The sequence below is a fragment of the Beta vulgaris genome, chromosome 9 (genome assembly GCF_026745355.1).
Source record: "Beta vulgaris subsp. vulgaris cultivar EL10 chromosome 9, EL10.2, whole genome shotgun sequence".
Taxonomy (NCBI): Eukaryota; Viridiplantae; Streptophyta; class Magnoliopsida; order Caryophyllales; family Amaranthaceae; genus Beta; species Beta vulgaris.
The window spans coordinates 23,760,558-23,824,097 of NC_079210.1; the positions used below are offsets into that span (position 1 = coordinate 23,760,558).

General features: G+C 37.7%; 1 protein-coding gene across 1 annotated transcript; it reads left to right on the forward strand.

Annotated features, from left to right (window-relative positions):
* Positions 1-41,011: 41,011 nt before the first annotated feature.
* Positions 41,012-47,742, forward strand: LOC104902803 (RNA polymerase II degradation factor 1). The gene is given in 4 exon segments (XM_010690706.4): positions 41,012-41,262; positions 41,265-41,356; positions 43,714-44,004; positions 46,212-47,742. Coding segments are annotated over 4 exon segments (1,623 nt in total). The 5' UTR covers positions 41,012-41,207; the 3' UTR covers positions 47,397-47,742.
* The last annotated feature ends 15,798 nt before the right edge of the window (positions 47,743-63,540 follow it).

The window sequence follows — 63,540 nt, forward strand, 5'->3', positions numbered from 1 at the left end:
AATCAATTGGATTAAGAAGTTTCGTTGAGTTAAGCATCTTTAGTGAAGGTATACACTTAGTTTGGTTTTAACCTAGAGAATACCTGTAGTTAGGTAATTGTTTCTCTCTAGTGTAAAGCATGTTTAGGAAATGAATTTACTTATGATGTCTATATTATTATTCTTATATTGAGTATGTAACATGGATATAGCATGTTAAGGTTCATTAGAGATGTTTGATTTGACTAAACAACACTTATACACTAAGTCATTACGATTATGCTTATAAATGGAATGTGTTTAGTACATGGACTTGTGTAGTAATGGATAATAGGTACTCTCTCGATAAAATGTATGTCTAAGTGTTATTTAAGTCTCTAAGATATAATTGTTTAAGTTTGATTAAAGTTATTACGTTAAAGACTAGCTTCAAGCATGAAAACCCTAATTTTTTTTCAACTATCAAAGTAAGGGTAATTGAAAAGAGTTGATAAGAGTTATGAGTATTAAGGATGAGTTGATAAGAATTCTGAGTATTGAGGATTGAAGTATGAATCGTTAAATATCTTAGACTAGAAATATGAAAGTGAGGCGTAAACATGCACCCGAGTTAGGGCGGGTAGAGTCCCTAACTGTTGCCTTCCAAAATGGGCGAATTCCTGGCATCATAGGACATCTCCGGTTTAAGTCTTGCAAGCAGAACAATAAAAGGTGCGGTGACGACCCTCAATAATTTGGAGACAGCTGGTACTGCGTGATACCCCTCTCCATTCGTGTTCATGCCAAACGATTTGATTTCATGAAACTATAGTAACCGAGTTGAATGTGACTATTTGATATTATAACTATGTGTTCGTTTTCAAAATACACCTAAACTTGTATTTTGTATCATACAGTGTGTACTCAGCTTTGCTAATTGTTTTGTCATTTCTGTGGTCTGTCACTTGGTGGGTGGCGGAGTCTGATTTTGATGCAAGTTGGTATGAGGACATATGATAAAGGTGTTTACTTTTGTAATAGAATTTTCATAATGTAAATTAAGTAATGACTTTTATTTTACATATATTTACATAGTTAAGCAAGTGATAGACTACAAAACTTTAGTCAGGTTTTGGTGTATGTGATCTAGGAGCTGCTATAAGAACAACTTTGTATGTATTACGTAACGTATTGAAGTTTTTTTGAGGTATTTCGATATTCTCTTTCTTATAAATTTAAATGTCATGGTAATAGTCCATATGTTATTTTGATTATGCTTCCGTTGTGATTAAGCTATGTTAATTAGGATTCGCAGGGGTTTGGGCTGTTACATAGTGACAGTGAGCCGTCAAACTGGCGCGTCACCAGCTCACCTACATACAACACGTGGTTCTCATCCCCATAAAAGATAATCCTCTCAAGGGTCAGAGCGTGATTTCTCTGAGCCTACTTAAACATATCTGGGTATGATACCCAAACATATAAAGAATCCTACATAACAGAAAAAAAGTAAACGTTTGAGACATCTACTAGAGAATTAGGGTGGTTCATTATGATTACTTTATTGTCCCTAGCTTGCGGGGGGTTGCTGCAGGGGTAGGAGGGGATTGGAGTGATGCGGGGGTGGGGGAGGGGGTGGGGGGTACCATATCGCTCTGTACGGTACCATATCGCTCCCCTCTGCATGTAATGCTCCCAGTAAAGGCCGGCAGGGAAAGAGCAATCCATAACCCTTTCCGAGGCCAAGCCGGAAAAGTACTCAAAGAACCAGATCTGTAGCAACAATACCACATCAGGTCCAATCACGATAACAAAGTGAAAGGTAGACAATTTGGACGATCATACCTCGAGAAGTCCCCACGAACCGTAAACGGAGACCGATGCATCATCACTCAATTGTCTGCAGGTAGTGCGCATGTAGGACAAAAGAATGCAATAGCCCAACTCGTCCCAGTCATAAGAATGCACCAGCGACAAATCCACCAGGGGCCTCACGAATCGCGTCGAGACTCGCGATCCCTTTTGAGTGTGCAACAAGCCGCATATAGCTATCCACAATAGAATGCGCACCTTATGCTCATCAAATATCCCTCGTATAGCAAGCCTCTTAACCATAACCTTGCGGAAAGAATAGGACGAACTCTCAGGAAGAATATCAGCAACCAGGCCAATTAGCTCTCTCACATGCAAGCTGTTGAGCGGCAACGACTCACCTATAATGTCACTCGGGCGCTGGTAAAAGACATGCCAGAGATTAATGAGAAGTCGAGGGGGTAATAGTCAACTCCCCCTGGCGCATGTGAAATGAGTTGGTGGTATCCTATCACTACTCCAACAAAGTACGAACCACAATCAGGGAGGAATGAACATCTCCCAGGCTTTCGTAGACATAAATGAAGCGAAATATCTAGCTCTGCTCAAACAAGACGACTCAATCCCAGACCTTTCGTATGAAGTCAAATGTGCCAAAATGAAGGATCCTACCCTCGTCCTGCAAATACAATTACAATAAACAAAGGTGCCTAACCATTAATCTAAAAGGAAGTCGACACAAGACAGATACTCACAACATCCATAAGTGGTTGGTGGCAAATGTGATGTTCCGGAACAAAGTGCAACTGATCGGGATTCCATCCCACGGCCTTCCATGCCCTCCAGGGATGAGTAGCAACCCTACCACAATTCTCCCTAGCGAAATCCTCTGACGACATGCTAACCATATTGAAAATAGCAAATAATACTAAAATCAAAGAGTCACTAACTCTAATTATTAAGTTTACTAGATTTTATGAATCAGTTAGTTTGAAAACAGCTTCTTAAGCGTGCGACGCACATACACTGACGCAAATTTGCATTTATTTACTAGTGATCATCCATCTCTTTGGAATGTGTTTTTAGATTCACATCATGGAGTAATAATTTGCAACCACTTTGGCAAGCTCATTCACATTTATGCCTACAATCTAGGACCTTTATTGGTCTACAATACAGAAGCGACAACCCTTCGTTGTGGCATCCTCCTCTCCCTTAAGTTAGTTACCGAAGTCATCCTCATTGAAGGTGATAATCTCCTTATCCTCAACACAATCAACAATATCTGGTCCCCTCAATGTCAAACTGCTCACGTCATTCAAGACATCCTTCTCCTCGCAAATTTTAAGACTCAACACATCTTCGGGAAGCAAACAAAACAACTGATTGGATAGCTAATATTGGTCATTTAGTTTCCTCATCTTTTGATATTCATCCTTATAACAATTCATCTCTCAATCTATTCTTGTAACTGCTGCATTAGGAGTAGGGTCGTCTTTAACATTTAGAAACCCTAACTAGTCTTAATAACTGGGCCCCTAATATAAAAAATGCAATTTTCATAACAAAAAAGTATGTATTAAAAATTATCAAATTACGATTATATTCTAACAAATTGGATCCCTGAAAATTTAAAATGTTTTATTTAAGTGGTATATAATATTCAACACAACTTGAAGCTATTATTAACCTTTGACTTAAAAAGAATTATTCTTCTAATGCATTTTGAAGCAAATTCATCATCTAAATCTTCATATTGTATGGTTCCCAAAAGATTATTCTCAATTGCTATCAAAGCTAATCCATTAATTCTTTCTTGTACCATTACCACAAGTAAGACTTCAACAACTTCAATTTGAAAATAAAATCTTTATGCAGAAGCAACTGTCATAGGAATAGTCAATAAAATTCTATATGCAACATTTATATAAGGAAAACAATCTATGCCTTTTGAAAAATTTAATATATTAATAGTTCCCAATTTTTTTTTTTTGGGTAACATTATTCTTCTTAGTAAACCTAACTCCACATATGATATTCTCACATTTATATCAGATTGATCATTATGTTTCAATGCCTCTTCAAAATGACTACAACAAGACTTCAAAGTGGCATCATCCAATTATTGTAACTTGTGTGAATTAAACAAGAATCCACGAATACTTTCATAATCTTGATATTGCTCAAATCTCTTCTCAAGGGAAAAAATGGCTGGATCACAAAGGTAAAGAAAGTAAGTAATTAACTCTAAAAGACTCCTTCTTGGATAACTCAACTGATGAGGCATTTTAATTCTCATCAAAATGTCTTTTTCTTCTAATTATACGTCTTTGAGAAAATATTGGCTCAATGTTCATTTCAATAGAAATTTCCGTAACATTATCGAATGCATTATAAAAACTAGTTTCTTTATATCCTTCAAAAAATGATATTAACCACTTTATTTTTTTCCATAGCAACATCAATAAGCATAACCACTTTATTTTTTTTTCCATAGCAACATCAATAAGCATATCTTTGGATTCTAAGAGCTTAGCATGCTAACCAAATCAATTGCAGATAATATCTCATACCAAATAACTATTGCCATTAAGAACTCAAAATCACCAAACTAATTTGTCGCTATGATTTAGCTTTTACTTTTTATGTTAGAATCAAGATTATTTTCAGATACTTCAAGTAAAGCTTCTCTAAATCTAGCATTTGAAATCTATAGCTTTAACACTAGCTACACGACTCTCCCAGCGAATTTGCATTTAGCTTTATTTTGGAGTCAATCCTTTTACATTATCTTTCAAAAGTTACGATCTTTTAGTAGAATTTGCAAAACATTATTGATATGTCAAATAACTCCAAAAAATCTTTAGCTCTACCGCGTGAGTTAGTCATATCACACAATGCCAAATTAAGACTATATATGATGACCAGGAGTAAAAAGGCCCTAAGATTTATGTTTAAAAATTTCTTTCGAACGCCTTGATATTTTCCTTTTATATTTGACCCATTATCATATCCTTGTCCTCATGCATCAAATATGTTAAGATCAAGATATTTTAGTCCACTTTGTAAAATATTAAATAGTCTTTGGCCAATTGTATCATTCACGTTTCAAAACTCTAAAAAAGATTCCTCAATTCTAGCAGAATTTGAAGAAACATCAACATATCTTATCTTATTATCAAAGACACTTTCTCTTGGGGGCTAATATCAGGTGTACAATCAAGTATCACCAACAAATATTTTCCTTGTTTGAATTTTTTAACGGTTTTCATTTTAATTACAATCAAGCAAAAGTATTAACTCGTTTTGGATGTTATGGCCAAGACCATGAAAGTGAACATCATTATTTGTTACATGTCTTACGTGTTCTTAAACAACAAGGTCAAACTCTAACATTTCAATTAAGCTCAAAAAGTTACTATTGCTATGTTAGAATTTCTCTTTACAACTTTGAAAGGCCAAACTATATGTTTTTCAAGAAATTTTACTATTGAAATGATGCTTTTCAGAACATTCTTCCAGTGCTCTTTCTCTTTTTCAATTAGTTTTTGAGTTGTTTTATCTATTGTTTCGTTCTTTTTTAACCTCAAACACACCTTATACCAAATAGTCATATTATTAACATGTTCCATGCCTGTCTTTTGCTCTATAAATCTTTCACCAATATGTTCCCAATCACTAAAACCCTCATTCGTCAATTGGCCTCTACTAATCCCTTTTTTTAAAAACCTTAGAAGACAAACAAAATATTTATCAAGCTCCTTTGAATAGACAGGCCAATCTCTATCGCACTTCTCTCCATTAGATAAAACTCCACTGAATAAATTAGCAGTAAAATCGTCTAGAAAATTTGTCTTTAGGACCCTTCACAATAGAAATATCTCTTTTGGGACCTTTTATTACTAATACATCGATCACTTCAAGGGAATCCCAATTTTTTTGGATCGAATATATCAAACAAAGGTTCAAATGTGTTTTCTTGCTCTTAATTATCATTACTATTATCCTCCAAATCATGATCATCATGGTCAGTGCCAGAAACCATATTTTAATTATTCAAATTATCATTATCGTTTTCATTTTCAATGGGCACATCACCTCTATTTTAATTTTGAAATTAACATTATGATTCTCCATATCAACATTCTCGTCAGTAACCTCATTTTCAAGAAATTCATTATTTACATTCTCAACATTTTGATTACCAACATGGATATGAGGCTCTTTTGTAATAAATTTATCAAAAGCTTCTCTTTGGGATTAAGTTAGCTCCCCATGCCTTTTTTTTCCTTACATTTCTCATATCTAGATTCATACTTTCTAGTTTTGAGAGGCATAGGGAAAAAACTAAGGTGTAAATCACAAATCGACAACTTAAGACATAAGTGAAAGTGAAAAAAAAAAGAGTGAAATAACCTGGCAATTAAGCATACGCCAATTTGTGATAAATTTTCCCCAATTAGTCAATTACTAATTTCAACCTCAAACTTAAAGAAAAAGTTCTCATTAATTTAATAAACTCAATTGCTGGACATTATACATAATATCTTTAAGCCTTAAAATACTATATTACATCATTGATAAATTGTTAGTGAGCGAGTTACCTATCATCTTCTTATAGTGACGCAATTAGGTTAACGACTAGGCAGAAATTTCAATCTAAAAATTTAAATAATAAAATGATTAATTTAGTAAACACTATTAAATAACTAGTAGACAACTAGACATGATCGATAATGTATTACGGTACTAGTGAAAATATTTAGAACTTACCATTCATCAGCTTTCTTCGACCTTAGCCACTCAAATTGTCGATTCCCGTGATTCCCTGAGTGAATGAGTGAGAACGAAAAAATAAAGACGCAAGGTCGAGATTGACAATGAAGGAACAAAAGCAAAATTCCCTAAGCTCCCCAAATTCTCTGTTGTTTTATCTTCCCTTGCTCATAACCTTCTACTATCTTCTGGTTTCTTCTTCCCCAAAACCCTAAAACACAATATACAACATAATTTCGTTTGTCTCATAATTAGTTGATAATTGATAAAAAAAAATACAGATCGGGTAGAAATATGTAGAGTGTAAAAATAGCTAACCGTTAATTAAAAATCTAATGGAGAAATCAAAATTAAATTTTCCATAGTATTCATATGTGTTAATAGGGAATGAATGAGAGAATTTTGGGAAGTTGTTAAGAGAAATTGAGAAATTAAGAATATCAAAGATTTTCAAAAGATAATTTTTTGGAAAATTGTGTGTGAGTTGTTGTTGCGAGTAATATGGACCGAGAAATTAGGGGAAGTTAGAGAATTGATGATAAAATGCTCAATTGGCGTTGTATGTTTCACTTTGAGAAAAGAGTGCGTATTTTATTATTTTTTTATACAAGGTCGGACTTCAATATTTGGGCCCTTAAAATTTCGAAGCCCTGTGTTGATGGTCTGTTTGCAAAGGCCATGAGATAGCCCTAATTAGGATCTCCCTTCGTGTAAGAGGTCTTCTAATATTTTTCTCCCTACCTTGAAAAAAAATCTAGGGTTTTTCTATATTGTACCCCTATAGTTTTTGGTTTTCTACATTGTACCCCAATTTTTTTAACTTTCTACACTGGGCCCCTTAACTTTTAAGTGTTACACAAATTATCCTTATTAACATGTCATTAATGACGGACGTTAGGTGGGCATTAAATTTTACAACTACCTTCTTCCCTTTTTATTTTACCTTTATTTTTTTTTCCTTCCTACTTTCCCTCCCATTCATCTGATCATTTTACTTCCTTCCCCCTCCCAGTTATTCTCTACTTTGAAAGTGAAATTGAAGAACCCTAATTCGATTTCTGGGGATTTCTGGTGCAAACAATGATTCAAGGCGAAGTTTACTAACCTTGTTCTTCAGCTTTTGGAATTTCGACTTCAAGAAAATCGAAAGTTGTCAAAAATCGAAGCTTTATCAGGTACATTTCCAATCCATTTTCTAAGTTCAGTTTTATGGGAAACTAAAAGGTTGTTGTTTTTGTATGGTAATTTGTTTGTGTGTGAAATGTGTGGAAAATTTTCTTGCTTTAATTTTTAGGGTTTATATAGTTGTTTCATTGTTGGATTTTAATGGCATATGTATTTTTATGATTTGCAGAATGCCTGAAAAAATTATTATGTTGCATTATATGGGTAATTATGTTGAACTAGAAATAGATGATGTTGATAAGTGTTTGATGATAAATAAATAGTTAATGACATGTGTGATGAGTTCAATAAGCATGGGTTTGAACTTCCAAAGTATCATATACTCCAGTATTATGATGATATAGACACCCATCGGTTAGTGGATGATGGTACTATAATGAAGATGTTTGGGGTGCTAAATAGGAAGGAAATTGATATTTGGATTGGTTCTTCAGAGGAAGCCTATTCTATATGGACTTTAGCAAAGAGGGTTAGATGCGAAAGTGGTGTTGAGATCACCAAAATTGGACCACCCTTAAGGGCCAAAAAAGCAATTCAATCTCCAAGGCCCAAGCTTCCAATTAGAAGAAGTCATAGGAATCCAATTGTTATCAACCCAAGTGAATTCCATGACAGTTTTTTTGAAACTCAAATTGACTCACCTACTCCTGTTGAACAACATCCCATGAATGATCCTTTCCTTATATTTACATTTGAAGAACAGTAGCCCATTAACCAACTAATAGAAGCTGCAAACCTACCCCCTTAAAACCCAACCCCTGCAAACCGAAACACAACCCCTTCAAACCCAACCACTGCAAACCAAACACAGGCCCTTAAAACCCAACCCCTGCAAACCGAAACACAACCCTTGCAAACCCAGCCAATTCAAACCCAAGCACAACAAACACAATCCCTTTCAACCCAGCCAATTCAAAGCCAAGCACAACCCCTTCAAAGACTACCCATCTTAACACTTTGAAACCATACCCTCATGGTAGAAAAGTACCTAAAACCACTGGAAAACTTAAAGGCACCTGGCCTATGAAAGAGAAACCACGCGCCCACCACCTCAGTTAACTTAACTGTTGGTAGATTAACTAAGATAAGAACGCCAGCTAATGTCCAGGTGGATTTGGGGAACACTGATAATGTTATTAAAATTGAAAGTGATAGTGAGGGTGAGTATGAGCATCCACAGGTAGACAGTCAGGAGAGTGACTCAAAGGTAGAAGAGGGAGATATGGAGGAGGATGTAAATAAAAGGAGTGATTTGCTGCACATGAATTTTGTTGATGGTTCATGAGATTCACTTGGATCAAATGAGGTCAATGATGACGAGGGTTGGTATTTGGGTAGGCTTTTTAAAAATGGGTAAGTATATGATGATATCGAGTTTGGTGACATTAGGTTAAAAGCATGGATGTTTTTTGTTGATAAAGAACATTTCAAAGATGCACTTAGGGATTACTGTGTCCAAGAAGGATTTGATGTGATTGTAAATAAAGTAGATAACAGTAGATATAATGTTGAATGTGCTGATGGAAGATGTGCATGGAGAATTCATGCATTAAGCTTGTTGATGGCCACACTTGGGCAATTAAAAGCATTACCAAGCAGCACAAGTGCGATCTAATCTAGTGAACAACCCAATGGAAATCGTAAATGGGTTACGAGGAAATTGGTTGAGGACCTTAGAGCCAATTCTGATATGAAGGATAAGTCAATCAACCAACTCCTTTAGGACAAGTATGGCTTAACTAGGAAAACCTCCACAATATACAAAATGAAGGACATCACTATATTCATGATACAAGGGGGCCATGATGAATCATACATCAACCTGGTTTTGTTGGGCGTAATATAATGTTGGGTTAGTTTTCTTTTTGGATTGAACATGCCTTGTTGGCAGAAATTACAATATTAGATGATTTTGGGTGTATACACATTTTGAACATTATTGTTAAATGAAATTACCTTTTCATTAGATATGCAATTGCAATCATAGTATAAACTAATGATCCAAAACAAGACTAAACATGCAATTACTACTAATTTAACCACAAAATATCCCTTGCCTCCCTTTCCGAAACAAAAAAAAATCAGTAAAGATCTCTCTCTCACATCTTAAAGACAACCAGCAAAAGGACATACATGACTAACCCAATTTTAACATAATTGTTGGTCCTAGTATTTTGCATCTTGGCAGCATTATGGGTCACATTTAGATAAACGAGGTAAGGGGCTTTGCTTATCAAAGAAGTGAATGAGTCAAGAAGTAGATAACTACCCACGATACGGCAGTTGAGAAGAAAAAGGAAACAATTGCATATTCACTTACGTGGCCCGCTCAAGGAGGAATAGGGCAACAACTATTTAGATTTTTCCTTATTGTATATATATCTCATGTAATTTAGGTCATCGCTCTCATTAGCTCACATCGACTCAACACTCTAATATTCCTCTCATTATCCAGCCTTCCATTGTTGCTCTTTGCTGTGAAGAGGAGAAAAGAGTGCCATTGTAATCCTTCATTTGTATTGACGGCATCAGCCTTATAGTGGATTGGTGATCAAGAGTATCACCCGCGGTTTTTCCCATCATTTGGGTTTTCCACGTCAACAATTCGTTTGTTCTTTCTTGTTTTGCTTTTATCATTTACATTCGTTACTTGATTTAATAACTTGATTGAGTAATAGATCTTGTTGTTAGTTCCTGTAAGTGCAAGAGATACTCAAGAGGGGGGTGAATTGAGTGTGTGTCCGAATGTTGTAACTTTTCGATTATAGTAAGAACAGTAAAAGAACAGTTCTCTAGCAGCGGAAATAAAAGCAATGAATAAACAAGACAAGGATTTAACGAGGTTCGACTTCTAATAAGTCTACGTCCTCCACTCACTCACTCTTTTATTAATCAACTCAGAATAACAAAAGAATTACACTCAATCACTTATGCACCAATGCACAAAATGATTCCCCAACTTCCACCTATGGAAGTTTGACTCAACCACCAACTATGATGGTCCAAATGAAGTTGATCCCTGATCAACTTCCCCAGCAAACTGAACTCACAGAATGCTCAAATTCAACAAGTTTTCTCTCAAGAATAAAACAGCCTAACACGCTTAGAATGAGAGTAGTTTAAGCTCTATGTGGTATTAGGGTTTGTGCTAGGTTTGAGAGCTTGAGAGAGAGAATGCTTTTGCTTAGAGTATATGAAAATATGCGTGCAAAAGCCCCCACGTTTGTGTGCTAGCAGAACTCTTTAAATAAGCCTTTGGTAAGTAAATATTACATGATATTATGAGAGTATATTTTCCTCGGAAATATGGAAATTATTCCAAGGAAAATATACTCACTGATTTTATTTGATATCAAATAAAATCAGTATAATATCATATAACATACTTACCATACTTAAGAAATCTTTCTCACACAACAAACCATGCATCCGTGTATTTTGAAAATCAATTTTACGCGGAAAGAAAACTTTCCTAAAATACGAATGCATGAAATAAACCCTAGAGGACTGGTTCAGATCTGTTCCCAGACTGTTCTAATCAACCAAGTTTACTTTTAGTTGTGTATGACAAGTAACCGAGATTTCTTGTCATCCACAATTAACTCATCTCTCTAGTTTCAAACCTTTATAGTGCATTAAAACCTTTATACCACTTACATTGCATCTAAGACCTAAATGCTACAACTTGATCTTGGTCTTCATGCAATTCTTCAAGACTTGGCTTCACTAGCTTCGTCTTTCTATCCATTGAACTTGTACTTTGGCACCTACACATGCAAACAAAAACATGCATGCAATATAATAGTTCAATGTGGTTTGTCATCACTCAAAACTCAAAACAGGGAACACAACAAATTCCCCCTTTTTGATGATGACAAACCCTGAAGTTCCCCCTGCAAATAATATCATTAGTTTTGAGATCTTTTTCAAACAAAATGAATTCTTAAGATAAGAACTCGAGGCACTGGTGTCGTACTGTTCCTGCAGACTAAGCATCATTTACAAGTACACCAGTTCACAACTAACTGACATCGGTTTAAGAAAGAGTTTTTAAGTACCATAGGCAAATACTAGTTAGACTCAGAGCTCTTAGACTTAAACATGCATTCGCAAGAAGAACATCAGTAGTTGTTCAGACTTATTTCTAAGCCATTAGGGTGAAAAGAAGTAAAGTGCTTTGAATACACTCACTTCCAGACCACTTCTGGTCTGTCACCTCTAACAAGGCACTCAGTCCAGAGTCATTTTCAGTCCCATCATCTTCTTCCTCCTCAAGGTTCTCTAAAGCATCTTCTTCATGTTCTGCCTCCTCCTCTTCTTCTTGCTCTTCCTCCTCCTCTTCTTCATCATCTTCATCACCAGCAGCATGAGATGACTCATCCTTTTCCTCAGAATCCTCTCTACCCTGAATACCAGCCTTGTCAAGGCGAACCTCAACTCTCTTGTAGGATTCATGAAGAGCAGTGCAAAGCTGAGTAACATTATTCAGCATATTCTGCATCATCTGATTCTGGTCACTCAACTGCTTCACCAAGGCATAAGTAGCCTGAACTGCTTCCGTACTGGTCCCTGCACCAATAGTATCACCCTTTGCTGCACTTTTCATTTTCAGAACACCACCTGCATATGACATGCCCTTCTGACCTATAATCTGATTCGTAAGGTGAGACATGGTGCCATAGTCTCCCACCATTCGAATTTTCCAATGAGTGAACACTAAGGTCAGCCATCCTCCATAGGGCAGTGCATGCAGCAGATCATGTGACCCAAAATCATAGCAGGGAGATTGACTGGAATATGTTCCATGAGACAGTAAATAAGAACACTATCCATCAACCGAACACTCATGCGCCCTTGTGCTTTGGGAAACACAATCTTTGAGGCTATGGTATGAAAGATCCTCATGATTGGCTCCCTCAGATGGCTAATGGTGTACCCCTGCTTAGGGTCAGGAGGACCAGTGAACAACCTGGTCTGGATCTGTTCTGCTGTGAGGCCTTTAACTGTGGGCCAGTTCTCCCTTGAGTACTCATCCAGTCCCTTGTGTGGACTTTAAGAATTTCAGCCAGACTCTTCTCAGATAAATTAATGGGAGTGCCCTTAACAAAAGCAAAGTAGGACCCATCGTCCTTAGTATGCAGGTGTTCATAAAATTCCTCAACCAAAGGCATAAACACATCAAATTCTTTGGCAAACAAGACAGACCATTTCTGAAAATCTAGGGCTTCCTTAACCTCATGCAAGAATTGCTGATTAACCCAACTCTTTGCAACAGAAAAACCAACCAGAATAGACCTATCCCTCAAATCATACAAAGGCTCGAGAGTGATAAACTTACTTTTCTTGGATTTAGAACCCTCTGCAGCAACAATAGCAGGCAGCTTCCTCTTTTTGTCAGCTGGGAACTGGTTTGGTTCTGGTTCCTGCTCAATCCCCTTGCCTTTGGAAGTTTCAGCACCCTTCCTAGCAACCATCTTTACCCTTGTGCCCTTGCTAGCAACAGCCTTAACACTCTTCTTAGTAACTCCCCCTCAACATCAGCACCTTCCTTCTTCTTTAATTTCTCCACTGGATTAGCCACTTCCTTTGTTTTCTTAGTTTCAATTTCGGGAGATTCTTCAACTTCCTTTTCTACCAACCTAGTACTCCTCCTTTTTGACATGATGAGACTGAATTCACTCTATTTTGAGCACTTAAGAACAAGAAAAGAAAGCTTGAACAATTTGTGTTTCAAGAATTCGAGAAAGAAAGAAGTAGAAAAGGAATTAGGGTTAGATCGAGAGAATATAAGCAAAGAAAGAAAAAGAATATCAGGAAAATATGTGATCAAAGAGAATAAGAAAGAATAAGGAAAGTATGATCACATGCAAGAATATATATAAGATGGCAAGAAAATAACCAACCGGATATATCCGTTCTTCGCAAACTACAGTTGCCTTAATTACAACCGTCACTTCATTTATTTTCCTTATTTGAAATTTGAAAAATATTCAGAGAATAACCGCCTCAAGAATCTGGTTCCCAAGTGGTCTGCAACTGGTCTGTGCCAACTTACCTTTTTAAGACTTATGCTAAAGTACCCAAGTAATAAGATGATCAGTTCAGCATCGCATAAGAACTTTGTAAGCCCTAAACAGCAAAAGAAAAGTGTACAAAAGAAAAAAGAGATATATACACAAATTGACATCATTTGACTAGCCAAAGGGACAAGTCAAGACCTAAGAGCTCATTGTCTAATTTTAATCATACCCAACAAGGTACGAAGTTTGATGAACACTTCTCTGCTCAAAGGTTTTGTAAATATGTCAGCTAGTTGATCTTCTGACCTGCAAAACTCCAACTCAACATTACCTTTTTCAACATTGTCCCTTAGAAAATGATGCCTAATCTCAATATGCTTGGTTTTAGAATGTTGGACAGGATTTTTCGAAATATAGATTGCACTTGTGTTATCACATAATCCTTTAGTTGTGACTTTATCCACAAGAGTTGAGCACAGCACAAAGCAACAGCAATGTACTCAGACTCAGCTGTGGATAATGCTACAGAATTTTGTTTCTAGATCCCCATGAAATGAGACAAGAACCAAAGAAGTGGGCCATTCCAGAGTACTTTCCTGCCACAATAAAACCAGCAAAGTCAGCATCTGTGATCCAATGAGGCTCATGCTGCTGCCCTTTGGATTCCACAAACACAAATCATCAGTACCACTGAGATATCTAAGAATCCTTTTAACAGCCTTTAGGTGAGATTCTTTAGGGTTGCTTTGAATCTCGCACACAACCCTACTGAAAACACTATATCTGGCCTACTGGCTGTTAAGTAAAGCAATGAGCCAATCATACCTCTGTATAGCGTGCCCTCAACATCCTTTCCCTTCTCATCAAGGCTCAATTTTGTAGAAGTTGGAATAGGTGTTTCATAGGACTTGCTATTGTTAGTCTTGGACGAACACTTAAGCAACTACAAGAGGGGGGGTGACTTGTAGTTGGAGAGATTTTCAAACTTTTTGCGGAAATAAAAGAATGAATAAGTAAGGGAACTAATTGCACGAATAAAGAAAGAACTAGGAACACGGGATTTTTACAAGGAAAACTTCCTAGGCTAAATAGGAAGAAAAACCTTGACCACTAGGGATTTTGACTCAATTCTCTTTAATCACTTTTAGGCCAAAAGACTCTCTTTTGTACAACCTAAACTTGGACCAACTCTGTTCCTCTAGGAACTTGTTCCCAGTCAGCCTATTCCCCCTGAACAGTTGACTTCTCCCTTGACTTCAATCGAAGTCTTTTCTCTTTCTCTCTTCTCTTTCTCTTTCTCTTTCAAGAATGATTACAGATATTGATTCTCTCAACCCAATCTATAATACATCAATGTCTAAGAAGAAGAAAAACCGAGCAAACTTTCACTAAAAATATACATAAAAATTCTGAAAGTTATATTAAGAGATCGTTACAAACATCTATTTGTAGAGACCTATTTACTCGAATTCTTCTCCACGAACTTCTCCATGTTCTTCTCCATGAACACACGTCCTCTTAGCCACTTCTCCATTTTGTCCGTTGTAATCTCTTTTCTCCGTGGCAGTTGAGTTTGTTGGGCTTCCACGATCTTCTCCATGATCTCAGCCACTTCTCCATGATCACACGCCTTACATATAGTTAGTTGTGTGGTTCCTAAATTCTAGAACTACCTCAACGTTCACTTTGTTGGCGAGATTGCTTAGGTTAATGTTTGGCGGCTCCTTATTTCTAGGAAAACACCAATGCTGCGCATACATCTCACTAAACAAGATATTATGGAATCTTCATATATTTCATTAGTCATAACCATAATATAAATCGGATAACACAAGTAAATAATAAATAATTTTAAACTTGATTAAACACTTAATCAAACCTTCACAAAATATTTACCATTTTATTTGTGAACCCTAAGAACATTTAACCGTAATAAACTAGACAAATAAAATAAACAAAATAAAAACAAACTAGAGAACTAGAACTAAGACATAAACAAGTTACTTCTAACAAGGAAACTAAAAATCGAATTAAACTAATAAAATGTAAACATTAATTATATGTCATTATCAAAATAGTGAAATAACAATATTCCCCCTTTTTGATTATGACAATTAATTAAAAAAATTTTTTAAGGTTTTTTGTTTTTGTTTTTGAAAAAGCAACTCTAACTCATAGAAAAATAAACTAACAAACTACAAACTAACCTAGTGTAAACAACTTTACAGACTGGGAACAGGAGCAACATAGGTAGGAACGGAGACAAGAAAAATATACAAGGAACTATGATAAATTTTTTGTTTTTCTGTACACACACTATCTCTTCCCCCTTTGTCATTATCAAAACCAAATGTTGTACCTGCAGCACTAGAGAGTCAACAGTCTAGGCACCAAGCAAGTTGCTTAAACAGATATCTCACACTAGTACAGAAAAGGCAATTTGCGTCGGATGTGAGGCGCCTATTTGCGTCGGACTACGGTGCGACGCCAAAGCCCTTGACGCAAATGACTCAGAAACGATCTGCCTCGTATGCGGAAACGACGCAGATGGTTCAGCTATTTGCGTCGCACCTTTATACGGTACGACGCAAGTGGATCTTGCCAGCCCCCAATTCCATCCAGCCAAGGGAAATGTGCGTCGCACATCGCCTAGGGTGCGACGCAGATGAGTGATTTACGTCGCACCTTGAGCTACGTGCGACGCAAATTGCATTTTTTTATAAAAAAAAAAATTAATTAAAAAAAACTAGGAATGAGGTGCAAACTTGCAAACTACAAGAATAAGATCTCAAACTACATGAATCTGCGTAGTATAACAAAATACACTAACAAAATGAAATGAAAATATTGAACAAGTAAACTGCATTCCATAAACCACCAAAATTCGAACTATATTGCATTCAAACAGAAGAAGAAGGCATTCGAACACAACAGAATAAACAAAGATAATTCCATAATATCATAATTTACAACTCGAATACAAAACAATAAACCACCAAAATTCCATAATTTACAACTCCTACACAAAACGAAACTGATTATGGAAGACAAAAGCACCAAAAACTTCAATTTCCTTTAATTTCCTTCAATTTCCGATGAAGAAGACTTCCAGAAAAACCAAAAACAAATCTGGAAATGAAAAGAAGAAAAAAAAAGTCAATAAAAAAATCAGATATAAAAAGTAAAAAAACAGAAATTGTAGATCTGAAAAAAATTAGATCTAAACAATGAAAAATGAAAAAACGAAATTATAGATCTGAAAAAAGAAAAATGTAGACTTGGAAATTATAAAATCAGATTGAAAATTTGAAAAAAAAAAAACGAACCTGTCGCCGGAGAGTTTCATCCATAAAAAACCAAGTCGCCGGAGAGTTCGTTGTTCAGTTGTACGCCATCGACGAAGTTGATGATACGCCGTCGACGAAGAGGCTCTGTTTGTTCGTTGTTCGTTCGGCGGAGAGAGAGAGAGAGTTTGAGGGTGAGAGAGAGAGAGACGCGAGAGGGTGAGAGAGAGTGGCTGGAGTTTTTTTAGGGTTTGAGGGTGAGAGAGAGGGGAAGACGTTAGATGCGACTGGAGTTTTTTTAGTGTTTGGGAAAATTAAAAGGAGAGGGAGAGGCTCTATAATTGAGTTGGGTGGGCTGATGTGCGTCGGATGGGCCAAGGGGTCCGACGCACATTAGCCTTTTGCAACACACCTTTATATTGTGCGACGCACATTGGGAACCAATCTCTCCAACTGGTGCGTGGAATATGCGTCGCACATACGCAACAAGCGACGCACATGTTAATTTGCATCGCATGTGAGGATGGTGCGACGCATCTTCGCGCACCTGCTGGAGAGATTTTTGTGATTTGCGTCGCACAGCTCCCTACATGCGACGCAAATCCTAATAACTGTGCGTCGTTTCCGTGTCTGTGCAACGCAAATCAGGGAACGCAAATCGTCCTTTTTCTACTAGTGTCATAATATTAGCCATCCAAACACAGAAGCATAATAGGCAAGCAGAAAGAAGTATTAGGGACAGCAAAAATCAATCAATATGCAGAGTAATGAGAAAGAAAATGAAGAAAGCAAAGAAAATATTAAAGGTACTTCATATGTCTAGAAGGACATAAGAAGTAGAATCCAAAAGAGTGTTTAATAATTACAGCCCAAAAAAATTGTTCAAATAGCCAAAGATAAGAGAAGTTAGGATTTGGTTCATTTGAAGAGAGAGGAGACCACCGAATCTATCTTGGAAAGCACACCATCCACCTTGTTCCTGATCCCAGTATCAGCATTCTTGAGTGCAAGTAGTTGATCCTGCTGCTGAGAGTCCATAACGTTAACAGTAGCTTCAATTGCATTGATCTTGGTGTGTAGGAGGGTCAAAGAATCCTGAATCTCCCGGAGCATCTTGTTAAGTCCAGTTGTAGAAAGTAAGGGAAATCCACGCAGTAGAAGGAACATGATCAGAATCTAGGTGAATAAAGACAGTTTCACCTTGATCCTGTTCCTTCTGGAACTTGGACCCAGCCAACCTTTGGCTTTTTCTGACAGACCCACTGGCAACCCCTTCTTCATCCAACTTTCTTTTACTCCCTACCTCAACCTTAACCGGAGTTTCTTCTCTCTCACACTCTAGCTTCCCATTCACCAACCTCAAACTTAGTCTAGATAAAGTTTCTCTTGTAAGATAATTTTCGGGTCAAGAGAAAAGGAGGGCTGGAAGGGAGTTTAACCTTGCATGTTTGAAGACATAGGACAGAAGATTACCATAACCCACTTTGGTGTTGTGGGTAATGCAGTGAGAGAGATGGGCAATTATTAGTGGAAGGTTGATTTTGATGTTTTCAGCAAAATACATAATGGAAAGATCCATTAGGCTTGCCTGGGTTCTTTTGGAGAGCGAGGTAAAATAAACCCAAACCAACTGAAACAGCAGCTTATGAAATGGAGACAACTCCTTTTGATCTAAAGATAAAGCATTAGAAGCCGTTAAAGAAGGCAAGAATTTTGGCATTGTGACTCCATTTATGTTTAACTTAGCCCTACCCTTAATGTAATCCTTATAACCCTCATTGGAATATAAACCAGTCCCCAAGTTTCTTCTAGTGATTGTAACAACTGACCCATTAACAAGCGACACACACACACCTCGTTATTGCAAACCAGAACAAAATCTTTCATCTCCTTTTCATAAAGACCCTCATCTATGCTAACAATTTTCAACCACTTCTGAAATTGTAAAATTTTCAACAACTCATTCCATTTAGACTTTTTGCACCATGCAATGTCTACATAAAAGCCCACAAGAAATGTGAAGATTTTGTTTTCTTACCTCTTTTTGTAGGTACAGCAATTCTTGTTCTTGTTCGCTTTCAATTCATGATCATCATCTTCCTTTTTCGGGGAGAGAGAAATTGGTGAAGAAGATGCCGTTTTTGACCCAGAAGAATCTGCGTCATTCTTGGAGATTCTTGAGCACTTTCTTCTTCAGGAGATGGTGTTTCTCTTTCGGTAATTTTGCATGTGCATCAGAGGTTTGAGTTTTGGAAGACATGTGACAGAGTTTTGTGAGGTTGAAGATGAGAATTAGAGAGCGAGAGAGACTTGAGTTGATGTGTGAGAAATAGTGAAGGGTCAGTGATTTGATGTGTTAGGTTTATAAAGCAATCATGATGCCGTGTGAAAAGAAGTGGACATATGGGTTTAATGAAGCGGTTTATGGGTTTTCGGAAGACAATTAATGAAGTTACTCCTCTTAACTTAGATTAATTGAACGCTTAATTTTGGCATAATTCAGAGTGATGTGTTAATTTTTGGACGGAAGGTGTGAAAAGAAAAGAAACAAGGAAATTTTGAAAAAAAAATTTACTCTTGCATATGATAAAATTTGTCCATAATATACAAACTACAAGCATACCAAATATGTGTGAAGGACACTAAGGGTAATATTCAGAGACATATGTGAGTCCTTATACTTGACCCTAGGTGTATGAAAATTAATTCATGAAGATTGCAGTACATACTTAGTAAGAAACAATTTGGGGGAAACACATCATGTGACATTTAAACAATCTTTTATCATTCCTAGTTCCAAGCGTATCTTTTCAAACCTGTCCCTAGATAGAGGTTTAGTCAATATGTCAGCTATTTGATTTTCAGTAGGACAAAATCAACTTTGACTAACCCTTTCTCTACATTGTCTTTTAGGAAATGATGTCTAATGTGAATATGCTTGACTCTAGAGTGATGAACTGGATCCTTGAAATCAAATAGCACTAGTATTGTCACAAAATATAGGAACACACTTGAATTTTATGCCAAAGTCACGTACCTGTTGCTTGATCCACAATACTTGAGAACAACATGCAGCAGCAGCCACGTATTCAGCTTCTGCTGTGGAAAGAGCAACGTGTTTTGTTTCTTTGAGCTCCAAGAAACCAAGCTTGATCCTAGGAACTGGACAATACCGATGTACTTTTGCGATTCACCAAGTCTCCAGCATAGTCAGCATCGGAATAGCTTACAAGATCAAAGATGTCACTTCGAGGATAGAACAAGCAAAAAGATCATCACTTCCTTTCAAATATCTAAGAATCCTTTTAACAGCTGTCAAATGGGATTCCTTAGGATTTGATTGGAATCTTGCACATAAACCAACACTAAAGGATATATCAGGCCTACTGCAGTTAGATAGAGTAAGGAGCCAATCATACCTCTATAGAGTTTCTGATCTACGGACTTACCACTTTGATCCTCATCTAACCTTGTACCTGTTCCTATAGGAGTATGGTTTGTTTTGCTTGATATTCCATATTTTTTCAATAACTCTTTTACGTATTTTTGTTGATGGATCATTGTTCCTCTTTCATTTTGCTTGATTTGCAAACCAAGAAAGAAGTTTAATTCTCCCATCATACTCATTTCAAATTCACTACGCATTAACTCAGCAAATTCTTTACAAAGAGATTCGTTAGTTGCACCAAAAATTATATCATCCACATAAATCTGAACCACTAGGATGTCTGTTCCTTTGGATCGAAGGAACAGGGTCCTATCAACTTTGCCTCTTATAAAATCATTAGAAAGTAAGAATTTTGAAAGTCTTTCATACCATGATCTAGGAGCTTGCTTAAGCCCATAAAGAGCTTTATCTAGCTTATAGACATGATTGGAAGATCCGGTTTTCAAAACCAGGAGGTTGTTCCACATAGACGTCTTCAATCAAATATCCATTTAAAAAGGCACATTTGACGTCCATCTGTACAACCTAAAACCCATGAATGATGCAAAGGCAATCAAAATTCTTATTGCTTCTATTCTAGCTACAGGGCAAAGGTTTCATCAAATCAATACCTTCTTGTTGATTGTACCCTTTGGCTACGAGTCTGGCTTTGTTTCTTATGACTGTTCCATCTCGTCTAGCTTGTTCCTGAAGACCCATTTTAGCCAATTACCTTTTGGTTTTTAGGCTTGGTCTCAAGGTGCCAGACCTTGTTCCTCTGGAACTCATTCAGTTCCTCTTGCATGGCGTTTATCCAGTCAGACTCCAGTAGGGCATCATTGTGATCTCGTGGTTCTGTCATAGACAAAAAGGCATGGAAAGCACAGATTTTTTTCAGTTGGGATCTCGTTTGAGTTCCCTTTTCAATATCACTTACTATTAAATCCAACGGATGGGATTTTAAGTGTTTCCACAGGTCTTGGTTCAATCTTCTTGTCTCTGCTCCTCCAGTTTGAGGAGCTTCATTGTCTCGTCTTCTGGATGAATTTCTGGTGCCTGTTCCTCCTGTATAACAGGATCAGGAACACTATCTCTTCTTTAGAATGCTTTTTGTCGTTACCTGCAGGTGTTAGTTCCTCATCAATGTTTACTGACTCCTCAATACGAGTCAGTCCTATTTCAAAGTCATTTTCATGACTTGGTTCCTGCAGAGAGTTAGTTTCATGAAAATAACATGGATACTTTCCTCAACACACATTGTTCGTTTGTTGTAAACTCTATATGCCTTACTACTTAAAGCATATCCAATAAAAACAGCCTCATCGCTTCTAGCATCAAACTTTCCTAAATTGTCTTTACCATTATTATGTACAAAGCATTTACAACCAAAGATCTAAAGTATGAGATATTGGGTTTTCTTCCTTTAGTAGCTCATAAGGGGTCTTAAGATATAGGTCTTAGCATGACTCTATTGAATATAGCATGCCGTATTCACTGCTTCCCAGAAATTTTCGGAAGATTGCTTGCTATTATCATTGTTCTTGCCATGTCCTAAAGTGCGATTCTTCCGTTCTACCACGCCATTTTGTTGTGGGTTCTAGGAGCTGAGAAGTTGTGATCAAGACCTTCATGCTGCAAAACTCATCAAATTTTGAGTTTTCAAACTCTTACCATGATCAGAACGCAAGTGCTTAATCTTAAAACCACTTATTCTTTGAGTTCTTTTAGCAAAGTTAACAAATTTCAAATGTTTCATCTTTGCTATGAAGAAAATAACCCAAGTGTATTTGAAAAATCATCAACTATTACAAGACATATCTCTTACCAGATCGACTTTGGATTCGAACAGGGCCACACAAGTCCATATGAATCAATTCAAGGGACTTTGTGAGCTTACCATTTTCTTTGATTTGAACGAGGATCTAACTTGTTTACCTTTTGCACAGGTCCACAAACTTCATGGTTTGAGACTTTGATAGTTGGTAATCCAACACCAAGTCCTTACCACTTAGCTTCTGGAGTAATGTCATCTTGCTGACCACATCTTTTATGCCAAAGAAGTGGTTCATTATCACGGCACTTAAACATGTTAGATTGTTCCTAGGAACAAGGTTGAGATCAACAACATAGGTGTTTCCCTTTCCTTGTTCCTTCTAGAATTTTGGTACCTGTTCCTGTATTCTTACTATACAATGTTCATCAGTAAAATTTACACTGTTCCCTTTGTCGCAAAATTGAGAAATACTAAGCAGATTATGTTTTAAACCCTCGACCAAAAATACATTGTCTATGGAATGTGACTTAGACTTTCCTACCTTCCCATTGCAACTATGTTACCGGTAAGATTGTCTCCAAGGTCACAGTTCCTCCATCATAGGCTGAAAGCGAGAGAATTTTCTTTATCTCCTGTCATGTGTTTAGAACAACCGCTTCGAGGTACCACAGGTTGTTCCCCCTCACTTTAGCCTGCATCAAAGCAATCAGTCAGTGGTAGGAACCCAGTTTGACTTGGGTTCCTCTGTTGGGCTAATTCTCTTAGCTTTCCAGACTTGCTTTATTAAGTGGGTATTCATTTCAATATGTTCTTCTCTGGAGGAACAGTCAGACACTAAGTGTCCACTGTTCCCACAGTAAGAGCATATTCGGCTGCTTGGAAGATCAACATATTTTTTCATTTTTTTTTCTTCTTGTGATTGAAACCTAGCCCACTTCTTCCTTCATTTTTATATTTTTGTATCCAACTTGCTGGATCAGGAAGAGTCGTTCTTGAAGTTCCATTTTCTCTTTAAGTACAAGATATTTACTCAAAACTTTTTCATGTTCGAATTTTAATTTTCGAACTCGGATCTTGTATTTATAGAGGAACTGGTTCCTTCAGGAACAAATAGTTTCAATTAGCCATTTCCATATTCAAGAATAGTTTTCTTTTTAGCATTTTCAAAAGCTTCTCGAATAGTCGGTTTTCATCAAAGACTTCAAGAATTCTTCAATGTTTGCATTCACTGTTTTAAACCAATTTGAATGTCCTTTGGTGACTTCAAGGCTTTTTCTAAATTTTCTTCTCTAACACAAATGCCTTGTAGTCATCTAAGGTTTCCAAAAGTAGTTTTATTAGTTGATTCTTTGAAAGTTCTTTTAACTCTTCTTCATAACATTTATGCGTACCTTGTTGTTGGCAAGTCTTCTTCTTCGTCTGTTTTTGCCATGAGACATAAGTGTGCGTGTCTCCTCTTCTGGTTGTTCCTGCTCCTCGTCTGATCGGATTCTCCCCAGCAGCTACCATGGCCCTTCTCATATCAACTTTTGAGAAAGGTTTTTGTTGTTCCTTTCCCTTCTCCTTGTACTTTCCTTTGCCTTTTCATTTTCCCAGAGAGGCATTCTTTATGAAGTGATCCGGACTTCCACACTTGTGACAGCTTAACTTTCCAGGTTTTTCAGTTCTTCCCTTTGTAGTTCTTGTTGAAGAACTTTTTGAATCTTTTCACGATCAGTGCTGCTTCTTCATCATCAGTTCTGAATCCTCCAGATCATCGGACTTGAGAGCCAAGCCTTAGGTCTATTAGAGTCAACTTCATGAGTTCCTAGATGGATTTCATGAGTAACAAGGAACCGGAAAGTTGCTCGATATTGAATGTGGTGAAATCTTTAGTTTCGAGCAAGGCAGTGACCTTTGCCATCCATTTTTCATCCTGAGGAAGACTTCGTAGAACTTTACGTACTTGTTCCTCGGGGATGATGATCTTTCCTAGAGATTCAAGCTCATTTATGATGTTGGAGAATCTTGTGAGCATCTCTTGAACAGACTCCTTAGGTTTCATTTGAAATAGCTCATATTTGTGCATGAGCATGTTAATCTTTGATCGCTTGACTTTGTTGTTCCTTCTGAGTAACTTGAAGAAGTTCCCACATTTGCTTGGCTGACTTGCATCCCATGATTCGATTGTGTTCATGGGGACCAAGACCACAGTGAAGAATTTTCTTGCCAAGTTATCATCTCCATTTTGTCGAAGTCATCTTTATCAAATTTGGAGAGAGTTTGGGAGTCTTCACCTTTTTCATTTTTCTCTGTGACTTCGAAGTCACCAATCTCTATTACTCTCCAAACTTGATAGTTTTCCCTTGATGAAGATTTCCATACGTTCTTCCAGTATGGGTAATACTTGCCATTAAACATGGGTGGACGCTGAGTTGAGTAACCTTCTTCCAATCTTTCTCCTGATGTGTTCATCGTTTCCAGGAACTAGCTCCTCAGTGTTAACTGATTTTGGAGGAACTAGGCTCTGATACCAATTGTTAGTCTTGGACAAACACTTAAGCAACTACAAGAGGGGGGGTGAATTGTAGTTGGAGAGATTTTCAAACTTTTTGCGAAATAAAAGAATGATAAGTAAGAAGAATAATTGCAGAATAAGAAAGAACTAGGAACACGGATTTTTACAAGGAAAACTTCCTAGGCCAATAGGAAGAAAAACCTTGACCACTAGGGATTTTGACTCAATTCTCTTTAATCACTTTTAGGCCAAAAGACTCTCTTTTGTACAACCTAAACTTGGACCAACTCTGTTCCTCTAGGAACTGTTCCCAGTCAGCTGTTCCCCTGAACAGTTGACTTCTCCCTTGACTTCACTCGAAGTCCTTTCTCTTTCTCTCTTCACTTTCTCTTTCTCTTTTTCTCTCAAGAATGATTATAGATATTGATTCTCTCAACCCAATCTAGAATACATCAATGTCTAAGAAGAAGAAAAACTGAGCAAACTTTCACTAAAAATATTACATAAAAATTCTGAAAGTTATATTAAGAGATCGTTACAAACATCTATTTGTAGAGACCTATTTACTCGAATTCTTCTCCACGAACTTCTCCATGTTCTTCTCCATGAACACACGTCCTCTTAGCCACTTCTCCATTTTGTCCGTTGTAATCTTTCCGTTGGCAGTTGAGTTTGTTGGGCTTCCACGATCTTCTCCATGATCTCAGCCACTTCTCCATGATCACACGCCTTACATATAGTTAGGTTGTTGTGGTTCCTAAATTCTAGGAACTACCTCAACGTTCACTTTGTTGGCGCGATTGCTTAGGTTAATGTTTGGCGGCTCCTTATTTCAAGGAAAACACCAATGCTGCGCATACATCTCACTAAACAAGATATTATGGAATCTTCATATATTTCATTAGTTATAACCATAATATAAATCGGATAACACAAATAAATAATAAATAATTTTAAACTTGATTAAACACTTAACCAAACCTTCACAAAATATTTACCATTTTATTTGTGAACCCTAAGAACATTTAACCGTAATAAACTAGACAAATAAAATAAATAAAACAAAAACAAACTAGAGAACTAGAACTAAGACATAAACAAGTTACTTCTAACAAGGAAACTAAAGACCGAATTAAACTAATAAAATGTAAACATTAATCATATGTCATTATCAAAATAGTAAAATAACAGCTATCTTGCAGACCATACCTCTTCAGCAGCTCCTTGAGGTATTTTTGTTGATGGATCATGATTCCATCTTTGGTTTGCTTGATTTGAAGAACAAGGAAGAATTCAAGCTCTCCCATCATACTCATCTCAAATTCGCTCTTCATTAAATCTGTAAACTCTTTACACAAATAAGGATTGGTAGCTCCAAACAAAATATCATCAACATATATTTGGACCACTAACAGATCAGTTCCCCTTTCTTTCAAGAATCGTGTCTTGTCAACTGATCCTCTCTTATAACCGTTTTCTAAAAGAAAACTGGAAAGTCTCTCATACCAAGCTCTGGGAGCTTGTTTGAGACCATATAGAGCTTTATCGAGTTTTAAAACATGATTTGGCAAATCACTATCCTCAAAGCCAGGGGGCAGCTTTACATAAACATCTTCTTTCAAATAGCCATTAAGAAAGGCTGTCTTAACGTCCACTTGAAAGAGTTTAAAACTCATTTGAGCAGCAAATGCAATTAATATCCTGATAGCTTCAAGCCTGGCTACTGGAGCAAAGGTTTCATCATAATCAATTCCTTCCTGTTGATTAAACCCTTGAACCACTAGCCTAGCTTTGTTTCTGACTATAATTCCTGAATCATCCAATTTGTTCCTGAATACCCATTTAGTTCCAATAACAGACATGTTCTCCGTCTTGGGTTCAAGATGCCATACTTGATTTTTCTCAAACTGATTGAGTTCATCTTGTATCAGTGGCGGATTATGGTTAGGGCGGGTAGGGGCCTGGCCCCCCTTAGCTATATCAGATAAAAAATACTCAACTCAAACATGATAATTAAGTTGGCATGGTGGCACCAAGTGGATGCATTGCACAACAACATTGCAAATGATGCGCGTTCGAATCTCCCTGCAGTATTGTTTTGTACTTCTCTTCTTTCTTTATTTTGAGGACCTTTTCCCTTTTTTTTTTTTAGGTAAACCTTTTTTTTTGAGGTAACCCTTTGGCCATTTTTTGTTATTATCTTTTTTTCTTTTTTCTCCCACTATAATAAGTACCCTCTTTTCACAAATTATTCCTAACAATCATAAAAAGTATATATACCTCACATTTTCTATTTGTGTGTTTTAATAAATCAATTTGGTTCTTGATTTAGTTATTAATGAAACCTTCCTTCAATTTCTTAAAAATCCACTTATATATAAGCTATTCTTTCAATTGTTGAAGATTTGATAATGTTCAAACATATAAATAGACAAAACTGCTTTAAATTTAAGAATTGAGATTTAGAACGATGTTAGCTACTACTTCTTTGTAGCCATTGATAATAGTATATTTAAACTTTAGTAATGTGCTTCTACTAGTGTTTTTATTCATCATTTAAAATTTTGTAGTTTAACTTTTAATTTATCTATCCGGCCCCTGTAAAGTAATTGGTCAAGATCCGCCACTGTCTTGCATGGCTAAAACCCAATCTGGATCCGTTAAAGCAACCTTATAGTCAGTAGGTTCAACACTTGATAAGAAGGAGTAGAATGCACAAAAGTTTTGCAAAGTAGAATTCCGTGTCTGCACCCCCTTGTTAATGTCACTAATGATTAGATCAGTGGGGTGAGAGGACTTGTACTTAAAAGATTTGTTCATATCAAAATTTTCATTTGTGCCTTCTAATGTCAAACCTGTTCCTATACTGGTTCCCCCTGTCTCATTGTTGTTTTGAGCAGGTGAACCAGTTTCCATAGTGGTCTCATCTGCATCATCTTCATGTGGATGAGCATCTGAGTCACTATCTCCTTCCCTTACCTCTTGAGCTACCTGATTCTGTGCTGGACCAGACTCTTCCTCTCTATAAGAGTTGTGTGGTGAGCCTGGTTCAGCACCTTCTCCATCTTTAGCTCCTGTAAAGTTCAGCATACCAATTTCGAATTCATCAGCATCTTCAACCTGCACATGCTTGCTGAACATGTTAGTCTCATCAAACAAAACATGGATACTTTCTTCAACACACAAGGTTCTTTTATTGAAAACATTGTATGCCTTGCTGTGTGAAGAGTATCCAACGAAAACAGTCTCATCACTCCTAGGGTCAAACTTGTCCAAACTTGTTTTACCATTGTTGTGTACAAAACATTTGCACCCAAAAATGCATAAATGTACAATGTTTGGTTTTCTTCCCCTAAGGAGCTCATAAGGTGTTTTCTTAAGTAAAGGTCTCAACATTACCCTATTCAAAATATAACACGCAGTACTCACAGCCTCAGCCCAAAAGTTTCGAGGAAGACCACTCTCTAGAAGCATTCTTCTTGTCATTTCTTCTAGAGTGCGATTTTTCCTTTCAACCACTCCATTTTGTTGTGGAGTTCTAGGGGCTGAAAAATTGTGAGATACACCATGATCATTACAGTAGGTTATGAAGCTGACATTGTCAAATTCAGAACCATGATCAGACCGGATAGAGACCAGTTGATGACTAATCTTGTTTTGGACTTGTTTTACCAGAATTTCAAATTCTTCAAAAGTTTCATTTTTAAACTTCAAAAAAATTGTCCAAGTGAAACGAGAATAATCATCAACTAGCACAAACACATAACTATGACCATTTCGACTTTGCACACGCATGGGCCCACACAAGTCCATGTGTACAAGTTCAAAAGGTCTAGTTGTGCTCACAAACTTCTTTGGCTGAAAAGAAGACTTGACATGTTTACATTTTGCACATTCATGACAAATGTGATCTGCAACAAACTTGATGTTAGGTAGACCTGTCACCAAGTCTTGAGACCTCAGTTTATTGAGTAAAGAGAAACTTACATGTCCAAGTCTCTTATGCCACAACCAATGATCATCCTTTATAACACTAAGACAAGTGGCGCTGGTCTCTGGAATCTGACTTAAAAATGTTATGTAAACATTGTTATGTCGAAATCCCTTGCAGACCAGTTCCCTTGTTTTAGTGTTGACTATATGACAAAGATTGGTTTCAAATTCCACATGGTTTCCTTTGTCACATAGTTGAGAAATGCTCAAGAGGTTATGTTTCAAACCTTCTACAAAGTAAACATCATTAATAGCTTGAGAAAGTGTCTTACCAACCTTACCTATACCTTTAATCAATCCTTTGCTATTGTCTCCAAAGGTGACACTTCCTCCTTCATAGGCTACGAGTGAGAGAAATTGACTTTTATCTCCTGACATGTGTCTTGAGCAACCACTGTCCAAATACCAGTATGGTTTTGCTCTCACTCTAACCTGTTCTTCATCGGAAGAGCTGCTTCTTGCCATGAAACACATGTGACCTTTCTTTCCAAAACTGGTCTGCTTCTAGTCTATGTCTCCAACCAGTGCAGTCACACACATTAGGGCTTCATCTTCCTCGCTTTCACCACCTGAATCAGAATCACCCCAGGCGGCTAGCATAGCCCTCTTAGTCATTTTCTTCTCTCTCTGTCCTCCTTTATCATTCTTCCATGCTGGACAATCCTTGATCATGTGTCCAGTTTCTCCACATTTGAAGCAACCAGGAGCTAGTCTTCTTTGAGTTGCCCTTGTTCTTCCAAGACTTCCCCTTGAACTGCGTTCTGAGACTCCTCTCAAACCTCTTAGCCATGAGTCCAATCTCATCAACATCTTCATCATTCTCCTCACCCTTCAAAGCTAACCCACAACTTTTGCTTGTGCTTTCCTCCTTTGAATCCACCAACATCTCATGAGTCATTAATGACCCAATAAGTTGTTCTATGGACAAGGTCGTTAGATCCTTAGCTTCCTGAATAGCAGTCACCTTGGGCAGCCATTTACCTGTCAAACTTCTCAAGATCTTTCTTACCAAATCTTCATTAGTAAAGTTCTTTCCAAGAGATTTAAGTTCATTGATAATTGACATGAAACGAGTAAACATATCTCTTATATTTTCATCTCGGTTCATATCAAAAGTTTCATATTTAGACATTAGCTTATCAACTTTAGATCTCCTGACTTCACTAGTGCCTTCATAGGCTAATTCTACGGTTTCCCATATTTCCTTAGCAGTAGAGCATGCTAAAATACGGCTTACCTCATTATCAGCAATACCTTGTTGAAGTAGTGACATGGCCTTTGCATTCTTCTCGAGAGTCTTCAGATCTGTAGTAGTGTACTCACTCTCCTTCCTCTCTGTTCCATCTGAATTGTTAGCCACCTTCCTTGGTCCATTCTTGATTATCATCCAGCACTCATAGTCTGTGCCAATGATCAGATTTCTCATGCAATTTTTCCACCAAGGATAGTTGGTTCCATTGAACTTTGGCAACCTTGATCCTCCGGGTCCACTGGTCATTTCTTGAGTAGTCATTATGTCTTCCATCTCTAGATGTTACCCTTTCAAGAAGTTAGCCTCTGATACCAATTGTAAGTGCAAGAGATACTCAAGAGGGGGGGTGAATTGAGTGTTTGTCCTAATGTTGTAACTTTTTCGATTATAGTAAGAACAGTAAAAGAACAGTTCTCTAGCAGCGGAAATAAAAGCAATGAATAAACAACACATGGATTTAACGAGGGTTCGACTTCTAATAAGTCTACGTCCTCCACTCACTCACTCTTTTATTAATCAACTCAGAATTACACTCAATCACTTATGCACCAATGCACAAGATGATTCCACAACTTCCACCTATGGAAGTTCGACTCAACCACCAACTATGATGGTCCAAATGAAGTTGATCCCTGATCAACTTCCCCAACAAACTGAACTCACAGAATGCTCAAATTCAACAAGTTTTCTCTCAAGAATAAAACAGCCTAACACGCTTAGAATGAGAGTAGTTTAAGATCTATGTGGTATTAGGGTTTGTGCTAGGTTTGAGAGCTTGAGAGAGAGAATGCTTTTGCTTAGAGTATATGAAAATATGCGTGCAAAAGCCCCCACGTTTGTGTGCTAGCAGAACTCCTTAAATAAGCCTTTGGTAAGTAAATGTTACATGATATTATGAGAGTATATTTTCCTCGGAAATATGGAAATTATTCCAAGGAAAATATACTCACTGATTTTATTTGATATCAAATAAAATCGGTATGATATCATATAACATACTTACCATACTTAAGAAATCTTGCTCACACAACAAACCATGCATCCGTGTATTTTGAAAATCAATTTTACGCGGAAAGAAAACTTTCCTAAAATACGAATGCATGAAATAAACCCTAGAGGACTGGTTCAGATCTGTTTCCAGACTGTTCCAATCAACCAAGTTTCAGTTGTGTATGACAAGTAACCGAGGTTTCTTGTCATCCACAATTAACTCATCTCTCTAGTTTCAAACCTTTATAGTGCATTAAAACCTTTATACCACTTACATTGCATCTAAGACCTAAATGCTACAACTTGATCTTGGTCTTCATGCAATTCTTCAAGACTTGGCTTCACTAGCTTCGTCTTTCTATCCATTGAACTTGTACTTTGGAACCTACACATGCAAACAGAAACATGCATGCAATATAATAGTTCAATGTGGTTTGTCATCACTCAAAACTCAAAATAGGGAACTCAACAGTTCCCCCTTTTGCGTACTGAGTACAAAATCGACATAAACAATTTGGCGCCCACCGCGAGGCCACAACAAGATTTCTATACATCTGTTTACAACTCTTACTTTTCATTGTTTCGTATACGTTTGCTCTTTGTTTTTCCCCCCTTTTTGGTGTTTTCAATGGCAGGCGAATTGGTCACCATTCAGGAAGTCACTGACGTCAATCGTGTCAAAGCAGCGATGGCAACGCTAAAAGAGAGCTACGTCGCATCTTGCAAGGAGAATCAAAGTCTGAAGTTCGCCCAACAACATTCCAAAGGAACAAGGCCTCGCAATACTTGTGGCGTCTCCAAGATGCCAAATCTGGATGCTGAAGGATTTAAGACTCTGTTGAATCGCAACATCCTAGAGGACGGCGACGAGTCGGACAAGGATGATGATAATGATGACGGCGTTGGCGCGAATCCCTCAGAGAGACCGTTGCAAGCGTAGTCGTGCGTCCACCTCGACGACCCTGTCCAACAACTGGAAGATATGATCGTTCGCATTCCAGGTGTCCCTCGCCCCATGGAGAAAGCAACACCGAATAGCTATGCAGACTCACCTTTTGCTGATCCCATTGCCTTGATCGAAGTGCCGAAACTATTTGTTGTTCCGACCATGAAACTGTACGATGGCACCACCGATCCCAACTATCACGTCGCTCAATATAAACAGAGGATGCTCATCATCTCCATCCCGGAGAACATGCGAGAAGCATGCATGTGCAAAGTTTTTCTCTCGACGTTGACCGGTCCAACACTCCAGTGTTTCATCAATCTCAATAACGGGACCATCTCCTCCTTTACTCAATTGATTAACGCTTTTAATATGCAATTTGCTAACAGTCGAAAAATGGAAAAACAAGCTAGCGATTTACAAAGAATTGTGCAAAAATCTAATGAATCGTTGAAGGAATTTGTGAACAGGTTTAACATGGAGAAAATGTCCATCCCAAACTGCGACACTAGAACCTCCATTGTAGCGTTCAGGCGAGGGCTAGATGAGGAGTCAGGCCTTTACAAAGAGTTGACCACGTATCCATTCCCGACCTCCGAAGACGCCCAAGCCAAGGCTTTGGCCTAAATCAGGTTTGAGGAAGACATGTAGTCAAGGAAGGCATACGCCGGCACAGATAGCCGAAAGTTCGCGACCACCAAACAAAGTTCGTGGCATCAAAAACCCTCCAACAATTTGCAGCAGGTCCACAACGCCCATCAGTCTGGATCTATCAAGTATTGGAAAAGCGATCCAGGCCTACCACCCAAGCTCATTGAATATGGCTTCAGAGTCAACACCTCAGGTAGTATCATAAATACGTTACACTCTATAGGTAATGTTGTTAAATGGCCTTTTGAGGAGTGACAAACCAGCACCTAGGCGAGACAAATCCAAATGGTGCGAGTGTCACGACGACCATGGACACAACAGTAAAAAATGTGCCGCGCTAAGACGAGAAGTAGCCCATCTCCTCAAGCAAGGTCACTTGAAAGATCTGTTGACTGAGAAGGAAAGGAGACCTCGTCCAAACACGACGATCGTTGACAACCACCTTCGTCGTGAACTTATGTAAAGGTAATCAATGTTATTAGTGGTGGATCAGATATCTATGGACCGACCTATTCTACAGCTAAACGACACGCGAGAGATGACTTTAGTCAGGACGTCGTCCCAAAAGAATTATGTCATTCGCGTGACGCCGAACTTGAAGCTATGCCCATCACGTTTGATGAGTGCGACCTTGGTGATGACATGGACATACACCACGACGGATTAGTAATATCTCTAATTGTTAGTAATTGTTTACTTAAACGTGTGTTAGTGGATAATAGCAGCTCAGCCAACGTCCTCATTAAAGACGCTTTAGAAGATATGTGCATCGATGAACGCGACATCATCCGAAAGTCCACCGTCCTCGTCGGATTTAGTGGCGAGGCCAAGCATTCCATGGGAGAATTGACGCTGCCTACCTACGCCAAGGGAGTAAACATGCCTACTAAATTTTATGTCGTTAACTGTCCTTCTTCTTATAATGTCATTTTAGGCAGACCCTGGATCCACAACATGAAGGTTGTCCCATCATCGTACCATTAGTCATTGAAATTCCCCACCAGATGGGGAGTGCAAGAGATCAAAGGAGACAGGCGAATTGCTAAATGTTATAAGTCGTCCCTTAAACCACGAAAAATGGAGGCATGACAACTACAAATGCAGGCGTTGGGAGAGCAAGACTTCAACAAACAACAAGTGGACGATGTCATATTAGATCCCAGCAAGCCCGAACAAACTATTAAAATAAGGGCATCATTATCTTCTGATGTCAGACAACATGTAATTGAGTTTTAAACGGCTAACGATGATTGTTTTGCGTGGTCACACGAAGATGTTATAGGTATAGAGCTTGACATTGTCACACACAAACTCAACGTCGACACTAGCTATAAGCCTGTAAAACAAAAGAGACGAAAATTCTCCCCCGAACAAAATCAAATTATCAACAACGAGGGCCATAGATTGATCGACACCGGTAAGGTAAGGGAAGTTAAGTATCCTGATTGGCTAGCTAACTTCGTTGTTGTAGGAAAAAAGAACGGCAAGTGGCGAGTTTGCATCGACTTTACTCATCTTAACAAAGCTTGCCCAAAAGATTCGTTCCCGTTGCCTCACATCGACGCCTTAGTAGATGCTACCGCTGGGTACGAACTGTTAACATTCATGGATGCGTTCTTCGAGTACAACCAGATACTCATGTATCAGAAGATCAGGAAAAGACGTTGTTCGTTACTGACCATGGTATCTACTGCTACAAGGTCATGCCATTCGTATTGAAGAACGTCGGCGCCACCTACCAACGCCTTGTCAATGCCATGTTCAAATACCAGATAGAGGACACCATGGAAGTATATATCGATGATATGTTGGTGAAGTCGAAGGCCACAAGCGATCACTTCTCACATCTACAACAATCATTCAACGTCATCAGAAGGTATGACATGAAATTAAACCCTATTCAATGTTCTTTTGGAGTTTCAGCAGGCAAATGTTTGGGATACATAGTCACACAACGTGGCATCAAAGCTACTCCCAACCAGATCAAAGCCATCCTCAACATCCAATCCCCAAGGAACCTGAAGGAGGTACAAAAGCTTACCGGTCGTGTCGCCGCGCTGAATCGATTCATCTCCAAATCATCCGACAGGTGTCGACTATTCTATAACGTTCTGAAGAAGAACGAAGGCTTTGAGTGGACTGACGAGCATGAGCAGGCATTACAAGACCTCAATCAATATCTAATGACGCCGTCGTTACTATCTAAGCCATCCATCGACGAGCCACTACAGCTTTACGTCACCGTCAGCGAATCTTTGGTCAGCGCCATTTTAGCCAGAGAAGGACAGGAGGGGCAGTCGCCTGTTTATTATGTAAGTAAAGTCCTCGTTGACGCCGAAACCATGTATTCTTCCTTCGAAAAGCTCGTCCTAACATTAGTGGCAGCGTCCAAAAAACTGAAACATTATTTTGAGGCACATGCCATACATGTGAAAACTAACTATCCCATTCAGTCTATCTTAAGACGACCAGAATTAAGAAGGCGAATGAGTAAGTAGGCGATCACCCTCAATAGTTATGACATCACGTATCAACGCGAACGACAATGAAATCACAGGCTTTAGCAGATTTTGTGGCTGACTTCAGCCCAGAACTGGAGGTGTCAGAGCAAAGCGAGGTAACTATGCTAGATTTAATATGATTAACAATAAATGGATCCAACATGTAGATGCATCCTCCATTTTCGAGGCGCTGGACTCGGAATATTACTAAAGTAGCCACAAGGGAACATCATAGCCCAATCAACTGCGATTTCAAAGCTACCAACAACGAACCAGAGTATGAAGCATTGTTAGCTGGGTTGACGTTGGATAAAGACTTGAAAACTAACGAAATTGAAGCATACAATGATTCATTACAAATTGTTAGTCTAATCAAAGGAGAATTCGCCGCCAAAGATTCCAAAATGATGGCGTACTTGGACGCCATTCACTTAAAGGTAAAATCATTTACAAGTTTTAACATTCATCAAATCCCCAGGGACCAAAATACGTAGGCAGATGCATTAGCCAACATCGGCTCATTCATGAGGAAGTCAGGTCTCAAGAATATACCTATAGTGCATCTCCCAACGCCAATAGTTGGTCGGCCAGTCGACAATAGCGACGTCAACGAAGTCACGACGCCATCACAAAGTTAGCAGACGCCGATCATTTCATACCTTAAAGACGACGTCCTTCCCGGAGATAAATTACATGCCCGAAAGGTACGTTTTAAATCTTCAATGTACGTTCTGCTTGACGGTGTCCTTTCCCTTAAGACAGTTGCGGGACCTTATATGAGATGCCTTGACGGCAACGAATGCCAATAAGTGGTTCAAGAAATGCACGACAGAAGCTGTGGCAACCACTCGGGTGGACGTAGCCTATCTAACAGGACCTTGCGTATGGGATACTATTGGCCGACGTTGCATTTTGATGCCAACGAATATGCTAAAAGATGCGATGCATGCCAGCGATATGCAGCCATGTCGCATAAACCTGTGGAGAAGTTGCATCCTACTACCTCGTGGCCTTTCATGAGATGGGGGATGGACATTGTTGGCAAGCTGCCCTAAGCACTTGGGAAAAAAGTATTCATGTTAGCTTTAACTAACTACATCTCAAAATGGATCGAAGCCGACTCTTTTACTCAGGCACGCGACAAGGAAGTTATTACTTTTATATGGCGAAATATCATTTGCATGTTCGGAGTCCCTTCGGAAATCATCTGCGACAACGGTTCTCAGTTCATTAGTACCCCTACACGAAACTTCTTGGCGAAACGGAATATACAATTAAGCACGCAAAGGCAAGATACTCACAGACAAACGGACAAGTTGAATCGAGTAACAAATCAATCATCAAAGTTAACAAACAACGCCTCAAGGCAGCCAAGGGAAAGTGGGCAGAGTAGCTTTTGTCGATCCTTTGGGCAAATAGAACCACTCCCAGGACGACGACGGGGCATACGTCGTTCTCCTTAGTATATGGCTGTGAAGTAGTTCTACCGCCGGAAGTACGCATACCAACTGCAAGGTACGGGCTACTGACGCCAGAGAGAAACGAGGAAGAAATGAGTCATCACCTCGTCACTAGTGAGGAGTTGAGAGAAGCTACACTTATCGCATGGCGTCACAGCAACAAATAGTCGCCAAGAGCTTCGACAAAAATGTCAGGGCCAAAACGTTCAAAGGAGGAGACTAGGTCCTTAGGGAAGTCTTTCGAAACACCAAGGAACTCAATGCCGGAAAGTTGGCGCCAGCTTTAGAAGGCCCGTATCGTATCCAAAAGATAGTGGGTAATGGCGCCTATAGGTTGTGCGGTAAAGAAGGTAAACAAATCCCAAAGAGTTGGAACGCCGTCCACCTTAAACGTTACCATTTTTTATCCTTGTATCAGTTAACATAACGGACGCCATTGAAGGTAAGTAATACGCCATTTTAATTTCGGTATAGTCATCTTGTTCCTAGTGACGCTGCCTCTATGACGTCGTTTTTTTACTTATCACTAACCTAAAGATTTGAGAATTATTGATGGCATCAACAATTATCTTATCACGTGTTGAAGGAAAGCAGGCCCACTCGACGTCGGACCCTCGATGACACTACATTTACGATCACTTGACGTCATTACAAGGGCAACGTACAAGCCTATAGCTGACACACGTCAATGCCTCGTGATGTCAAGTGAACTGACGTAGCTTCTACACAATAAAGGAAAATACATTAGAGAAGCTTATCACATGCAATAGACCAAATGGAAGTGCTAATAACCTCTTCATTGCAACTAATAATAACTGGGTCTCAATGAAAAAGGTACCTAACACATGCATACACTTGCGCGCATAATTACACATACGGAATGCATTCATGACAAATATAACTTACTACATTAACACACGAATCAAAAGTTAAAGGGTTACCATGAAGGTCGAAAACACACAAGCTAAAAACTAAAGCATCGTTAAACAGGTGCCCTAGCACTACCATACAACATAAAACAAAATATCCAAATTTGGCGACATAACACCACCAAAATCAATTACACGCTAACTATTTTTCTTTAGGTGTCACAGCACCTTGCAGGAATTAAAAGAGGCTAAGCAGCTTCAGTAGTATCGTCATTGACGCCAGAATCAACAGTAGCAGCAGTATCGTTTGCATCGACACCGTCGGGACGAAGATCTTCAGGGGTTCTAAATACTTCTATGAATTGCCTGACGCCGACCTTTAGGGTCCATGACGACGTCTGCCCTTCCATGAATTGCTTCATCAGCCTCACCTTGGTCTTCCAAGTATAGCGGTTGGCGACGTCAACCAACTCTTCACGAAGGCCCGCCACCGTCAACTCCATCTCTTCCTTCAACGACGTCATCTCCATTGCTTGAGCAGCATTCAACTCCTTTTCCTTGGCAACTTCTGCAGTGAGATCTTTAACTTTCTTCTCGGCCGCTGTCAAAGTTGTGGTAGACCTTTCCCATTTCTCGCGTAGAGTCTTACACTCCTTCTCTAATATGATGGCTATGGAGCGCAGAGCCAAGGAGTTTTGGACAGCCTACATGAATCAACGCCGTCAGAAGGTACATCTATTCATGAAACAACAAATATGTATTAAAAACTTACATGAATCTGCAGAGTAATCCATTCGCTCGCCACTATCGTCAATGGCAAACTGGCCAGACGGCGTTGTGGAGCGGGAAATGTCAGTTTCTCTGCCATCGGGAAGATAGTCGGCGCATTAATCTCACAGGAGTTCTTTGGAAGGGTGATGGTGAAAGTCTCTCCCTCTTGCAACAGTGTCCTTGCAGGCTTGGGGACTTCGGCATATGCGGACGTCTTGGCGACTTTGGAAGGAACCATTGTGGATGGCGTCATTGCCAGCCTCCTGAGGATTGCTTCCTTTTCTTAGCCTATTCCAAACATTTCTGATTCGGAGAGGACGACGCTGGGTGTTCTGGATCTAGTGGACATGGTGTTTTTTGGAAAATCATAAACGACGTCAATACAAAGATCCAACACAAAAACAGAAAAAGTTCTAAAATAGTTCGGGGAAGGAGAGGATTGAGTACCTGACGCCATAAATGGAGATGTATTGTTCGTTGGCTTTTTGGTGTTGTTGGTACGTTCATCGGTAAACTGGGGTAGGTGTCGTCCTCGAATACGGAGAACTCAAATTTGTTTCTGAATGTCCGTTCCTTAGCCGAGTATTTTCTGCAACAAGTGTTTAACCTTCGTCCTTGTGTAGTCTGTTTCTTCATTCTTCAAGGGTAGCAATTCTGTAAAAATAAAAGAAATCAAATGGCATCAACAACATATTCAAGCAACAACATATCAAAGTAGATGGTAGTTACCTCCGGCATTCCACTCTTCGCGCAATAATTCGTAAGTTTTCCCTATTGATTTCTTATTCACAAAAACGTATCTTTTATTCCACCCTCTGTCATTGGCCTCAGAATTCGACTAAAGAATGACGCTCAGATTTCAAGAAAAAGGTGTATCTTGTGTTTTCAACCTTCTTAACCTCATACAAATATAATAGATCTTCTAGCCCAAAGTCCATATTCATGTCACTTGTTAACTTATCAATTACATGAACTACCCTCCAAGCCAGGGGTATAATCTAGGCAGGGCTGACTTGCATGGCCGTCAGAAGTTGAGTCATTAAGGGGTTGAAGGGAAATTTATACCCAATCTTGAACTTTTGTCGGGGTGTTCGTCCACATTAGGAACCCTAACTTTTGTGGAAATAGGGAGGCCGAATTTCTCCAAGAATGGAGCTACTTCATCCTCAGAAAATTCACTAGCCACACCTTGCCCCCCAATAACCCCCGCATCAACAACAATTACCCTTTCAGCATTTTTCACAGTTTTAGGGGCTCTTTTAGCCTTCCTAATTTTGGGATTCTCTTTAGGTGCCATGAAAATAACCTAAAGATTCAGAGAAAGAGGAGGTTACCTGGTTTTATGGTCGAACGAAACTGACGAAATGCTTGAATGGCCGAAATTCTTGAGCTTTGAAGACGCAACGATTTTTGAAGAGAGAGAATGAGAAGAAAGGAGAAGGTGAAAGGGTGAAGTTATGATGGGACAAGACTTAAATAAGGATGGCGTGGGAAGTTGGTAACAACAAGCGGTTGTTTCTAGGCAAATAATTGACGGTTATCTTCAAAGCGGTTTTAGGACATCACACGTCAATTAGGGGTAATTGTTGGGCCCAGTATTTTGCATCTTTGCGGTATTATGGGTCACATTTAAATAAAGGAGATAAGGGGCTTTGGTTATCAAAGACGTGAAGGAGTTAAGTAGCAGATAAACACCCACGATACGACAATTGAGAAGAAAAAGGAAGCAGTTGCATATTCACTGACGTGGCTCGCTCAAGGAGGAATAGGGCAACGACTATTTAGATTTTTCCTTATTGTACATATATCTCATGTAATTTAGGTCATCTCTCTCATTAACTCACATCGACTCAACACTCTAATATTCCTCTCATTATCTAGCCTTTCATTGTTTCTCTTTGCTGTGAAGAGGAGAAAAGAGTGTCATTGTAATCATTCATTTGTATTGACGACGTCAGCCTTATAGTGGATTGGTGATAAAGAGTATAACCCGCGGTTTTTCCCATCATTTAGGTTTTCCAGCGTCAACAATTCGTTTGTTCTTTCTTGCTTTGCTTTCGTCATTTACATTCGTTACTTGATTGAATAACTTGATTGAGTATAGATCTTATTGTTGGTTCCTCTTTTCCTTTTGCGTACTTAGTACAAAATCGGCATAAACAATAATCTCTCAAAAATAAAACATGTAAATGACACTTTTGCCTTCACATCTTCAACTCCTGCCTTATTTGCATCAAATGGCTTTGGTTAGTTTGTGAATTTGCAGCATCACCACGCAACATACCTTCTTCCTCTCATCTCATTATGTGATTGTTGTTGAACCACACGAAATACTGACATTATTCACACTTGAAATACGCTTTCCTTAGATTGCGTTGTGAATGTGAGATATGCAATTTCGCCAATTTTGGAGGACTACGGTTACATTTTGGTGCAAAAAATTCATGCTCATTTCCTGCAGCAATTGATGAAGAGTAAGAGGAAGATAATTTTTTGTGTTGCAAGGAGATATGAAAATCTGAGGAAAAGTGGTTGCAAATTGAAATTGAGGAAGAGAGACAATTTGAGGGCTGATATAAACAAACTCCAGATTTCTTGGCGGGCAAAAATAAAAGAAAACAATCCAATAAATGTAATAAACGTATAACACTAACGAAAGGTTAATGACAAAGATAATTTGTGTAACATTTAAGAAGTTAAGGGGCATAATATAGAAAGTTTAAAAAATTGCGGTACAATAGAAAATCAAAAACCACGGGTTACGATATAGAAAAACCCAAAAATCTAATTTGACGCCTAATGCATTTATGCGTGTGTTTATCACTTTGTTGATCCATTAAAAAAACTCGTGTCATCATTTATAAAACCGATTTCATTCAAGGCATCTTTTGGAGCTCCCAAGCTGAAGTTATCTTCCGTCTTCTGCCACCTTCTTTTTCGCCTTATCTGCAAACCCTAACTTTCGCCTCAACCATTCTTCCTTCTCCTTCTCCAGCAATCAATTTATTCTTCCCCAATTCGAGCTTTTCTTTTGTGTTTTCATGGCGTCTGGATCTTCCGGTCGACCTAGCTCGGGTTCCAAAGGCTTCGATTTTGCTATGATATACTCTGCTCTTACGAAGACTTCGCTAACCAAGAATCCGCTAATGGAGGTCACTCCGATCCGTCTCTCGGAGCTAATTCTGGCAAGGTATTTCTTAAATATTTAACATTTTTGGACTCTTTCTGGGTTTTTTTTTTTTTTTTGAGTTGATGATTCCTTTTGTTTTTTGGGATTTTTGATTTGCGAGCTATGGTTTTTATCAGATCCTTTTATATTAGGGATTTATTGAAGTGGTTGACTTTTTTTGTGTGTTGTATGTGAAAATCTCTTATCTTCGGGTTTGGTGTTGTGGTTGATTTCGGTGCTTTGGAAGTAGTTTTGTGGTGATTTTTACCAGGATTGTGGCCGAATTAGTTTCGAGTCGGGTGATAAATAAGCTCGGGAACTATGATGCTTTATTTATTTTTACTGCTTTTGAAGTTGTAGAATAAGAGTTTAGTTTTATTTGTAATTCTTATTTGTTGACCCGGGTTCAAAATTGAGGATTTTGAGGCAAATTGTTGCTTTAATCTTATCTAATGTTTTCCCCCATTGGTTAATCTATGTTGGTGCATTTGCTTACTATGTTTTGTAGTTGTATGGGATTTAGTCTATGTCACATTTGTGTTTAAATATACGGATAATTAGTTTGAGGAGTGTGATTAACATAGATATTTTCAGCTAGAATGGAGGGTTTCGTTGGTAATGTTGGTGCTTCTTAAGCAATTTTGTTCCTGGTGTTGAGGTGTCTTCTTTATAGTATATGTTCTTCTCTTCAAAGATACGAGTGAATTCACATTTTGCAATCTGGTTGATGATCTAGTTGAAATAATTGAAAATTCTGTTCTGAAATTGAGCAAGCTAAATTATAACAACTGTTGATTGCGTACAATTCTATCATTAGATAAAGCTGCATGCTTGATGGTCTGAATTTGAGTTTTTGATGTATCCTTTTCGAGCTGGCAACGATTGTGGTCTGAATTTCAAATTTTTTATGCTGAAGGTGAAAATGCTGCCGGGAGTTGTGAAACTTGACAAAGTTGTGGTTTATGAGTAGAAATTGGAGTTTTTTTTTCCATTTGGTAAAAGTAAACCTAATCTGAGGCTTTGCTTTGAAATCTTGCTAACTACCCCTCCCATCTTCATGTGTTAGGTTAGGTAGGTATGGAGTCTTAATCTTCACACTTCTAGACATGTTCGACCCAACTTGGTGGTGGTGGTGGTAGCCTTCTTTTATCTGCTTGTAGACATGACCTTAGTAGTGGTTGTTGTGTAAAATGATATGACTTATTGTTAGTCTAAATATTGTTCTACCCCTCTGACCTTCTCTCCCCCTTCCCTAATTAAAAAAAAGAAAAATTTTCTTTGGTCGGTTCGAGAGGAAGTGAATATTAATCTATATCCATGATTGTTGGTATAAAATAAATTTGTTGACTTGCAAACAAGTCAATACACATCCAATAGTTTTGATACTGAATGCCACGGGAGGTTTAGTCCCTAGGATTACCGGTTTTAATTAGATAAACCTTGTCAACGTACTTTGTTACAATTCAATTAATGATTAAACTACAACACCTATTAAATTCATACGAAATGCAATAAATAGAGCAATCAATAATTAATTTTTTAATTAAAGCAAAATATTTCCATACATACCAAAAACTTTAAGAAATATTTTACAACACATAAAAGTAAAAGCCAGGACAACTAAAGGGAAAGCCGGAAGGCTGTTACCTCCATGGTTTCTTGATTCAATCGGAAAATTACAGATTTTGGTGCCAGAACATGTTCTAAGTATAAGGAACTAAACTATAACCCCGGAAGGGGTTGGCCTAGACTTAGGCTACGCTAAGAAGAGAGTAAATGCAAGTTGTTGTGTGTTGTTCGTTGTCTTCTGCTTGATGATCGTTCCTCTATTTATAGAGAAATGTGTTAGGTAACTTCCGTGCTTTCCTGGAGGGAAAACATTTGAATCATCTTTGATTCAAATCTCAATCGTTTTCTGGCGTCGAATAACTGTGGCCTTGCCTGTTCTTCCTTATGTGGTTCCGTCTCAAGATTGTTCTTTAACCATCTGAACTTTTACTATTCTTGACTTTCATCTCCTGATGGTCTTGACGATCTTCTTCTGTTGACTTTGACCTATGTTGACTTCGTCCAATGGGCTTTATGCTCTATTTGGCCTTCATATTAAGGCGAAGTTGAACCTTTTGAGGTCCAATACAATGTTCCATAATAAATGCTACCGTACATCTAAAAATGGTGGTAACAGTGGCATATGTAGTATTTCATTTGCTGCAACAATGTTTGATGCAACTTTGGTGTAGGAGTGGAGCTATTGTAGCTTATAGTTCCCTTGTTGTTCCATTACCCTTTTCTTTATTGTTGTTATTTCACCTGTTGTGGTCAATGAAGATCTCTTTTTTCTGTTAATTAAATTTCTGATTTTGATCTTGGTTGAGCAGGATTTTCAGAAAAGCAGAATCTCAAGGTCATCAGTGTTCCCTACAACTAATGCCTACAGTCAGCTGGAGGAACCTTTGAGTCAAGAACTGATATCAGCAGTTGAAAGGACCATGAAAAAGTATGCTGACAATCTCATGCGCTTCCTGGAGGGAATTAGTTCCCGTCTGTCACAGTTGGAATTATATTGCTACAACCTTGACAAGTCAATTGGGGAAATGCGTTCTGATTTAGGCCGTGATCACAGTGAAGCAGATTCGAAGCTAAAATTTCTAGAGAAGCATCTTCAAGAAGTAAGTTATTTTCATTTGACATTCTAGCTGGATATCATAACCAGTCTAACTCATTTCTGTAGGAAGCTATTTATGATCCAGACACTGCCTTCTTTGGCATTAATTTTCTGGTGTCACTTCTAGTCAAAATGTGAATATTTGGTTGGGCCTATGTCTTGTATGTCATGGTAGATGTCCATTTTATGCTTGAAAATTCTGTAATACATGAAAGAAAATAGTAAAAGAATAACGTGGTACTTTCAACTTCATGTAATTTAGCTCGTCTCGGAAAACGTGTGCATGCTTTAATATCCATTTTGATTATGCTATTTTTTTTTTTTGGAAATTTAGTTGTTGCAGTTGACTAGTATCTGTTAGGGGTTAGCGTTCATAATCTATGTTTGAAGTATGGCAAAAATAGTTGTTTGAATCGAAAAAGATAATAAAGTGCATGTTTAATCATGAAATGTAATGTTCCATATGTTTTTTAAATAAGTTTAACACTTAAATTGGATTTTCACATAGCCCTGACACTTACCCTTTTTTGTTATATGGTTCAGAATTTCATTTTACATTATTTGGGTTTGTTTTGTCTCTTTCTTTCTCCTATTACATGGGTTCATATTTTTTCTATGTATCTATATCTTCATTCTTATTATGGTTCAAAGAAAAGTTGAAAGCTTATTGTTTAACATAGGTAGTACAACAATTTGATTAATTAGTTTGATAGTTAGAATTAATGTTCAGGAAATTAAACTTACACATAATATGCTATACACGAAATTCCTAACTTAGTTGGATACTACCTCTGTATTTTTTTAGTTGCACCATTTGCTTTTTCACATTTGCCGAGACGATTCTTTGAACGTTAATATCTCTTATTCGGTATAAGTAAAAATTATAAAAATTTAATATTTGGAATCCTCGCATTGAGATGAATCTAACAAGACCCCACTTGACTATATTTTTTCTTATATAATAATGTGAGATACCTTAACAAAGTTGGCTGATGAATAGTGTCACAAAACCAAATGGTGCAACTAAAAAAGTACGGAGGTAGTATTGTTTAGGATCTATTAACTAATTTCACTAGTACCACCAATAATCAGCAGTGGTGAAAGCTGAATGGGCAGCAGAATTCTAGATTAACTAATTTCACTAGTACCACCAATAATCAACAGAATTCTAGAAAGTTTCTTCCATTTCAGGGGACTTATCGACCTTTCCTTTTTAAGGAGGTGCAAATTTGCAACTCAATTTATATTTGGTGCTTTTCATTTTGTATCATTACCATTAGAGAAGCTTTTTCAAATTAGAGTGCTTGTTAGCAGTAGCAGGTGAATGTAATGGGAATATTTATTAAGAAAGAAGAAAGAATTTTTTTTTTTTCAAAGTGTTGCCTTGCACCGGTATTCCGCACATGAAATGCTAATACTTAAAGCTTTCCCCAATCTCTACCCACTATTAGAACCACTACGTGCCAAACACTAATTTTTTTTCTTCAAAGTAGCATTTTGACCCAGTCTAACCTATACCTGCTACCTAAAAATTTGGTATCAAACAAAGCTAAAAAACTAGAGAAGTTTTGATGCCAAAACTAGCAGTAGCATTTACCACGTTTGTTATGAATATGTTTGCTTCCAAGCCTGCATTGCTGGTATTGCTTTGTAAACAAACTTCTGGAGTAAATACACCAAGATGCCAGAGAAACCGAACTAGGAAGAAGGGAAGTCTTGCTGAGAGAGGGATTAATATCTTGTTAGTATTTGTGCTCTACTAAGTCATTCAGGCAATTACATATATTGAAAGCTCTTTAATCTCCAGGCCTTGATTATAGGTACTTGTTACATTCTTATTTTGTGTGGTTTGATGTTCTTATGCGTGCCTGTCCAACTCCAAACTAGTCAACCATTCTATTTCTTTAGCTGTTTGCCTGTTATGTCTCTCCATTTATAGTCTTTATTAGAGGTGTTGGGTCAATGGGTGGAGTTCAGATTTGGTTTGGGTCAATTTTTATCCTGCTCAAAACAGTTTCCGAATAATGTAGAAGTCAATATGAATATAAAATATGAGAATTCTGTGTTATTTTGGTTCAGTTCAGGTAGGGTTCGGAATCCATCAAAATATCAGGTCAGATTATCGGGGTGGGTTAGAACTTAGAGTCTGTCAGCTCTTTATATCATGCAATACATCAGATAACAAATCTTTGTCTGTCATTTCAATTCCAGGTTCACAGATCAGTCCAGATACTTAGGGACAAGCAAGAATTAGCCGAAACTCAAAAAGAACTTGCTAAACTTCAGCTTGCGCAGAAAGAGTCCTCGTCAGCATCTCCAGATGAGAGAGCTACGGTATCTGCCTCCGAGCAAAAGAAAAATGATGATGTATCAGATACTCCTAACACCCAATTGGCTCTGGCCTTGCCTAGTCAAATCACCCAACAACCTTCTCACCCTACTGTGCAGCAGCAATCTGTTGCCCCCCCACAACCTTCATCACAGACTCATAGCCAGATGCAGCCTTATTACTTGCCTTCTAATCAGTTACCAAACCCTCAAGTGCAATCACATCCTTCATATCTTGCAGCTGATGGCCAGTATCGAGTGCCACAGATACCACAAGCCCCTCAACCATCCCAAACTCAGGTGAATCAGACTCCACAGACCCAACAATTCTCTCAGTATCAACAGTGGCCCCAACAACCTCCACAGCAACCAACAGTACAACCACCCCAGCAACAACCAATACAACACTCCCAGCAACAACCAATTCAACCACAGACTCAGATCAGAGCTCCAACTCCCCAGTCAAATATCTATCCTCCATACATGATGACTAGTCAACCTGCCAATTCGCCTCCAGAGACAATACCAAGCAGCATGTCGATGCAGATGCCATTTCCAGGAATGCCACAATCAGGAGTGAGCCGTCCAGAAGGAATGCCTTATGGGTATGGTGGGCCCAGTAGACCTGCTCAACCACAGCCTTCTCCTCCACATATGAAGGGTGGTTTCCCATCTCAGCCAGGTGATGGATATGCTACTGGTGGATCCCACCCACCAGTCTCTTCTGCAGGGTCATACATGCTATATGACAATGAAGGAGGCCGGTCTCATCACTCTCTTCAAACTCACTACTCTCAGGGTGTCTATCCTCCAGCTAATCCTTCACTTCCAAACCTGCCAGCCCCAGGCAGTAGCAGTCATATGGTTCGTAACCCTGGCCCCCAACAATATGTGCGCAATCATCCTTACAACGAGCTCATTGATAAACTGGTGAGCATGGGTTACAGGAGTGATCATGTTGTGAGTGTGATTCAAAGGCTGGAGGAAAGTGGGTTAGCTGTGGATTTCAATGCTGTGCTTGACAGGTTGAATGGGCACTCCTCAGGGAGTTCTCAACGAAGCTGGTAATAAGAATATCAATCTTGGTCTTGTGCAGCTGCATCTATTATCAATTGCAGTTGTATTCTCTATCCATGTTTATAATAAAGTCTAATATGATATGCACGGTATTTGGTTGCATTTGGATTTAGAAGTCCAAGATCATTGTATATTTGTGACCTAGTTCCAGACTGCTTGAAGGATTGTGACAGTCTTACTATTTTATTATGTGAGATTGTCTTTTTAAATTCTGCTTGTAGCTCGTTAAATCATCAATTTGGATTTTCTCCTTTGTGTTGCTTGATTTCTATGAATATGTATCAACCTGCCATCTTATCTGTTTGATTAATGATTCAAGGGCTCTCCTTTGTGCTGATATTGTGTTCCAGTGAACTTTCTTCAAAGCGAGATAATATCCTTATACTAGTTATTTGATCTTTTGCTGAAGCACGAGAATGTGAGGTTTATTCTACAAATCACACAACTATGTACTTGTGATACAACTATGTATTTGTGATGTAATAAATCAATAAAGAGAAGAAAATATGCACTAGGACGTAACTAACAATTCGTTGGTGAACCAAGTTAAATTTGTATATTATTTATTGTTTTTTGCATTCATTATTTGTTCTTTCTCACATTCGTTATAACAAAGGGCATCTTGTCATATGTGTTCGAGTAGGGAGTGGTTTGTGAACTACAAACAGGTTGATGGAAGTGATGTTAATATGGCCAACGGTGAAGTCTGTAAGACAGTTGGTATAGGGTGCATCAGAATTAGGGCATGCGATGGCAAAATTTGTATTTTGAACAATGTTAGGCACGTTCCATAGGTTACGAAGAATTTGATTTCACTTAGTATGTTAGACAACAAATGGTTCAGTTTCAAAGGTGAAGGTGGATTGTTGTATGTCTACAAGGGTTCAAATATAATTTTGAAAGGTGTTAAACGGGAGACATTGCATGTGTTGCAAGGGTCTAAGTTATCTGAGTCTGGGGTTGTCATGTTGTTTGTGGTAGTGTTGAGAAACAGGTGGAGCACAGAGATTGCAGTGGTGGTTCACATCAGGGAGAAGTCCGTCAACACTCACAATTTGAATATTAAATTCCGTGTTCGTCGTCGTTAAAATCAGGTCAGTCAAATTTGACTCTTGGTCGGCATGTAATCTTTGGTAACTCTCCCCAAAGGGACGGTTGTGAAGACATAGTGGGTTTTGTACTATCTGTCGGAGGGGTGGATATATCTGAGCCGTCCAAGGAAGGTGTTGCTCGTGCTAGGAAAGAGTATAAGCAAGCCATCTGTTCGAATCTAGTTCTACAGGGGTTGCTTGGACTTACAAACTATTTGAAGCTGTTAATTGCCCTTTAGGGGAAAGTCTGGGGCCCTTAGGGGCTAATCTGGTGTCTTTCAGGGACAAATCTGGTTCAATTATCTTTTGGGGTAAACCTGGTTGTAGGGAGAATCTAGGCGTTGTGATCAATGCATCTCGTAATTTGTTCATTTGTTATAGGGTTATCTCGTTCGTTTGAGAGGATTCAAGTCAAGGTGGAGATTTGTAAGATCTGTGTCTTGAATCCGGTGAAGCGTGGAGCAAAATGGTGAGACTGTGAGCTCGCTCGGTTAGCCGGGCAGTGGGGCACCTAGCTTCGTGCTGATTTTGGCTTCTGCGCTCGATCGGGCGGTGTCTCACGCGACCGAGCGATTTTGGCCTCGTCGACCGGGCGAGCGTGATTTTGTCGCGGGTTTGACTATTTCGAATCGGGTTACAAATAGGCTTTTAACCTAATTCGTTGTTATGTCGATTAGTTCATTAATCATATTTATAATTCTGGTTTTCCTCAAGAGCAATAAAACTTTTCTCTCTCTACCCGTGTATGTAGCTAACAATCCGTTGGTGAACTACGTTAAATTTGTGTGTTCTTTATTGTTTTCTGCATTCATTATTTGTTCTTTCTCACATCCGTTATAACAATAACTCTTTGAACACTTGGATATTCATCTCTGAAAACTCTTTCAATTCTATGAATCCAAACGCTCCAAAATGTAAAAATGAGTTTTTCATTCTATCACTTTACAGCCTATCCTCGCTAGAAAGTAGCAGGATATAGTTGATAAGCCACTCAGAATGAGATGAAGGGTTATCATGTTGAGTTTGAATATCAATATGAAAGTGTTGCCAAACACCCCGTGCTATTGGACATAACAGGAACAAGTGTTTAAAAGTTTCTATAGTTGTTTTGCAAACATCTCAATAGGAAGAATCAGAATTGTTCCTTAAATGAAGCCGATCTCTTGTTGGTAGACGATCATAAAATAGTCTCCAAATGAAAAATTTCCACTTGGGAAACCTTGGGAGATGCCATAAGATCTTAAAGACTTTTCCTGAAATTAAATCTTGAGGAAGAGAAGCATCTTGTTGATGGTTGATAAGAAAATCATAGGCTGATTTTGACGTGAATTTACCCGACAAATTAGCAGACCAAAACATAAAATCGTTAGTTGGGTTAAGGGTTCATTCCATGGAAATAATATCTCGCGCATCATTATGGGAGAAAAAAGCACAAACCCTCTCTAACTTTATTCTTCATTTATCCTTTCATTTACTTTGCTAAATTGTTTTGTCAATTTCATATTTAAGATCTTGCAATAGTTATTAATCTCTCAAAAACCCCAGAAATAAATTTAGCGCATTGTAATTAGCGGATTAACCTTTGATTAATCTTACTTCCTTGTGGATTCGACCCTATATACTTACTTTATATTGGGCAATTTAGGTTATATTTGAGGAGTTTACAACGAGCCCGTCATATACTTTTTAGAATTTTCTTTTCTCTCTATTTTTTTTGAACAAAAATATGATTTACTAAAATATGATTTTCTTTTTTACTAATTTCGAATTTTTTTTCATTTAAATCTTAAAAATGGAAATAGCAAATTCATTTAAAACAATTTCTTTTTATAAAATTGATTATTATTATAACTTTCTATAAACACAATAAAAAGTAACTTTTAAAAAGTTGGGATATTACGGGTCTCCCATCAAATCGAAAGAATGTCAATTTGGCACTAGTTCATCTATGTACTCAATTCACCCCCTTTGTCTTGAGTACATGTAAACCTTCAATAAGTATCTTTAAAAGCAACATCGATGTAACACCCGACCCACTTGGAGTTGAGTTTCGTCAACAATTCGCATCGAGGGCCACAACTGTCCTCAATAACCAACACAAACTTCCCAGGAGGTCACTCATACGTAGACTACTACCAGACAACCACGCTTAATTGTGGAGTAACTAAAGAAATGAACACCCTAAAAAAAATGCATCTTGTTGAAAAGAGTAGCCTGATAAATCTCTTTAAAAAAATCATGAGTGGTCTTACATTGTAATCCCCCACAATTTTAAAGAATTTTCATAAAGATATTAAAGTATTTATGTAGTTATATTAAAATCCAAATGAGTTTGGAAAATGATTTGAGTTTTAAATAGGGTTGACTATTTTAAAAGTCAACTAAAATATTTTTCATAGCTTAATAAAATTTGTAATTTATTTTAATTCAGCATGTTTTAATAAGAGTTTTAATTATTAAAATCATATTTGAAAAGAAAGCTTAATGGAATCGAAAGCCCAAAAGTAATAAAAAGGGAAAGGATTATTTGATGACTAAAGTCCTAATAAGCCCATCTTGATAGTCATCAAAGTTTTAATTATTGAAATCTCTTTTCCTAAGCCCAAAAGGATTAGCCTATTTAAATATCCTAAAAACCCAAATATTTTACCCTACACTCTACTTTCTCTCTCCTCCCTTGCACGTGATACTTTTCTTCCTCTCTCACCCGCCGTTTTTCTCTCTCTTCTTCCTTTGTGCGCGAGTTTCATATTTTCTCTCAAAGATTGTTTCTTCTTCGCTAAGTAACGTTTCTTGTTGAACAAGAAACGTCACAAAACCTTGATTGAACCAAGAAAGCTGCTGCCGCCCCCCCTTGCTGCTGTCACAGCCTGCCGGCGCCCTTCCTTCCTCTTGTTTTGGTTGTTTTTCTTTTCTTCTCCTCTAAGATTCCATTAAAGTATTAGTTTTTATATTATTTTATTATTTATTAGCATGTTTATGATTTAAATTATTATTTTATATGAAAATATATTTCGGCTGTCATATATGAAAATAATAAATTTTAGATTTATTATTTTTCAGTTTTTATTATGAAAGATATAGTTTTTAGGTTTTTAATCACTAGAAACTATATATTTAAAGTATAAATATGAGTTTTGGTTAGATATGATTTTATGTATTAAATATATTTTCAGAAGATTTATAAATTTTTATAAGTGCTGGAATTTCAGAAATATGTATTTTAAGGGTTTTTAAATGATTTTTAATCACTAGAATAGTTGTACTATACTAGGGATTAAAAATAACGAAAGTTTAATACATAAAAACGATTTTAAAGACGTTTAAAAGGGTTTGGGACGTTTTTAAAGTTGCTGTAAATTTTTAGTTCAAGTATTTATTTTATTATTTTATTTTCTAGGCGGAGAATTCTTAGAGCTTTTAGAGCGTAAAAGTGGCCTACCGATTCGTTTACATGCACAAGGTACGTACATAGTCTACGTGCTATATGATTTAGAATCATGCTTTAGGGATGTTTTATTTATTAGTATCATGTATAGGACTTTGTTGTTCGTATATATGATTATACTGAATTGTTTTACATGTTATTTTGCCTATGTGCTACATGTAAACTAGAAGATTTATGAGTATGTTTGTATGGAAGTTTGATGCAAGCAGATAAGTCCAGTTCATGTATTAATTCGTGAGTGAATTAATGTAAGTAAGTTGAATCATGTGTTACATAGATTCATGAGTATTATTTATTTATCTTATAAGAACGGTGGATCTTATTTGGTAAGTATGAGTTATATATATATAAAGATACAGTTTACTGTTGGCTAGGTTCAACAGGCAAGTTAGTAAAGAATAAAAGAAGTTAAAGGAGTCTTGGATGATAAGTTGTGAACACTTGTTAATTCTAAGATAAAAAGGAGTTTTATGATGTTTATGTGATTATTAGTTATATGTGTTATGTGCTTGGTTGGTGTCAACACAAGTATTAAAATGAATGCAACATAAAGTGAAACGAGAGTAGGTTATAGACTTTAGACTGGTGCACGTCTAGAGTTGGACACTAAGGGTTGGGATACATGTCCGCCGTGATATGTATTTTCCTAGGATTGGATTGATCACCTTTCCTTTTAGCTCAAAAGTTCCTCGATATCGCAGGTCAATTGGAATATGTGGTAGCTCCCATATCTCCTACTTCAGTATAGACAACTCGTCCCATAACTATTCCATGTAAAGAAGAAATAAAAGTTTGAAGTCTAGTTCAGTAGGAGTCGTCTGCAGATTGTTATATGTTTATTATTATCTATTCCTGCAAGTTATGTTTTTGTAGTATCATGTTTAGGGTTATGTATGTCTGATATGTAGTACTCAGCTTTGCTGATTACGTGCTTGTCTGTGTTTGTGATCATGGCTTTGCCTATTGATCCTGTGGTGATCCTTCGGGGGAGCAGAGTCAAGACATCATTGACATTACAGGTTCGATGATGCATATCATTGGGAAATCTGCAATGGAGAGGCTCTTGTGACATTAGTTTTATTTAAGTTGTTTTCTAGGAGTTTATATTTTCAGACAATAGTTTAAGTTGGTGTGTTTAATTCTGACATTGTCAGTTGGTTTCATAAGTTTTAATAAAGTTGATTTTTAATAAGTTTTCCGCTGCAAAATTCTGAGTAAGCCGAAACGTTATCACACGGGCGATAATGCTTAGGTAATTCTCTAAGGTTTATTATAAAGTTATTTCTAGAAAAAGAGGATTATCGGGGTGTTACAAAATGGTATTAGAGCTTTAGGTTAGTTTAAGACTTATAGGCGCCTAACTAACTAGCTTATTAAGTGACTTTAGTTTTTTAAGTTACCTAGCTTATTGGCTATTTGGAGGAAACCTTAGTATTGCTCCTACGTTTTATTTCAGAATTTTTTTTTTTGAAACACCGAAATTTTGGAAAAATTAGAGGTACGAAAATGTTGTTTTCGAAAAAAATTATGTGAGTTCGAAATTTTTTTCGAAAATTTGAGGAGTTCGGAAAAAAAAAAAAATTGTGAGTTCGAAATTTTTTCGAAAATTTGAGGAGTCCTAAAAAAAAAAAAATTTTTTTTTCGAAAACGTGCCGAGTCCGAAAAAAAAAAAAGAAATTTTTTTTTCAAGTGAACATTTTTTTTCGAGTGTCTTGGGTCCGAAATATTTTATTTCGAAGAGTTATTTTAGACACTTAAGTAATGTTATTTATAAAAAGTGTCTGCATTATTTTTCATGCCTTTAAGGTTTATAGTATGGCATTGTAAGAATTGGTAATATAATAAGGGCATATAGGATAGAAATATTATATAAAAACCTATTTTCTTAGAATGGAGGTTTCTTTTAACAAGAGAAATAGACCACTTTATTTAAAGGTGGTCTCTTATTACCTTCAAATATTATCATTTTTTTTTGCTGAATAGTGGTACTTCAATAGTTCAGTATTATCACAAGATTATTCACAAGTCACAACCCTTCCTTCTATTCGTATTTCCCCATCTCTCTCTCCCCATCCCCCTCCGCGCTCCCTACCACACGCCCTACCACACGCCCCACCGCCCTCCCCCTGTCATAATCGCCCTTCTCGCCGACACAGCTGCCCGTATCTGCAACTTGCTGAATCCACCGCCAGTCACCCTTCGTGAAGTTGATATTTTGAATTTTAGGGTTTGCGATTTAAAGTAATTTTATCACATGCCCTGCAATTAGCCTTTAATTCGGGTATTGTATCTCTTTCTATGTTAAATTCCTTAGTTTTTTTCTTCAATTTGGTTTGCAATTGTTGTATTTGTTGATTTTAATCTCAATTTCCTTTCCTACGAAGGAGATTGAGACGAAACTACAACTCTTATTGGATTTGAGAAGAGAATAAGAGATGCTCTGATTTCATACTTCATAGTTGCCTAAGGATTCATTTTATCTAATATGAGAATTTATAGTCGATGAGTTTTGTTTACTGGCCTTTCTCTTTTATGATCCTATGAAAAATTTATCAAGCAAATATAGAAAATAAAGATCCCTAGGGAAGCGATTTTACTTGAGATTGTTTAGTGTAGTGGTGCTTTGTGTTTTTGTAATTTCATGTCATTTACTACTGGTTAATTTTTCATCATATTCAGGTTTAAAATATGTAACATAATATGATTCTTGTGGAAATCATAGCCTATATTATGGAACTATATGATTAAAGGGGACATGATCCTTTTCTTGTTGAATTTTTGGAAATGTTGTAGTTTGAGAGAATTCTATATGCTGCATATTGTCGGCTATACTGATCTTGTAAGCGCCTAATGCTGAACTAAAACTATATAGTTGCTGCACAACTATTTTTTTAGTGTGTCACTAAAATGTATGGATCATATATGTCTCTTACATTCTCGTAGTTTGGATTCTCGTAATCTGTATATAACATCTTTCAGGTTGCTGTTTGTAATTGAAGAAGATAACCATGCTATGCGAGCTACTAGCGAGTCATGCTCCCGTGTCTTTTTTTTAGTTTCAGAATTTCAGTTGTCACGTGATTCCTTATCCTTATAAGAGGCACTTTTCTTTGTTATTAATTATAGTTTATGTTGATCTTTCATATACATTTTTTTTTATCCTATTTGCTGTTAGTTTTTTTAATGATCCTGAAGATATTTGACCTTTCATTTGTTTTATTCTGTTCTTGTAATTATTGAGTCATTAGTATAAACTCTTTGATTTATGTAGTTGTACTTTGAAGGGGTTTTGTAATAGCTATTGCATCTTATTCTTATGTCTTATGACAAAAATCCAAAGGGATCCTGTTGAGGCATGTCTTGATTCTATTATATATCTAGTGACTACTATAACCTGTGTATAGAGAGAATCTAATTGTAGAGGCTGAAAGATCAGTAGATGTAGAAGGCTTGTAATTGCTACTTGTTCACGAAGAATAAAAGAACTGGGCTAATTTGTAATATGTATCTTCTTAGGAAAGAAGATAACTAGGAGACATGTATGCTAATTTTTAACGTGATGTGATAATATTTAGTGAGTTTATAAGTTTGCAGATCTTCCATGTTTGAAATCTGGGGTTGAACTCTAGTCCATGAACACCTGATATTATTTAGCGTGTAGTTGGCATTATTGGTTGGATTCATATGTTGCCTAATGGGTGGCCCGGATGTTGTTAGAATCGCGATCCGGATTGTAGGATCGCATGATCCTACGATCCAGATTATCCAAAACGATTCAAATCGTATCTGGAATCGTACATGCAGTAGGATCGTACAGGATCGTTGGAATCGGTAGGATCGCACGATCCCACTTTTTAACTTTGCAAACCCACAATTTACTTTAATCAAACCCGCCACACTCAAAGCCAAAGCTGAAATTTTTATAACGAAGCCCAACGAATACCCTTGCCTTCTTTACAGCATCTCCCCCCCCCTCCACTGTCCTCTACTGCGTCTTCTCCATTCTTCACTCTCCTCTAAGGCCAGCAAATTCAAGCTCGAACAATCGAACTCAAGCTCCAGCGAATTCAAGCTCCAATTTTCCTCCTTTGCTTCGAATTTCAGGTAAAATTTCTTTTTATTCTGGCGTTTTTTGTTCTTCACATCTAATTATAGGGTCTTAGTTCAATTTATAAAAAGTTGGGAACTTTTTTTTGTGTTTCAGATTTAGGGTCTTGAAGTGGAGTGGATTTTGATATTGTAATCTGGGGTACACTGTAAAAAACCGTGACATGTGAGTGGGAAAATTAGCTTCTGGTGCCTGTTAGTACATGTGCTGCAGAGGTACCTATTACATAACATCAGTTCATTATCGAAATTTAATTGCATGAGTTGTTAATGTACTTATTTGTGTTACTAGTTTATGTTCATTAACAATTTAACATGTTAGTTCGGAAAGTTTACGCCTTTAGCTCGAAAATTGGCATGGGAGGTTCTTCTTTGGGTGGGAGTGTGGAGTTGGTTGTGTCACCTGTAAGAACAGCACAGTGTGCGGCCTGTATAGTTATCTAGTTACACTTATCTTATGACCCAAAAAGCCAAAAATTAAGCTTGCTTCTCAAAGATTATTGTGGTTTTGTGCGATCTGGTGGTATTTTAAGGCTAAAACATCACTTAGTCGGTACTCGCTCTAATGTTGAAGCTTGCTTTCAAGCCCCTGATGAAGTTAAACAAAAAATTAGAGCCTATTTACGTAAATGTGAACAAGAAAAAACTAAAGCCTATTTATCTCATGTGATTAAAAGTATGTTTATTTGCCATTGTTTTTACTAGAAAGACATGTAGTAGTTACGTATGAGAGGTGGTCTTCAGTAATTTGACACATAAGAAACACACTAAAAAAGTAGCATAAATAACAGTTGATCTCCTTAAAAAAAGAACCATTAACCCTTTTTTTTTTTTGACACCTAGGGTAGTTGTTATAGTCAGATAGAGCTCAACTGTTTTACTCTAGAATCACTATACCTTGAAGATCTTTCATTAATTTTTGTAGCGTAACATTTTCCCTGAAATTGGGTTTTGCATTTACTGCTATTATATCTAAATAACAGTTGATCTCCTTATGTGTCATAATTTTTAACTCAGGTTGACCACATAATATGTGGCTCACTTCCTTCATCTGTAACATGGCCTGTAACTCTTGTGGTTCGCAGAGCTGATGGAGATGAAGAGGTATGAAAGATCTCTGAATGTGTTTAGCACATAGTGTTGAAGACCCTGAAGTGTATGAGTAACATGAGGGATATTTGGTAGGTGAAGGCTGCAGGGACTAATATAGTTGGTGTGATATTTCTGCAAGAGTTACCACACTTATCCCATCTTGGTGTCCAAGCTCGACAAGTGAGTTTTGCTATATTTTTGTTCATCTTCTATTTCATAGTAGATGTTTGAGTTTGGTAGTAACAAATACAAATATTAATTCACAGGAGAAGGTAACCTTTGTGAGCTGCGAAGATGATGATTCAGCTTCTTATATTGAGAAACTTGAGAAATATTACCCAGCCTGATTATGTCTTCTGATCTGGTCATAGAAAAGTTGTTTCATATGTTAAATTCTTGTCTATTAATGAGCTTGCTTCTCCATCAACTGAACTGATAGCACATTACGCTTGTGGCATCCACTCTGCGTCAAAAACATGGAATTTGTGCACATGAATTGGAAGAAATGGGCCTAGGCGTTCTATTTTTTCTTTATAACTTAGTTGAATTTTTGGAATCTTCTAACATTATATTATTATGTATGTGATTTTGTAGTGAATGATATTGAATGAATGACGAGGTATTCTAATTTTAAAGTCATTTGAATTATCTCAATACAAGTGTCTAGATCTTCTATATGTAAATTACTTGTAGATTATGGACACATGGAGCAGGTAAAACGGATTCGGAAGCCACATGTTTAATATTGAAATATTGCCGTTTTTTTTTTTGTAAAAAAAAAGGTTAAAGAGACCACCTTTTCCTTTCAGGTGGTTTTTTCGGGAATGATTAAAAAAACCACCTACATATTAAAAATGATTTCTTTGTAAGATAAAAAAGACCACCTATCTTTAAAATGTGGTGCCTTATCCTTCTTCTTTTTTTCCTATTTAAATTCATAAATAACCACTTATTTTAAGGAAGTGGTCTCTTCTATCAAATTAAGAAACCACCTGCAATAAGTGGTTATTTATCCTAAGAGACCAGTGAGCTAAAGACCACCTCTCATGTGGTGGTCTCTAAATGAGATTTTAGGGGGTCTCTTTAGGCTTTTTTGTAGTAGTGGGCCTGCTAATGATGCATGAATGTTTTTCTTCCCTGCTAACTGCTTATAATTCTTGCCTGCAAAGTGTATATTTACATGCCTTTGTTTTTGTTTACCTCATGATTTCTTGTGGGAACACGTTAGAGAGAGTGCTAAACCATTATGGTTTATTTGTTGTAGATCCCTAACCATGTCTGCCAGACAAGTTAATAGAATTGTCAGGCAAGTTAATAGAGTAGGGAGCCATCATAACCCAATTATATTGAGTGATGATGAGAATGTTCGATGTCATGAGCCTCGAAGTTATAGTTACATTAGCCTGGAGATCAGTATGCATTATGGTTAAAAGTAGGCATCCCTGTTAGTGATATATGAAATAATTCAAGAGTTTGATTGTACTAGAGTGCAAACCTGAAAGGACATCTACAATATTATTTGGAGACCCTATTTGAGCGATGTGAATGTTTTAGAGATGGATGAAAATGGACATCAACCCAAAAGGATTTGAAGATCTACTAGATCTAGGAATTCAGATTATTATTGTTAATAAAATTCTTATAGTGAAGACTATGGAGACTTTGAAGATGAAATGTTTACTCCGTATAAAGGAAACAAGGATGAGAATGATGGTGTAATTCCATAGAGTATTTATTTATGGTTTGAGATTAGTTGTTGGAAAGTAGTCAAGCTATAATGGTTTAAATTTCCTTATTCTGATATTGTTGAGGAATAAGTTGGTTATTTTGGATTGGAAAAAAATATTCTTGTTATCGATTGAGGAATAAAAGCTATTATTTATTTATATGAGTGAGTACGAATTTGTTCTGGGCACGTGATGGGAAAATTTTTATTATTTTATTATCTTTCATTATGTGATTATATTCCTGCTTGCTTGTTTCTACTTGCACGTTGATGTGAATATATTTCACATAGTTGATTGTGTGATTATTAGAGAACACTTCATGTCGGAACTTAGTGGAATTGTTTGTTGATGCGATCTTTATGGTCAAATCAAATGTTACCTTTGTAGGAAATGGCAAGTAAGTCTGAATCGAAACGAAAGTAGAGTTACGTTAAATTTCAGTTGCAAAGTAGAGTGTCAATCAATAATGATGCCTTAGCTTCTGTTATCCGCCTATTGGCAAAGAATTGCACTCGAAAAGTTGAGTGTCCCGATTCTGCCGGGACATGTTGGAGAGACTAGCTAAGAATAAACTGTCGTACCTCAAGGGGTAAGCTGACCATATCCTCTTAGAGAGTCGGATTAGGGCGTTTGAAAAGATTTTTGGGGCTGTGAACTGTCCTGAGAGTGTGAAAGTAGGTCAAGTTATATTGTATCTGAAAGATGAGACTGACTTATAGTAGAAAGAGAATGAGACTAGACTCGGTATTATGAAAGAGTTTATTTGGGAATCTTTTATTGTTGCTTTAAGAGAAATGTTTTACCCTGCTTTTATGAGGAAACTAAAGGCCTAAGAGTTTGTCAATCTTAGGATGGAGAGCATGACCATCTCTAAGTATTATAGCAAGTTCATAGTGTTGTCTAGGTTTGCACCTGAGGTGGTAGCTACTGAGGAGCTTAAGGCTCAGAGGTTCGAACAGGGGTTGACTAATGAAATCCAGCTGTGAATAGGGGGTGAGACCTTTACATCGTTAGACGTGGTGTATGCGAGAGCTTCACATATTTATGGATTGCAATCCAGGAGGGACAAGAAGAATGGGATAGTTGGTGAAAAGAGAAAAGAGGTTAGTACTGGGGGAAACCAAGGTAACTTTAAGAAAAACCGGAATGGAAATGGGAACTTTCAAGGAAGGAGCAACCAGGATAACCGTAGTCAGGGTAAACATGAGAGGGTTCACAATTGCAAGTTGTGTGACAAAAACCATCTTGGGAGAGACTGTAAGGGAGAGCCAGTGGCCTGCCATTATTGTCAAAAGAAGGGCCACAGGGAGTATGAGTGTTACGCTAAGCACGGAAAATGTATGAAGACTCAGGGAAACAGTAATCAGGCTAGACCAGGGTCAAATCAGATAGGGAACCAGGGTCCTAAGCCTGGAGGTCAGAATAACCAAGGAAACCATAGTAGGCCTACTGCTAATGAAAATCCTACCCATAACAAACCTGCGGGAAAAGTGTTCGTGATGAGTCATAGCGAAGCAGAGAGATCCGCGGATGTGGTAACTGGTAATTTCTCTATTAATTCAGTTTTCGTTAAAACGTTATTTGATTCGGGGGCGACCTATTCTTTTATTTCGTTTTCTGTTCTAAAGAGTCTGGGATTAGTAGAGTATGAGTTAATTGACTTGTCTGTTAGTATTCCTACTGGGGAAGTCGTTAAGTGTACTAAGTTGTTCAAGAACTTACCTTTGAAGATAGGAGGGAGTGTCTTTCCATCCGATTTAATCGAGTTTAACTTAGGAGATTTAGATGTGATTCTTGGGATGAACTGGTTGAGTCATTACAAGGCCAGGATCGATTGTGAAGTTCAAAAGTAGAGTGTTGAGAAACCCTTCGGGAAAATTGACCTCATATAGACGATTTAGGAAACCTAAGAACTTTGGAGTGATCTCTGCTATGCAAGTGCAGAAGTTGATGAGAAAGGGCTGTGAGCTGTTTTTTCTGTAGCGTGCAAGATGTGAGTAAGGAAGCTGAGTTGAAACTTGAGGATGTTCCGATAGTGAATGAGTTTATGGACGTATTTCCGAGTGAAATTTCAGGTATGCCGCCTGCAAGAGCTGTTGAGTTTACCATAGACTTAGTTCCTGGAACTGCACCTATATCTAAGGCACCTTATAGAATGGCACCTCCTGAGATGAGTGAGTTAAAGACACAATTGCAAGAACTTTTGGATAAGGGTTATATCAGACCTAGTGCATCGCCTTGGGGAGCTCCTGTTTTGTTCGTGAAGAAAAAGGATGGGAGTATGAGATTATGTATAGACTATAGGGAGTTGAACAATGTTACCATCAAAAACAAGTACCCTTTGCCTAGAATAGATGACCTATTCGATCAACTGAATGGAGCGAGTGTGTTCTCGAAGATTGACTTACGTTCAGGATATCATCAATTGAGGGTAGCCGATAAGGATGTACCTAAGACTGCCTTTAGAACGCGTTATGGTCACTACGAGTTCACTGTAATGCCATTTGGGTTAACAAATGCTCCTGCTATATTTATGGACTTGATGAATAGAACTTTCATGAGTTTTTGATAAGTTCGTAGTGGTTTTCATTGATGACATTTTGATATATTCGAGGAATGAAACCGAGCATGATGAACATTTGAGGATTATCTTGGAAACTTGAGAAGAACCAACTATATGCCAAGTTCTCTAAGTGTGAGTTTCGTTTGGAGAAAGTAGCATTCTTGGGTCATTTTGTGTCTAAGGAAGGAGTCTCAGTAGATCCTGCTAAGATTCAAGCTGTGAGTGAGTGGCCAACTCCAAAGAGTGTGTCTGACATTAGGAGTTTCTTGGGTTTAGCTGGCTATTATAGGAGATTTGTGAGAGATTTCTCGAAGATAGCAAGACCTATGACTAATTTGATGAAAAAGGAGTCCAAGTTTGAGTGGAATGAGAAGTGTGAGGAAGCTTTCAGATCTTGAAGGATCGTTTAACCACTGCACCTGTTTTAACCCTACCTGATGGGAATGAGGGATTTGAGGTCTATAGTGATGCTTCGAAAAATGGTTTGGGTTGTGTGTTGCAACAGAATGGTAAGGTAATAGCTTATGCGTCGCGTCAATTGAAACCTTATGAGGCTAATTACCCTACCCATGATCTAGAGTTAGCTGCCATAGTGTTTGCATTGAAGATTTGGAGACATTATCTTTATGGAGCAACTTGCAAGATATTTACAGACCATAAGAGTTGAAGTACATATTTACCCAAAAAGACTTGAATATGAGGCAAAGAAGATGGCTAGAGTTGATTAAGGATTATGATCTAGAATCCAGTATCATGAGGGGAAAGCAAATGTGGTGCTGACGCCTTGAGTCGAAAATCGAGTCATAGCTTGAGTGCTTTGATAGTCCCTGAGGAGTTGTGTAGAGATATGCAAAGGTTGAGCCTAGAAATTTTAAATCCTGGGGAAAGTGAGGCTAGACTTAGTAATCTTTCTTTGGGAGTGTCAGTTTTCGATGAGATTATTGAGGGTCAAGTCGGGGATGAGCATCTAGACAAGATTAAGGAGAAAATGAAGCAAGGTAAGGAAGTAGACTTCAAGATTCATGATGATGGGAGTCTAAGGTTTAAAGGGAGGTGGTGTGTACCACAGAAGTGCAATGATCTTAAGAGACGTCTTATGGACGAGGGGCACAAACTCCATATTCTGTGCACCCTGGGGGTGACAAGCTGTATAAAGACCTTAAGGTGATCTATTGGTGGCCGAACATGAAGCGAGAGGTAGCTGAGTATGTGTCTAAGTGTCTAACCTGTCAGAAAGTGAAGATAGACCATAAGAGACCCATGGGGAAAGTTCAATCGTTAGAGGTTCCTGGATGGAAGTGGGATTCATTTCTATGGACTTTGTGACTGCCTTACCCAAGTCGAGGAGTGGAAATGATACCATTTGGGTTATAGTGGATAGACTGACCAAGTCCGCCGTGTTCATACCTATTAAGGAGACATGGAAGAAGAAGCAACTCGCTGCAACCTATATCAAGCATGTAGTGAGTTGCATGGAGTTCCAAAGGACATTATCTTCGGATCGTGACTCTAGATTTCTATCTAAGTTTTGGAAAAAGGTCCAATAAACCTTGGGACAACATTAAAGATGAGTACCGCCTTTCACCCTGCGACCGATGGTCAGACTGAGAGGACTAATCAAACTATGGAGGATATGTTCGAGCTTGTGCTATAGATTTTCAAGGAGTTGGGAGGACCAATTAGATTTGATTGAGTTTCTTACAACAATAGTTACCATGCGAGTATAAAGATGGCACCTTTTGAGCGTTATATGGACGGAAGTGTAGAAGTCCCATTTGCTGGAATGACTTTAGTGAAAATAGTTTTGGGGACTGAATTATTGAGGAGACCGTCAAGAATGCAGATTGATTCAGGCACGAATTCAAGCTGCGCAAGATAGGCAGAAGAGTTATGCAATGAGTTCGCTGTAGGTGATAAAGTATTCCTGAAAGTATCACCCACTAAAGGCGTTATGAGATTTGGGAAAAAGGGCAAGCTAGTGCTAAATATGTAGGCCCATATGAGATTTTGGAGCGCATTGGGAAAGTAGCTTATAGATTGGCATTGCCAATGGAGTTTGAAAAGATGCATGATGTTTTCATATATCCCAACTTGAAGCGCTATATCC